The sequence below is a fragment of the Prionailurus viverrinus genome, chromosome B4 (genome assembly GCF_022837055.1).
Source record: "Prionailurus viverrinus isolate Anna chromosome B4, UM_Priviv_1.0, whole genome shotgun sequence".
Classification (NCBI taxonomy): Eukaryota; Metazoa; Chordata; class Mammalia; order Carnivora; family Felidae; genus Prionailurus; species Prionailurus viverrinus.
The window spans coordinates 22,102,326-22,162,505 of record NC_062567.1 but is presented as its reverse complement, the minus strand read 5'-3'; the positions used below and the strand labels follow the sequence as shown (position 1 = coordinate 22,162,505).

The 60,180-nt window shown below is 38.4% G+C and overlaps 1 protein-coding gene and 1 long non-coding RNA gene across 2 annotated transcripts; one reads left to right on the top strand and one right to left on the bottom strand.

Annotated features, from left to right (window-relative positions):
- Nucleotides 1–23,941: 23,941 nt before the first annotated feature.
- Nucleotides 23,942–38,764, bottom strand: LOC125171333 (uncharacterized). The gene is made up of 3 exons (XR_007154266.1): nucleotides 38,586–38,764; nucleotides 35,383–35,606; nucleotides 23,942–24,000 (listed from the first exon to the last, which is right to left on the bottom strand). It is a non-coding gene; the product is annotated as an uncharacterized LOC125171333 (long non-coding RNA).
- Nucleotides 38,765–38,910: 146 nt separating this feature from the next.
- LOC125171332 (patched domain-containing protein 3) lies at nucleotides 38,911–59,874 on the top strand. The gene is given in 5 exon segments (XM_047868660.1): nucleotides 38,911–39,921; nucleotides 40,836–40,957; nucleotides 55,576–55,721; nucleotides 58,354–59,438; nucleotides 59,440–59,874. Coding segments are annotated over 5 exon segments (2,652 nt in total). The 5' UTR covers nucleotides 38,911–39,057.
- The last annotated feature ends 306 nt before the right edge of the window (nucleotides 59,875–60,180 follow it).

Genomic DNA, 60,180 nt, shown 5'->3' with positions numbered 1-60,180 from the left:
GTCATTGTCTTTCCTGTGTTGTCCCTGTTAGACTTAGTGTCAAGGTTATGCTAGTCTCCAAAATAAGTCTTCCCCTTTCTTACTCTTATTATCTGAAAGACTTTATGTGAGAGCAGTGTTATTCTTTCCTTTAATGCTTGGTAGATCTTACCAGTGAAGTCACATGGGCCTGAAGTTTTGGTTTTTATAGCTATTTGGCTACTGATAAAATTTCTTTAATTTTGTTTATTATTTATTTGATAATTATTAAAGCTTTTTTTTTTTTTTTTTAGTTTAAGATTTTGATTGTTTGGTTTTTTTTTTTTAAAGAATTTGTCCCCTTGGCACATCTAGGTGGTTTAAGGCAGTTGAGGGTCCAACTCTTGCTTTGGGCTCAAGACCTTGTGATCGTGGGACTGAGTCCCACATCAGACTCTGCACTGAGTGTGGAACCTGCTTAAAATTCTCCCTACACCTCTCTCCACTGCTTGTGATCTCTCTCAAAAAAAAAAAAAAAAAAAAAAAAAAAAAGAGGAAAAGAAAAAGAAAAAGAATTCGTCCTCTTCAAGTTTTCCCATTTTTTTGGTGTGAAGTATTTTGTTTTGTTTTATAATATTCTTTTATCTATTTCATATCTGTAACATCTGAGGTGTGTCTTATTTCCATTTTGGAGTATTGAAGCCTTTCTTTTTTTTTCTTCTATTGTGTTCCTCCAAATTTATTAAATTTATAACTCTTTTTAAAGACTCAACTTTAGGGGCGCCTGGGTGGCACAGTCGGTTAAGTGTCCGACTTCAGCCAGGTCACGATCTCGCGGTCCGAGAGTTCGAGCCCCGCGTCGGGCTCTGGGCTGATGGCTCAGAGCCTGGAGCCTGTTTCCGATTCTGTGTCTCCCTCTCTCTCTGCCCCTCCCCCGTTCATGCTCTGTCTCTCTCTGTCCCAAAAATAAATAAACGTTGAAAAAAAAAAATTAAAAAAAAAAAAATAAAGACTCAACTTTGGTCTTTTTCCATCCTCTCTATGATCTGCTGATTATACATTTTATTTTTTTATTTCCTTATTTCTCCTTGTTTGGGTTTATTTTTATGTTCTTTTTCTATCTTCTTTAGATGGAGACTTATCTCACTGATTTTCTTTTCTTTCTTTCTTTTAGTTTTAATTGATTTTCAAGTTAGTTAACAGTATAATCTTGGCTTCAGGAGTAGAACCCAGTGATTCATCTCTTACATATGACAGTGCTCATCCTGAAAAGTGCCCTCCTCAAGGCCTGTCACCCATTTAACCCACCCACCAACTCTCCCCCATCAACCCTCAGTTTGTTCTCTGTATTTTTTTTTTTTTTTTTTTTTTTTTTTTTTTTTTTTTTTTTTTTAAATTTTTTTCAACGTTTATTTATTTTGGGGACAGAGAGAGACAGAGCATGAACGGGGGAGGGGCAGAGAGAGAGGGAGACACAGAATCGGAAACAGGTTCCAGGCTCTGAGCCATCAGCCCAGAGCCCGACGCGGGGCTCAAACTCAAGGACCGCGAGATCGTGACCTGGCTGAAGTCGGACGCTTAACCGACTGCGCCACCCAGGCGCCCCTGTTCTCTGTATTTAAGAGTCTCTTATGGTTTGCCTCCCTCTCTGTTTTTATCTTATTGATTTTCAACATTTCTTCTTCTCTATTATATTCTTTAAGGCTCTGTATTTCCTTATAAGATGACTTTAGTTGAGTCCCATAATCCCAATGCCCCATGTGAATTGTTGTGACAGTTTAGAATCCCAAGGAGTCTTATCCACAGATCAGTTCTGCACCCACCTGTCAACTCTATCCCATGGGCTTCCACTGAATAGAGAGAAGTGGTAAGCCAAAGCCTCAGAGCAGGTAAGGAGGAATGAGAGAAAGCTCTCTGAGTATTTCATTCAGTACAAGGCACTGACTGGCAGCTTCCTATAGCTAGGGGAGGGCAGAATGCTGAGACAAAGACCCCATGGGTCTTCTCTGAGTGTGCTGCATAGGCTGGGTAAGACACTGAGAGATTTCCTGAGGCCCTCAGAGTAGGGATCATAATTGACAATCAAAAAGAACTTCCCACTGACCCAAAGAGTTGGTAACTAGCCTGTAAAGCAGAAAGGGCTCTTCCATGGTTTAGAAAGCCAGTGACTTGATTATAAAGCAAAGAGACACCTACAGGGTCCCAAGCCCTGCTAAAGGGAAAGTGCTGGTCCTGCCCTCAAAACATCTGAAGCTAGTGATGACCTGAATCTACCAATTCGGCAATGAAGTCCACACTCAGCTCAACTAAAGATTAGATCAAGAGCGCCTGGGTGGCTCAGTTGGTTGAGCATTTGACTTTGGAACAGGTCATGATCTCACCATTCATGAGTTTGAGCCCCAAATGGGGCTCTGTGCTAACAGCTCAGAGCCTGAAGTCTGCTTCGGATTCTGTGTCTCCCTCTCTCTCTGCTTCTCCCCTGCTCATGCTCTGTCTCTATCCTCAAAAAATAAACATAAAAAAATTTTTTTTAAGATTAGATCAACTCAGGCCCCTACATTTACTTTCTGGGAGAAAATATTATTTTCCTCTTCATTGTTCTTTCACACATAATTGCCTGATCTAATATTAAAAATGATACATTCAAGGAAGCAAGAAAATGTGAGCTATGGTTGAAAAAAGAAGCGATCAATAAAAATGAACCTAGAGACAGCCCAGATGGTGGGCTTATCAGACAGAGACTTTAAAATAACTATAATAGGGGTGCCTGGGTGGCTGAGTCGGTTAAGCATCCAGCTCTTGATTTCAGCTCAGGTCATGATCTCATGGTTCGTGGTTTTGAGTCCCACATCGGGCTCTGCCCTGACAGCACAGAGCATGCTTGGGATTCTGTCTCTCTCCCAATTTCTCTGCCCCTCCTCCGCCTCATACACATTCTCTCTCTCTCTCTCTCTCTCTCTCTCTCTCTCTCTCTCTCAAAATTAAAATAAAATAACTATAAAAATATGTAAAAGGATCTAGTGATTAAAAATTGGGCAATGCATAAACACATGGGCAATAGCCACAGAGAGCAGGAAATTATAAGAAACAAATAGAAATGTTAGAAATAAAAACATAACAGATATGAGACTCAGCAGACTAGACAAAGCAGAGAAAAAGAAATCAGTGAGCTTGTAGTCAAGTCAATTGAAATTATTAAAGTTAAACTAAACGGAGGTGAGGAGGGGTGGAAGGGGGTTAAAAACAAGAATCTGAGTTCTGTGGGGCAATAACAATAATGACTGAATGTTGTGCATGTAACTCAGTCCCAGAGGGAGAAGAGAGAGAGAGTAGAACATGGGGAAAATCTGAAGAAATAATGGTTGAGAAATTTCTTGGTTTGATGATACCAGTCCACAGATCCAAGAATCTCAGGGGACTCCAAGCAGGATAAACACAAAGAAAATTGCTCCTGGACACATCAAATCAAACTGTTAAAAACAAAGACAAAGAGCAGATCTTATGAGTGTTCACGGAGTGGGGGGAGGGGGGATGGGGGGGCGGGAGTTACTTTAGGAGAAATAATGATGAAAATGATGGCTGAATTCTCCCAGAAACAATGAAAAGCAGAAAACACCAGAACCACATCTTTAAAGTCCTGAAAGGGGAAAACTAACAAACTAAAATCCTATATCCAGCAAAAATTTCCTTTAAAAATGAAGGCAAGGTAAAGACAGTTTCAAACACTAAAACTAAGAGAATTCATTGCCAATAGACTGTCACCACAAGAAATGCTAACACAACATTTTTAGGCCGAAAGGAAATTATACTGAATGGAAGAAAATCTGCAGACAAAATGAAGAGCACTCAAAAGGGTAAATATGTAGGTTTAGACCAACCCAGCATAAAAGCGTGGCTTTGATAACCAAGCCGTGGTCACCAATACTTTGCCCTAATGGAAGTGATACGGTAGTGGGGACCTGTCCCCCTACAGCGTGAGCTCTCCAACGGTGGTCGAAAGTTGGCTACCATCTCTATCCCTTTGTGACATTTCTGATAGCTTCCCCGACAGACACTGTTCTTGGGGCTCTTCTGTTCTTTCCTCTTGACTATAGTTATTTTTTAAAAATCATTTTATACTGAAACTCATCACTCTACTTGCCAGCAGTATGGCAGGAGTTTTAGAGTCTGAGTAGATATAGGAAAAAAAAAAAGGCTTGTGGTGGGGCTGGAGGTGGGTAAGTCAAGAAAGGCTATAACTGACCAGCTTAGAGCAGAGCTCATGTACAGCAGGGAGACGGCTGAATGCCTCTTTGGTGTTTTAGTCCAAGAGACCTCCTTGTTCTGGGCAGGCACTGGAGGTAAATCAAAGCCTTTTTCTTTCTTTATTGATGTTATCCCTGCTGCTTTAGTTTAGAATTCACAGCACACAGAGCCCCAGAATTTGTTGCTTAGCCCACCCCCAGTGATATAATAGCACAATTGTGTTTCAACTTTGCAAACAGTCTTTTTTTTTTCCCCCTTACTTTCTCGTACTGTTCCCAGTTTTTGTCCTTTTGGGTATCTTCTTGGGTATTTTAATGGGAAAGTTACAGAGGTCCCACCAGGTAAGTATAGTCTGTTTTTGTTTTTACTTTTAGTATTTGAATTTTCATATTTACAGGAAAGCTGAAATAATTTTACAGGGAAAATTCTACCTACAGTATTGCTTTTCCTTATTATTGATAAATTCCAAGTTTTAGACACATATTACAATAGATTTTACTTTAAACAGATTGTTGTTCTGCATATTCTCAGAACCTATGAGCATTAGGTATGCTTTAAAATATTCATAATAAAAAACAATTAACCAGAGAAATAAAAACTGGAGTGTAAATAATTAGGCTATAAATAATATATCTGCATTACATTAATAAATGCAGAAATAAAGCAATAATTTCAACTACCAATGTTTTAAAACTTTTTCGTGAGAGTTATTTGCATAATTTTTTGTAATAATCCACCTCATTCCATAGATAAAAAATTAGCTGGATCAGGGGAAAGAAGAAATAAGTGACTTTGATGTCAATCTTGGGCCTATGTTGTTCCAAGTAAAAATTTACCTAAAATACAAATCAGTCTTAGAATTCAAGAGATCTCCTTTTGCAGATGATATTTAAAGGTTATTATACAGTCATACGGTCTCATGCCAGGTGATGAGGACAAGAATGAGAAGCTTCTTCCTGGCCTTTGTGATTCATCACCTTCCAACACTTTCAAGATTGGGAGAAAACACCAGCAGCAGCCAATGGGGTGACTTTTAAAGTCCTTTAAAAAGAGCACTTAAAGTCCAATTTTTTTAAAAGGGTATATTTTATACCAAAACTTTGGTTGCAATATTCTTCCACTTTACGTTTCCACCCCTGCAATACAGCATTTTAAACATCCCAGCCAAGGGACCATAAAGCATTCTTACTCTTATATAACAATTCCCCACATAGTATTTTTTTTTTTAATTACATTCCCCTGGCACACATTACAAAGAAGTTTTCCTACAGATCAAAACCAAAAGCTTGGACGGAGCCAACGTTCCTTTCAACTTGAATCACCACCCACCTGGGCCTGACTCGGGCTGGCAGTCCAAAGGGAAAATACTGCCTAAGTGCATTACAACTTCTGGATCTGTCCCCTGCTCAGGTGCACAGGACCAGATTAACCTGGAGAGGCGACAAGGCAAATGTGACTGGAGATGAATTCTGGGAGGCATTCATCTCAGGGCTTAGGGTAGCCCAACCATTTGGCAAGGAGTAAGCAGAAATGACTTTTGAGTCGCACAATTTGAGAAAGAACAAGGTTGTTCGTGATTCCAAACTCTTGCCAGAACTTGCTGAAGCTTTTCAGCTAGAAATGCTTTCAAGACAAGACTTTTCCTTCTGGAGAAGCTTAAGACCTGAAAACCAGCCATCTTTTGATATTATGAAACTTCACAATATATAAAAGTTTAAAACAAAGACTCATGTTCAAGAATTATATTAAAATTAAAAGAAGCTAGAATTGAACTGCTCTTTGCCTTTAGAGATCCCTTTCGACTCTAGGTTTTTATATACCACAAGTAGAATCTTTGTTCAAATTAACTTGCAGGAAAAGGAAGGGGAGTTTTATTAGATAATTATTGTTCTTTCCTTTCTTCCATCGACCGGATTTTGCCAGGTGAGCAAACAGTGTCCGTTGGCTGAGTCTTTCTAGCTTTAAATATCTTTAGCACTCTTAAGCCTCCAGGATATTGCTTATTTAGGACAGGTATTAATTACTCTCTACCCAAGGGCTTAGCGATGTGGTGGGTCTCCTGACAAGTTGGTGAGGAATAGGTGGTATATGCCTTATGTGGGGTTAGTCAAGAGCCCAGAAGCCTAGAAGACCGTGTTGGTTGCTCTTGGAGATTTCCTCCATGTGACTGTTTGGAGAACTATGATAGTGTTTCCAGCTGCTCCCTTTGGTGGCTGGATAGATGAAGACAAGTTACTTAATCTCTAAGGCCCATTTCCTCATCTGTAAAATGGGGCTAATAGTAATGCCTACATCATAGCACTGTTTTCAGGATTAATGATGTATGGAGAGCACGAAGTAAATGTTAAACATATGTTAGCATTACTATCAGAGGTCTGTGTGTGTGTGACTCATGGAAGTGCATGAAGACCAATTTTTACTTTGTGACAGTAGGATTTCACGGTCAGCTTTTGTCAGATATATGATGTTTTCAAATTTTTTTCACGACTGTGAAAAGATCACAAAGACAGAAGCAGTGAGTGATATCTGAGGCAGAGGGAGAATAGGGATCGCCTGGAATTGCTGCTCCCAACATCCCTTCCGGTTCCCATCACCACTGAAAGCTACCTTTTGGGACCAAGAGAAAGCACTCTCGGGAGCCTCTGTGAAGCAGGCTTTGCACGTGCATGTGTTTTTATTCTTCAACAAATACACAAAGCTCTGCTTTGGGGATACATGTCATAGATCCACAGAAGGAAATCGGTAGAAACATTATGGCCCTAAAAATTTCCATAGGGACTTCACTAATGCTAGGTTATTTATGCTGCTTATATTTATGAAGAGACCCTTAAAACCCAAGAAAGTGACCCAAATAGGCACAACATGGACATGTTTTTAATGTCACTAGTGTCCAGATGGCTACAGTTTAGTTTCAAATAAATTCATGATAAATGAAATTACAGAATGCAGTTTCTGTCCCCATGAGATGGTTTTATTGTTTTTGTATCAGTTTTTCCAAGTACATTTTCAATGTAGAGGCTCGTATACCTAGTGATAAAAATCACTGATATTAGGAAATGAACTACATTGAAAGATACTCAGATTCTTGGGAATTTTAGCTTTTTCTTTCATAGTTTATTTTTTCTAAAAGAAAAATGTAATTAGTTTTTCCCTTTCGTTGCCAGAGAAACACGGAAGGACTCTATTTTATTCACATTTGAAAGATGTTGTAATCTCACACCCTGGATGCTGACTTGTATTCAGACATTCTGAGCCACAAGGGAACTCTGCTCACAAACACTCAAATTTATAATGTGGCTCTGACATCACAGGGTATTATTTTATTGTTCCATTGGCCAAATAGCAGGGAAAAGAGTCAGACATTCAAGATGACTCTACTAAATATTAACAACATCCCTTAGCATTTATAACACATTCTATTCTGGTATCACCCATGGTGCTGGAAGAAAAGATTTTTTTCTAGTTTACGTAAGTTCTTGATTTTCATCTTCTGAGATGCTACAATGTATACAGAGATCCCAGAAAAGCACAGGTGTCTTATGTTTACGCACAGACAGGGCATGAAATTTAAAGGCTTTAGTCCAGCCACTGTTGTGAATATATTTCTATATAAATTTCCCAATCTAACATTAGATTAATGCTTTAATTTTGCCATAATGCAGATACTTCAGAAAAATGATAAAACCAGGAGGAATTTCAACAGTCTAATTAGTAAAAGATTGCTAATTTCTTAAAACTGGAAGTCTTCCAATTTCTTTTAGACATATTTTACCAGGAGATATTTATAAACAGGAACACAATTCCTAATCGTGCTCTACAACAGGAATACACTAGCGTAAAATATTGATGGAATAGTATAACTTTTGAAATTCAAGGACCAATGTTACCAACTGTCAATTGAGAATATTAACAAGTAAACCCCTACCATTTATTACCCCAACATCATCTCATCTCAAATGTAACATGTCCAAAAACAAAACTCTTGATCCCTTCCTGCCAACACAAACCTGTTTCTCCAGTGTCATCCAGCTTTGCAAATGGCATCACCAATCACCCAAAAATGTTTCTTAAGCCAAAGGTTTAGAAGTTATTCCTGACTCCTTTTTTAATCTCTCTGATACCCAACATCCAATTTAGCAGCAAAATCCTTTCGCTCTACCTTTCCCAATTATCCCCAATCCAAACACTTCTTCGCTCCTTGATCTCCTAACACTCTGAGGCTAAGCCATCATTATTTCTAGCCTGATCTACAGCAGTAGGTTCCTAACTGGTCCCCTACTTCCCTTCTTGCACCTAATATTTAACACCTGATATTCTCCACACAGCTACCAGAGTAATCCTTTTCAAAAATGAATTCGACTATTTCACTTTCCTGCCCCAGATCCTCCTCTGGCTTCCCATCACATTAGACTAACCCCAAGTTCCTTCTGTGGCCTACAGGGCTCTACATGATCTGGCTCCTGGTTACCCCTCCAGCCTAATGCTCACTCTCCCCCTGCCTCACTCAGCTCCACCCAAACATACAACCTTCCCATCCTGAGAGCACACCCAGCACACACTCACTCCAGGACTTGACCTGTGTGGTCCATCTACTTGGACTGCACTTCGGATATGCTCTTGGCTCACAATCTGTCCGTTTTCAGGTTTCTTACCCCGTGACTATGTCAGAGAGGCAGTCTCTCATCACCTCCCTAAAGTAGCATCTATGTCACTTTCCAACCTAGTGGTTCTCAAGTCTGGCTGTACATTAGACCTACCTGAGGAGTTTAAAATCCAGATGACCAAACTGCACTCCAGAGCAACCAAAATAGAATCCCTTCAGCTGGGACCAAGGCATCAGCATTTTTTAAAGCTGCCAGGTGTTTCCAGTGTTGAGCCAAGGTTGAGCGCCACTGCTTAAACTCCTGACCCTGCTTCATTTTTCTTCATAGCCTTTATTACTATCAACAGAACATGTATTTGTTTGCTTTCTGGAATTCGCTCTTGTGTTAAGAGACTTCCTGTGTTTCCTTCATTGCTAACACCGTAAGACCTAGAACAGTTTCTTGAAAATTATAAGAACTCTTAATTAATTTCATAAAATTTCTCAAAACTTTCATCAAAGGGCATTCCCCTCCACCAAAACAGAAAGAAGGTAATCTCAGAAAGAAAATGATAGTCCTTTCCAAGAAAGAAAGTTTGAGTTTATGCTAATTTTTTTAACTCTGAATTCAAAAACAATGTGACATTACATTGTGTGTCATGTAATTATTTTCCTTTAAATGTTTCTAATATGCGAGTCTGTATTCAACATTGCAATAGAAGTAGAACTGAAATGTCCAGCTGTTCCGTTACTTTTTTTTTTAAGTTCATTTCTTTATTTGGAGAGAGAGAGAGAGAAAGAGTGCATACATGAGCAGGGGAGGGGCAGAGAGAGAGAGGGAGAGAGAATCCCAAGCAGGCTCTGTGCTGACAGCACAGAGCCTGACTTGGTGCTCAAGCCCACGAACCATGAGATCATGACCTGAGCTGAAACCACGAAGTCAGACGCTTAATGAATGACTGAATGACCCAGGCGTCCTCGGTTTACTTCATTTTTATTGCTGTATCTCAAATGGAAGCAATACTCACTACTAGTTTACTAAGCTTGAGACTGTCTCCCAAGATATGAAGAGGAGCTCAAAAGATAGATCCCACTCTTCACTGTCCAAAGTTTAGGGCTTAGAGCCAGGTATGAGTGATGACTGGGTGTTGGAGGGCTCTGTCATATCTTTCAAGCCTTAAGTAGTCAAACAGCTGGGACTATTCTTTCTCTTGGTCCTGGGGGAGGAGGGGTGTGAATTTTGGGGAGTGGAGGAGGCAAGAGAAATGGATGTAATCCTTCTGAGTACACAGTCATCGAGGAAGAAAAGCACACTCCTCACCATCTTAAAGGGGAAGCAAGTATCACATATGAGCAAAGCCTAGTACTGGTTTCCATTAATGTCTTCAGCAAGGAAGAAACTTTCTCTTCTACTTCCACCAGCAGAAAGTGGAGCAGGTAAAGCTATTTGCATGGAGCTTCGTCCTCTAACAGCTGTGAATATCTTATGTCATGAGAAAGCCCAGATAGAAGACATGAACAGACATTTCTCCAAAGAGGACACACACATGGCCAACACATACATGAAAAGATGCTTAACATCACTCATCATCAGGGAAAGGCAAATCAGAACCACAATGAAATGTCACTTCACACCTATGAGAATGGCTGAAATCAAGAACACAAAAAACAAATGTTGGTAAGGATGTGGAGAAAAAGGAATCCTAGTGCACTGATGGTGAGAATGCAAACTGGTGCAGCCACTGTGGAAAACAGTATGGAGATTCTTCAAAAAATTAAAAATAGAACTACCATATGGTCCAGGAATCACACCACTGGGTATTTACCCAAAGAGTATGAAAACACTAATTCAAAAAGATATATACACCTTTATGTTTACTGCAGCATTATTTACAATAGCCAAACTATAGAAGCAGCCCAAGTGTCCATCAACAGATGAAACAATAAAGATGTGTCATACACACACACACACACACACACACACACACACACACACACACTGGCATATTACTCAGCCATAAAAAAGAATGAAACCCTGACATTTGCAACGAAGAGGATGGAGTATTATACTAAGTGAAACAAGTCAGTTATAAAAAGACAAATACCATACAATTTCGCTTATATGTGGAATTTAAGAAACAAAACAAATGAACAAAGAGAAAAAAAGACAGAGACAAACCAAAAAATATATTCTTTTCTTTAATCCTTTTTTTTTTATTAAGTAAACTTTACACCCAAGATCAAGAGCCATGTGCTCTACCGACTGAGCCAGCCAGGTGCCCCCCACCAAAAAAACAAACTCTTAAACTGTAGAGAACAAACTGATCATTACCAGAAGGCAGGTGGGTAGGTAGATAAGTGAAATCGGTGAAGGGCATTAAGATGAACACTTAATCATGATGAGCACTGAGTAATGTGTAGAATTGTTGAATCACTATATTTAATACCTGAAATTAATATCACACTGGATGTTAACTATACTGAATTTAAAATAAAATAAAATAGGAAGCCCAGTGCCATTGTGTAGCTCTGAAAGGAAGAAAGGGTGTCCTCAACTCCTGATTAAATTGGGCATATCCCAATTAGAGGAGCAGGGCATTTTTTGGTCCTTGGATAATCTGTCTTCCATCTAGGCTGTATCCTGGGGAAATGAATTTTTAAACAATTTATCTCTTCTCAGTATCTAAGATAATCACAGGAGACAAGCTAATTTACCTCACCAAAGGAAAAACCAGTTCAGAGGGTTCTTTCAACCATATTCTATAGGGTTTGTTCGTTTGTTTTTTAATAGCAATACACAGACTACACTCCACTTATAAATTTCAAACTACATAGAATTAAAATGTAGAAATTTGCCAATTCTACATTATCCATTCATTCTTCAAGGGCAACTACTATCTGCAGTTTGGGGTGAATCCTGGACATTTTCTATGTATATTACACAGACACACACACACACACAGACACGCACACACACACACATAATTACTTCCTTCATTCTATGATGCCATCAAATGTAAAACCCAGGACTAAACTGGAACCATTCCCTGAGGCTACAGTCCTTTCCTACTGACCCTCTGCCCCAAGGGTAGGCACAGGCAATCCTTCAATTCTCTATAGTAAGAGTGATTTTAGGTCCTTTATCTCTGCAGCAAGGGTTTCTTTAGGGTCTTCTATGCTTTTCTCAAGCCCAGCCAGTAGTCTTAGGACTGTTGTTCTAAATTCTTGTTCCAATATATTGCTTATATCTGTTTTGAGCAAGTCCCCGGCTGTGATTTCTTCTTGACCTTTCTTTTGGGGAGAATTCAACAAAAACAGGTCAACACCAGTTTCATAGTGAAACTTGCAAAATACAAAGAAAAAGAGAGAATTCTGAGAGCAGCTAGGAGCAAAAGGTCCTTAATCTACAGTAAGACTGAGAGACCCAGGAGGCAACTGTTTACAGAGCACTGCCGATGTTCCAAGGGAAACTGGCAGGAATTACATAACAGTCAAGAAATGAAACAAAACTAGATATTGCACATTATTGCTCTGGGATTACACAGCTCAGGTTCATATCCTAGTTTTTCTACTCGTTAATGGTACGACACTAGGCAAATTACCTAAGTGTCTCAATTTCCCATTGGTAAAAGGGGGATAATAACAGTACCTACCTTTAGTGTTATTCACAGGATTATATTAAATACATGTGAAGAGCTTTGAGCTACACTGGGCAAAAGTGCTGAGCATGTATTAAATATTAGCATCTCTTCCTAAAACCCACAGCTTATACCATAAGGCAGGAATCAGCAAACTTTTTCAGTAAAAGGCTACATAGTAAATATTTTTGGCTTTGGGATCCATATGGTCTCTGTCACAACTACCCAGCTCTGCCATGAGGGAAAGGAGTCATAGGCACTATGCAAATGAATGGGCATGACACGTTCCAATAGAATGTGATCTGTGGACACTGAAATTGAAATTTCATGTAATCTTCACATGTCAGGAAATATTATTTCTAAAAATGTATTTCTCAGCCATTTTTAGGTAAAAAAACATTCTTAGCTCCTGGGCTATACAAAACTAGGTGGTGGGCTGGGTTTGGACTATGGGCTGCAGTTTACTAACATTTTGCTTCCCCCTCCCCCCACTACCATAGGATCTCCTTATTGGCTGCTTCACTCACACCTTGACTCTGCCAGGCCAATGACCATGCATATCAAGGCGCCCCTGAGTCTTCTCTTTTCATGTCCCCAGTTTCCTGTTTGCCCATTTTTCTTCCATAGGAAAAACGCAAAATTCAGGAATACGCACGGACCCTCTGTCTCAGTCTCCAAGCTCTGAGTTTTGAGCCCTAGCCCCGCCACTGCAAATTAGAGGGGCCAGGGAAATAGCCACATAAGTTGTAGAAGAAACCCTGCCTTCTGTTAGGAAAATATCTACACCTATAGCTATAGTATACCTATATGATAATTATTGCACTAAATTGTTTGAGTCTACCAATTTGTTTTTCTTTTGTGAACGAATATTTGTATTATATTGTTTCCAGTTCCAGGTTTTCATTATTACAAAAAATGCTGCATTTCTCATATAATCCTCAAATTCTGGGAGATGGGAACTTTTCTCTTTTTTTTTAACAGATGAAGAATGGAGAGAGGCACAGGGAAATGAAGTAACTTGCTAAGCTTATTTATGTAGGTTGGAAGTGGAAAAGGCAGAATTCTAATCCAGAGCCTATATTGTTTACTACCTTCTGTTGTCTTTCTGCCAAAAAAGGGGAAATATATATTAACCTTTATTTAATAGATTAAGTACGATGTTGGAGGGGTTCTACAGAGAGTGCATACCAGGGGTTTTGGTAATGTTTGTAACATACTATTTCCTCAGCTTAAGTCATGGATTCATAGGTGTTTATTTTTGTGCTTCTTAATTTACATTGGTGTTGCATATGCTTTTTCATATGTATCATCCATTGCACAATGAAAACTATAAAAAAAATTCCTGGTACCAGGGCACTTGGGTGGCTCAGGCAGTTGAGCATCCAACTCTTGATTTTGGCTCAAGTTATGATCCCAGGGTTGTAGGATTAGCCCTGCAGGGAGCTCAACGCTGAGCATGGAGCCTGCTTGGGATTCTTTCTCCTTCTCCCTCTACCCGTTCCTGGCCTGTGTGTGTAAGCAGGCACATGTGTGCTTATTTTCTCTCTAAAAAAATAATAATAATAAATAAAATAAAAAATAAAAAATACTGGCACCAGTATAAAGATGTGTGGGTAAAATCTAAAGACAAGTTCTTTAGATTGGTTCAAGGTTTTTAATCTATTCCAACATGGCTGGGGAAAGGAGAGATTGGAATGGTGATTTAGGAACCCATGAAGAGCAAATCTCGTTTGGTCACATAGTGGCCTCCATGAGAATTGTTTATCTGGCACCCTTTCCAAGAACTGCCCTTTCCCCAAAATACATGGTTATAGTGAGAGGCACTGTGACCCCAATTTTGAGACATAGTTGGTTGGACCAAGAGTGGTTACTTGAGCCAAGACGTTGTTTCTGTGAACACTCATTTCCTGACCTCAGCCAATTAGCCTGTAAGTAGGCACATGACTCAGGCTAAGCGAATTAGTGTCCTTTCCCAGAATCTTAGAACTGGAATTGGGAATCTATGGAGATTTAAACTTAGACCTGCTAGTAGATTTTTCAAGAAAAATTCATTTGCATTAGAAGAAGGAAGCCAAGGCAGACAGAAAAACAGGTAAACCACAGGAGTTTTGATGGCATTCAAGGCTTGGTCCCAGATGTTCCCAAGGCGAAGCTAAACCCCAGACCTTACAAGCTAAGTTGTTTTGTAAGAGTCCACAGTATATATTTAACAAATTCTTTTTTAAGTACTTAAAAAAAAAGTTTCTTTCACTTATACCTAACAAAGACGTAATTCCTTTGTCAATGAATCGACAGTGCTGTAAAAGTTACAAAACAGCAATCAAGGTAATGAGTACTGTTTCTTTGATGACCACTGAAAATGTAATAGGTTATAGACCCAGGACAAGTATTTCTACTCAACAGTCAAAGGAAAGTACAGTTAGCAAACCACGAAGTATAATCTATTTAGTTATGACATAAAAACAAAGGTCAAGTCACCAGAGTTGCAGAACTTCCTTTGCTTAAAAAAAAAGGAAAAGAAAAGAAAGAAAAAATTGAGAAGGAAAGTAGGAATAATGGATCCCAATTAGTAGGAATAAACCACTTAACCTCTCCTTTGTATAACTTCTCATTTTATGTAAAATAAAAGAGGTAGACCAGATAACTCCCTAGCTCTTCACTTGCTCTCAAATCTTTTAGCTCTGTTAAAAACATCAGTGGTAACTGATAAATGTTTGAAATTCCTGAAAATATTATTTCCATATTGAACATAACTGTCAAAAATGGAGGTCTTAGCTGACTTAGTTTCAATGGCAAAATCAGACCAAGTGCTTCAAAATATTCTTTACAGGTTAGCTAACAAATTTGTGTTAATGACAAATTGATACTAGCTCTCAGATGTGATTTGTGAAGTATAAGTTGTAGTTTATGCTTTTTAGGTACTAAAAATTCATAGAAATACTGCATAAAGATCCAAGAAAGAAAGCAAAATCAAATCCCTATCATTTCATTTCTGTATGGCTTTTAATTTAAAAGTGCTACACAGCTCAAGATCTAATTCATATTTATTTTCATTTTAAAGTTTGTCTATTTTTCATTTCACACCAGTGGTTCACTTTATCATGAATACTTTCTTCATTAGTATAATATGTGTATATATATAATTAGAATAAAGATCACCAAACATTTTGACAAGTGTGGAAAATAGTAGTTAATGTTTTCCATCTGCTACAGGGTATGTCACCAAAAGAACCATTGATCCTACAGAATAAGGAAACACCTACACAAGTACATGACAGAAATATAAATGTCTAATGAATTAATTTTGATCATTTGCTTATACATTTTTGTAAATGTTACCATATGTTGTTTAAATTACCTGTTATGAAAATCAGCGCCTGAATGTTGTCACTTCCAGAGCTTCAGTCTGGAAAATATTTTAAAACTGAAATTATTTTAATTTACTTCTGTAAGGTGTATTGTCATTTATTTCTAAATATCTCATTTCTAAAATTAAAGGTAAGAGTTCCAAAATCTCTTCCTTATAACAGCTTTAGTAGTGTTTCTGCAAAATTTTTTGTTTGGTAGACTTAAGTTCTCTCAAGAGTCAAAACCAAGAACTATACCTAATGACCTCAAATTCGGACTACAAACTGCAGAAAGGAAATGCAGAATGCTTCCTACCCTTAGTCTGCAGACCTGAAAAGCACCGCAGATTACCCATGTTCTAGGAGCTTGCCAGCATGGCTGCATGTGGGGACCCATCTGTCCTTACTGTACCCCATCTTTCCCAGGGATTGTGCTGGAGGCGGACGGCTCAGTCAGGACACCACAGGAAAGTCTAAGAAACTCTTTCTAGATGAGTCCCTTTCACTGAACTAGCACGAAAGTAGAGATCAGAAAGGCATAACCAAAACAATTGCTTTCTATATATTATAAATACTGGCATAGTTATCTTGTGGTGTACTGGGCATTTATTGAGTTTGTACAAGGTGCTAGCACTATTTTACACTCCTTAGAAGCAAGGACTCTGGTTAGTCCCCACGTAACTTGCCCAAAGTTACACACTCAAGATGTCGCCCAGATGGGAGGTGAACACAGGTGCCTGACTACGGAGCCCATGCCACTAACTAGTGCACGATGCTACCCCCAGGTAACTGAATGTAAGGGCTGGATGTATTGCTACCAATGACACAAACATAACTTCCTGTCTTCTTGTCCTAGGTTATATTATCAGGGATTGAACTAAGCAGCCTCATTTTCTTTTAGTCTTACATTACTGCTTACAGACTCTGGTTTATCACAATTAGTATTACATGTGCAAATTCCACACAGTAAATTTTTTTAATAGGGGTTTGGGGCACCGGGGTGGCTTAGTTGGTGGAGTGTCTGACTTTGGTTCAGGCATGATCTCACGGTTCGTGGTTTCAAGCCCCGGGTCGGGCTGTGTGCTGACAGCTCAGAGCCTGGAGCCTGCTTTGGATTCTGTGTCTCCCTCTCTCTCTCTCTGTTTCTCCCCCATTCATGCTGTCTCTCTCTCAAAAATAAATAAACATTTAAAAAACTTAAAAATAGGGGTTTAATCACAACGCTGTCCCATTTGCAGTACTGGCAAAGTGACTATCAAAGAATCTATTCTGCTCTGAAACTACTAAGTCAAAAATGAAACCCAGGGAGTCATGAGCTCCTAAAAACAGGCAAAACCATGAACATATGTGCACATGCACGTTTTCCCTGTGAAGAGGTCACATGGCTTTCATCAGATATTCACATCCCAAAACATGAAGAACCACTGCACTGAAATCTCTTAAAATGTAAAACTGTGACTTCCCACATAACTTTATTACATAGGAAGAAGGTTAGTCCACAAAAGAAAACTTTGCCTGCTTTATATAACTCCCAGGGTAAAGTAATAAATTGGTATTGCAATTTATTCAAAAGCAAAGTTAGAGAAAAATTGAAAATTTTTGCAGTAAGGTTTACCATGAACAACTATGTTAAAATACAACTGTGTTGGGGCGCCTGGGTGGCGCAGTCGGTTAAGCGGCCGACTTCAGCCAGGTCACGATCTCGCGGTCCGTGAGTTCGAGCCCCGCGTCGGGCTCTGGGCTGATGGCTCAGAGCCTGGAGCCTGTTTCCGATTCTGTGTCTCCCTCTCTCTCTGCCCCTCCCCCGTTCATGCTCTGTCTCTCTCTGTCCCAAAAATAAATAAACGTTGAAAGAAAAAAAAATTTAAAAAAAAAATACAACTGTGTTAAAAGAAGCAACGCTGGGGCGCCTGGGTAGCTCAGTCGGTTAAGCATCTGACTTCAGCTCAGATCATGATCTCACGGTTCATGAGTTTGAGCCCATGTCAGGCTCCGCACTGACAGCTCAGAGCCTGGACCTGCTTCTAATCCTTCTCTCTCTGCACCCCCCCTCCCGCTCGTGTGTGTGTGTGTGTGTGTGTGTGTGTGTGTGTGTGCGCGCGCGCGCGCGCACGCGCGCGCATGCGCTCGCTTGCTCTCTCACAAAAATAAATAATAAAACATTTAAAAAATTAAAAAAAAAAAAGAAGCAGCGCTAAGCTGATACAGTGTTAACTGTTTCATCAATAATACGTGGGCTAGAGTCTCTGAGAAACCTTTCCTTCCCTCATTCCCGAAAGGAAAAGAAATCTTAGAGATTACTCTTCTTTAGCATCTACGTTTGAGCTCAAATGCATTGTTACAACAGGAATTAAAAATGTCAACTGTACATTGATAATATGATGCAATCACTTGAAGTCTTTGATAAAAAGCACTTAATGTGCATTTATTGCTGAAAAATATCGTATTTTGGAAATTCAACTACAAATGTCCTGACTCCTCGATACCATGTTGCAGAATGGAGCAGGGAATGTGAGAAAGAAGTAAACTGATGTAAGATGTGATCAATTAGAGAAAACTAAAGCTCACATGTCACATATTTCTCCTTGGTATAAAAACACGTTACAGCAAAGAAAGATAATAATCTTACCCAATCCTGATATCTCTTCTCTTTTATGCAGCAAATGAGTACACATCACCTAGAGCATAATAAGGAAATTGGTTTTGAACCATACAGAATGTGCTTTTATTAAATTTTGTGTTACAGAGAGTTAAGAATTTAATCTGTCCTAACAGTTAACAAATATAAGGACTTCACCCTTCAAGATGCAAAAAACAAAATAGAATTCATATTCTTGTTATATATTATCACTATGCAGTTGAAGTGTCTGAATCTGTCAATATACTCTAGTAAGTTGAAAGATGTCCATTGTGGTAGCCAGTAATTGTTGGGCTTGCTTTTGTAAAGTGTGCTCTAATCTTAATGATGGATGGAAGACAAAAAGAAAGAAACTTTATGTCAGCCTATACAAGGAAAGGGTTTTTTCCAAGCTGGACTACAATATTTGGTCCCGAATATACATTTAATATTTGTTAAACATCAGCATAAAAAGAAAATTATACATAGAAATACTTATGATGTATCCCTGAGACATCATTGATGAGCTTGTTTTGGACACTTATTCCACATGTCCAGAAACATTCTTAGGGTACCAAAATGACATTGATGAACAATCCAAGACTTCTTTTTCTTTACTATGCTGTTAGCACAACAACACAAAGCTCACAATTTAAAGATTCAGGTGCAAAGCCAAATGCCTAGCAAATCAAACAAGCCACTATTATAGTGATCATGTACAGTAGAAATATCAGTCTTAATCCAAAACCAAAAGCAAAGACAAAGAGAGGGAGGAAAGAAGAAATCTAATCCACAAACAAAAGTGGTTGATCGGAAAAACATGCAGAGCGTCAATATGAACCCAGAGCCAATTAAATCTTGGGCCAAGAGTCAACTGAGGCTCATGATAAAGCAGCCAAAGAATTACCTTTTCCTTATTGTAGAAACTCGTTTGAATTAGGGCTCTCCTGACCAAGAAAACACAATCACGCATCTTCTTTTAAGAATTTAAGCTCAGTGGGTACATGCAGTTTTTAAATATAGCTCCTATTATCAATGGAAATCACAGCAGAAATATACCTGCTGTTTTCATACTCCCAAACTAGATTTCCTCATTGATTAATGCTTTGAAATTTTATACTCCATTTTCTGTGATGGTGGTTTTGCATTCCAAATCACCTCTCCAGAAACTCTTTCTCTTAATGAGGCATCCTAATAAAAGTGTGTGAACACATATACATGAACACACATCTTATTCTTCCTTGGCTTTTCTCTTAGCCTCTGATCTTACAATATTTAACCATTTCCTTAGAGCTTTCTTTTATTACATTGTCCATAACAAGACACCTGATAGTCTTTCCTTTGTAACTTTCATCAAATTTAATGGTGCTATGTGAGAACTTGGTTGACAAAAGGGAATAGGGTATTGTAAAAAAAATTAATTTCTAGATTATTAATCATTTATTTTTAATTCTCAAATAATTACTATTATTTTTTTAAAAGGTATGGTTTTTTCCAAAGTAATTGGCAAATTAACTTAAATCCTCCCAAATATTTAATGGCAATACGATGAAGAGATAAAATCAAGATTACAAAGCAGAGGAGGGGCAAAGGGAGAGGGAGAGAATCTCCCATTCAGAGTGGAGCCCAACACAGGGCTCGATCCCACAACTGTAGGATCATGATCTGACCTGAAATCAAGAGTCAAAAGCTTAACCTACTGAGCCACCCAGGCACCCCTACAAACACTCTTCCATCTTCCCTCTTACCCCAAATCCCTAGAAATGACAAGGAAAAAAACCAAAATCTATAACAATGCTGGAGAGCAAGAGAGAACAAAAATTTCTGAGGCATTTCTAAGAGACAGAAAGGAGATGACTGACTGAGGGATGAGCCATGGCAAAACTACACACAGGAAAGAACTGCTGTGACACTGGATGCTCTGTAAGTTTCTAAACTCAGAGAAGATGGATGCAAGATAGATACTAGATGCATGGACCCATTTCCTCCTACTGCAAAGACCTTCTTACTCATTGTCAAGGAGCAAGCAGCTGAGGCATCTGCTCCAGGTTGGAGAAGTGAGTGTGGACAGGTAAGCTGGGGGGTGGAGGGTGGGGGAATGCAGGGAAGTGCCCCTTGTGAATGGTGTCACTCAAGCAGAACAAAGCATTCCTCTCTAAGGTTATGGAATGAATGCCTAGCGTTCCTCATCCAGTAACATATCCTGTTCCTTCTCCCCATCATTGGAGACAGAGCTTGACAAATAAAGTACCCAAACCAAAAATTGCCAGATATATGAGGAAAGTCAGTATCATAATAGAGATGTACCAAACTTCATTAATGGAACTAATACTGGAGGGGAAAAATGCTTAATAGAGCAAACAAATTGAGGCTTTAATAAAAATGAAATCAATATACATGGAAGAACATCATAACTATGAAAAGATAACAGGTATTATAAAACTGCAATTTTAGGTCTTAAAAATAAAAAATATATTATTATTAAAATAAAAAGTATGTCAGCTGAATGACAGAATGGACACAACTAAAGAACCTGTTAGTGAGCAGGAAGATCAAACTGATTACCTGGCCCTAAATGCAGTCCAACAGAATGAATGGGTAGAAAATATGAAATAAAAGTTAAGGCTTGGAAGAACGTCCCAGAAAGTCTTGCATCCATCGAATTGGAGTTCCAAGGAGAGAAGATGGAGAAAGAGGGCTGCACACAAATAATAAAAGTAATGACAGGAGACCATCAAAAGAAGTCAGTCTCCAGATTTAAAGGAACTATTAAAAATGAAGCAAGATGAAAAATGACCATAGATATTAAAAGGGTTCAAAACAAGTCTCCCCAAAGTATGTCACTTTGTCACATGGACAATTTTAAGCTGAAAACAACCAAGACCCAGAAAACTCAGGAAAAGCTTTTAGTGCTCCTTTAACTACCTAAAAGAATTTAGATGGGAATCTGGCCCAGAAAAACAGCTGTTATCAGAGATATTTTTTTTTATCTGAATGCTATATCTGTATGGTAGGGCAAACACCTAATTACCAAACATCTGCTCTCCTTATAGTGCTGCGAATCACCTCCTCCCCTCTGAAGCCCCAGGCTCCTATCCCATTCCTTAGCTCAGGATGGTCTATAGGCAGCAATTCCTCAGCTTGCCCCCGAGTATCATATTTTCATGGTGCTCCTCATACATATGTAATTAAATTTGTTTTTTCCTGCTGATCTGTCATATGGTAATTTAATTATTAGACCAGCCAAGTAATGTTGAAGGGAAGAAGGAAATTTTTTTCCTCCCCAATAATATGTTCTTATGAAATATTACAGGAAAAGAATAATATCTTAAAGGCCTTCCAAGGAGAAAAATAATTATCAGCAAAGGAACAGAACCTGATTTGTATTAGATTTTATTATAGCTATACTGGATACAAGAAGTCAATAAAGCAAATTTCCAAAGTAGCAAATGAAAATAATTTTGAATCTGATTTAAATTTGAATCTAAACAACTAAAATACCCACCAATAACAGGATGATCAGATGAGACACATTATAGTCATATTACATGCTATTATTCAGCAGTTAAATATAATGCCATCTCTAAGACATTTTATTAGTGAAAAAGCAAGTTACAGAAATATATATGTCAATCATGGCTCAACTGGAGAAACAGAATCAGTAAGAAATATATAATAAGAGATTTATTGCAAGGACTTGGCTTATGCAATTATCAGGGCTGGCTAGGCAAGCCGGAAAATCATAGGGCAGGCTATCAGGAAGGGAACTGTCTGCAACTGTCAGGCACAAACTGAAACTGCTTCCTCTAGACAGAATTTCTTCTTCAGGGAAGATGCAGGTCTTCTGTTCTCATGACCTTTCAAATAACTGAATCAGGTCCACCCAGATTATCTAGGATAATCTTCCTTCCTTAAAATCAACTGGTTATGGACTTTAATCACATCTACAAAACACCCTCAAAGCAACACCTAGGTAAGTGTTGATGGAATAACTTGGAACTATATAGCCTAGCCAAATTAATACACAGAACTGACTATCACAATCACATATATATGAATGTGTATTTACATTTGTATTATTATATAGATGCACTGTTACACTGTTTGTGTGTGTGTGTGTGTGTGTGTGTGTGTGTGTGTGTGTGTAGATAGAGAGTTTAGGAAGGATGCACACCAAACTGATAATAATAAAACAGAGTGAAAACTGGCAAGTTGAAAAGGGGAATGGTGTAGGGAAAAGAGGAAATTCACTTTTTACTCTTTATAGTTCTAGTGGGGAGGGTATTGATAATGAGGGAGACACGTGTATAGGGGCAGGAGGCATATGAGAAATTGCTGTACATTCTGTTTAATTTTTCTGTGGACCCAAAATTACTCTAAAAAATAAATTCTATTCTTTCTTTTTAAGATTTTGTTTTTAAGCAATCTCTATACCCACATTGGGCTCAAACTTACAGCCCTGAGATCAAAAGTCACATGCTCCACTGACTGAGCCAGCCAGATGCCCCTCTACTTTTTTTTTTTTAAATGGCAGATTACCTACAAAAAACAAAAAAACAAAAAAAAAAACAACCAGCAATCAGCTTAGTAGCAGAGATCTCATCAGCAAAAATAAATGCCAAAAGGTAGTGGGAAAATATCTCTTATGTACCTAAAGAACTCATAACCTAGAATTCTATACATAATAAAGTATCATTCAAGAAGAAAGAAAATTCAACATGTATTCAATTATGAAAAAATAAGAGTTTACTCCTCACTGACATTTGTGAAGAAATGTCACTACTGAAGAATATACATCAGCCATAAAACTGATTCAAAGAAGGAAGGAAGGAAATTCACATTTGAAAAACACAGTTAAACTAAATGAAGTACTGAGTGTGAAAAAAATAACCACAATAATTTCCATGGATGTATTTAGAAAAATCAGAATTAAAATTCTAGATAATAATACGAGGAAAGCTGATGGCAAGGTGTTTCAACTTGAAATAAAAAATTATTTGGGGCAACTGGTTGACTCAGTCTATTAAGCAACCGACTCTGGGTTTTGGCTCAGGTCATGATCTTGCAATTTGTGAGATCAACCCACGTTGGGCTCTGTGTTGACAGAGAGGAGCCTGCTTGGGATTCTCTCTCTCCCTCCTTGTCTGCCCCTCCCTAACTCATGCTCACTCGTGTTCTCTCTCTCTCTCTCTCTCTCTCTCTCTCTCTCTCAAAATAAATACACTTTAAAAATTATAAATATTTTTGTTGCTTTTGGAAGAGAACAGAATTAATAACCTTAGAACTCGATGGAGAAATGTAAAACTATGTTACATGTTAAAAATTGAAGAGCATCTTTTAAAGGAAACCATGAGAATTAAGAAAAACAAAAGGAGCAAAGAATAAAAGTAGAAAAAGCAAGTGGGGATAAAAGCCTGGTAAACAGATAACGTAAGGGGCACCTGGGTGGCTCAGTCAGTTAAGCCTCCGACTTCGATTTAGGTCATGATCTCGCGGTTTGTGGGTTGGAGCCCTGCATCGGGCTCTGAGCTGACAGCGCAGAGCCTGGAGCCTGCTTCGGATTCTGTGTCTCCTTCTCTCTCTGCCCCTCCTCCACTTGTGCTCTGTCTCTCTCTATCAAAAATAAATGTATATAAAAAAATTTTTTTAAAACAGATGACATAAAATAGGATAAGTTCTAAGGAAATTAATAAACTTCTGAAAATTTATCTTTAGAACACTATCTATCAAAACCTATAGAGTCATTAATCAAGTACTTAAGTGAAAACTCATAGTTTTAAATGCATTTATTATAAAACAAAAAGCAGTCAACTTAAGAAGTCAGAAAAAGAATTTAAAAAGTTGGAAGAAGGAAATAAAGGCAACGGAGAAATTAAATAAACAATGATCAAAGAATTTTAAAATAGAGTTAAACTGAAAAATCAAAACCTGCTTCTCTTAAAAGAGTGGCAAATAGAAAAAAGCTTCAAAAGCCTTCCTAAGGAAAAAAGAGAGTAGGCACAAATTAATATTAGGAATGGAAAAGGGCCATAAGTACAGATAAAGAACAGATTTTTTTAATTTTAAAAAAACACATGAAAATGTTATGACATTTTAAAAATTAATAATATAAACATATTTTTAGAAAAATTTTCAAGTTGGCTGAAGAAGAAATTTAAAACCTGATTCACCTGATAGTATCAATAAAATTGAACTGGTTGTTAAACATGTCAATCTCTTAAAGGCACTAGGACCCAGATAAGTCACAGGAGAGATTCAGCAATCTTTCATGAAACAGGTTATTTCTGGTTGGTTGTGAAGAGGGAGTAGGAGGACCCTAAGCTTGCCTCCCCCCATGGATACAATTAGACAATACTACAGCAGTGCAACTAACTCAGATAATGACCTGAAGACTGGCAGAAAAACTCCACAACTACAGGTAGAGAAGAGGCCACACTGAAGAAGGTTGGAAGAGTGAAGACATGGTCTAGGAGCAAAACAGACCAAAGCCATCCTTGGTGGAGAGGAAGCTGGTGGTGCAGAGAAGGGTGTAAAACAGACTCTCACACTGGGGAGCCAACCGACGAGGAGGACAAATCCCCATAACATTGCCTTTGAAAGAGAGAGGGGCCGAATTTCATGAGTTCTTCTTACAACCAGGAGGGTCTTAAAACCTGGAATTTTAAAAATTAGCAGGCTCCTGGCTTGGGCTCAGGGAGAGACAACACAATAAACAGCCCATGCAGATACAGCACAGAACCAGCAGTTTGAAAAACGTAGGGTGCAGACAGGAGGAAGAGTGATTTGCTCATATCAGAGTGTGGCCCAGAGAGACAAGGATCATGGAAAGACCCCTCCAAGAACAAAGGAGCAGGCAGGTGCCATTTCCCTCCCCTGCCCCCTGTGGGGAACAGTGCTATGCATATACTACATAACTTGTCTGCACCAAGCCCCCAACCCCTCAGTTCTCCAGATCTTCCCTTCCCAGTCATGCAGGGCTCCTCCCCTAGAAGACCGGCCCAAACCCTGTCTACCCCATCTCTGGACCCACAGGTTTTGCAGGGCCTCGGTTCCTGCAGCAGCAGGGGCACGTCTCATTTTGCAAGGAGACAACTGCACACCTTGTTAAAATGCATCCCACTCCTGCTGGGGACCAAATACTGCCCACAATAGGCAAAGACAGACTTTGCAGACAACTGGACTGAAGAAAAAAAGAGGCCAAGACCCAACAGAAGAGCACATAGGCAACACACATAGGAGGCATTCCCTGAAGCCCCAGGCCCTAGGGAAGAAGGGACACTGCACTGCAGGGCACTTCAGTACCTCTTCTTCATAAGGCTATTATTGTTAAGAGTAAGAGAAGTCGCTGATTTTCCTAACACAGAAGAACAGACACAATGAGGAGAAAAAATGAGAAGGCAAAGAAATATCTCCCAAATGAAAGGACAGAACAAAACCACAGTAAGATATCTAAGCAAACCAGATATAAATAATATGTCTGATAGAGAATTTAATGATTGTAAAGATACTCCCTGGACTTGAGAAAAGAGCATAGGACATCAGTAAGACCCCTTAACACAGAGATAAACAGCCAATCAGAAGGCAAGAACACAATAAATGAAAATAAAAATATACTTGGTAGAATAAATAGCAGGGTAGGTGAAGCAGAGGAATTAATTAATGACCTAGAAGGCAGAAGTAATGGAAAGTAATGAGCGAAGGAGAGGAAAGAAAATTATGCAAATTGAGGACAGTCTTAGGGAAGTCAGCGAATCCATTAAGCATAAAAACATTTGCATTATAGTGTTCTCAGAAGAAGAAAGGGGGGCAGAATTTTATTTGAAGAAATAATAGCTGAAAACTTCCCTAATCTGGGTAAGGAAATAGATATCCAGATTCAGAAGGCATAAAGATCCTCCCCACAAATTCAACCCAAGGATGTCCACACCAAGACACATAGTAATTAAAATGTCAACAATCTGGGTCACTTGGGTGGTTCAGTCAGTTAAGCATCTAACTTCAGCTCAGGTCATAATCTCATGGTTTGTGAGTTCAAGCCCCATATTGGGCTCTGTGTTGACAGCTCAGAGCCTGGAGCCTGCTTCAGATTCTGTATCTCCCTCTCTCTGCCCCTCCCCCACCCATGCTCGCACGCGCGCGCGCGCTCTCTCTCTCTCTCTCTCTCTCTCTGTGAAAAATAAGTAAACTTAAAAAAAAATTAAATAAATAATCAGTAAAAAATTTTTAATAAAAAATTCTAAAACAGAATGAAATTTCGCCATATGCAACAATGCGGATACATGGATGAAGCTAGAGTGTATTATGCTAAGCAAATCAAATCAGAGAAAAACAAATATTGTATGATATCACTCGTATGTGGAAGTTAAGAAACAAAAACGCTGAACATAGGGGAAGGGGGTGGGGAAAGAGGCAAACCATAAGAGACTCTCAACTATAGAGAAAAAATTGAAAGTTGATGGAGGGAGGTGGGTGGCAAATAGGCTAAATGGGTGATGGGTATTAAGGAGGGCACCTGTGATGAGTACTGGATATTGTATGTAAGTGATGAATCACTAAATTCTACCCCTGGGGGAAAAAAAAAGAATGGGTTTAAACTTTAGTGACCATCAACTTAATATAGACTGCTATATACAGAAGATGTTATATACAAACCAAGAATCAAAACCCAGTATAGATATGCAAATAAAGAGAAAGGAATCCAAATATATCACTAAAGAAAGCCAACAAACCATGAAAGAGAGCAAGAGAAGAAAAGATCGGAGAAAATCTATGGAAACAACCACAAAACACTTAACAAAATGGCAATCAATACATATCCATCAATAATTACATTGAATGTAAATGGACTAAATGGTCCAATCAAACGACATAGGGTGACAGAGATCCATCTATATGCTGCCTACAAGAGACTCATTTCAGACCAAATGGCATCTGCAGATTCAAAGTGAGGGGATGGAGAAACATTTGTCATGCAAACGGAGGTCAAAAGAAAGCTGGAGTAGTAATACTTACATCAGACAAAATTGACTTTAAAATAAAAACTGTAACAAGAGACAAAACACTGTATAATAAAGGGGACAATCCAACAAGAGGATATAACAATTGTAAGTATTTATGCATTCAAATACATACATCAGCTAATAAAAAACATAAAGGAAATAATTGATAGTAATACAGTAATTGTAAGGAACTTTAACACCCCCCACTTACATCGATGGATGGATAATCCAAACAGAAAATCAACAAGGAAACAGTGGCTTTGAATGACACACTGGACCAGATGGATTTAACAGACATATTCAGAACATTCCATCCTAAAACAGCAGAATACACATACTTTTCAAGTGCACACAGAACATTCTCCAGTATAGAACACATATTAGGCCACAAAACAAGCCTCAACAAATTCAAAAATATCAGGCATCTTTTCTGACTACAACGCTATAAAACTAGAAATCAACTGCAAGAAAAAATCCAGAAAGAGCACAAATACATGGAGGTTAAATAACATGCTACTAAATAAGAAATGGGTCTACCAAGAAATCAAAGAAGAAATAAAACATGACATAGAAACAAATGAAAATCAAAAATGCAATGGTCCGATATCTTTGGAATACAGCAAAATGGCTTTAAAAGGGAAGTTTACAGCAATATAGGTCTATATCAAGAAGCAAGAAATATCTCAAATAAACAGCCTAAACTTGCACCTAAAGGGGCTAGAAAAAGAAGAACAAACAAAACCCAAAGCCAGGTAAAGGAAGGGAATAATAAAGATTAGAGCAGAAATAAATATTAAAGTGGTGCCTCGCTGGCTGAGTCAGAAAAGTGTGTGACTCTTGATCTTAGGGTTGTGAGTTCAAGCCCCAAGATGGGTATAGAGATTACTTAAAATATAAAATCTTTAAAAAAAAAATTTTAAGAAATAAATGATAAAGAAACTAAAAAAAAAAAAACCAGAAGTGATCAATGAAACCAGGAGCTGTTTTTTTTTTAAAGATCAACAAAATCGATATACCTCTAGCCAGACTCATAAAAAAAGAATAAAATAAAATTTTTAAAAAGTGAGGACCCAAATAAACAAAATCATTAATGAAAGACGAGAAGTAACAACCAACACCACAGGAATATAAATAATTGTAACAAAATATTATGAAAACCTATATGCCAACAAATTGGACAACCTAGAAGAAATGGATAAATTCCTAGAAACATATAAATTACTAAAACTGAAACAAGAAGAAATAGATAATTTGAACAGACCAATTACCAGCAATGAAACTGAATCAGTAATCAAAAAAAAAAAAAAAAAAAAAAACTCCCAAAACAAAAGTCCAGGACCAGACAGCTTCAGAGGCGAATTCTATCAAACATGTAAAGAAGGTCAATACCTATTCTTCTCAAACTATTCCAAAAAATAGAAAAGGAAGGAAAACTTCCAAATTCATTTTGATGAGGCCAGTATCACTCTGATACAAAACAAGATAAAGACACTACAGAAAAAGAGAACTACAGGCCAGTATCTCTCATGAATATGGATGTAAAAACCCTCAACAAAATATTAGCAAACCAAATCCAACAACACATTTAAATAAATCATACACCATGATCAAAGAGATTTTATTCCCAGGATAAAAGGAACAATCAATGTGGTATGTCAGATCAGCAAGAGAAAAGATACAAACCATATGATCATTTCAATAGATGCAGAAAAACCATTCAAAAAAGTATAGTATCCATTCATGATAAAAATCTTTTGCAAAGCAAGTCTACAGGGAACATACCTTAACATAATAAAGCCCTGATCTGAAATCTCCACAGCCAAAATCATACTCAATGGTCAAACACTGAAAGCTTTTCTCCTAAGGTCAGGAACAAGACAAGGAAGTCCACTCTCACTACTTCTATTCAAAATAGTACTGGAAGTTCAAGCACAGCAATTAGACAACACAGAGGCATCCCAACTGGTAAGGAAGAAGTAAAACTCTCACTATTTATAGATGACATGATAATATATATAGAAAACCCTAAAGACTACACGAAAAAACTTACTAAAACTGAAAATGAATTCAGTAAATTTGCAGGATTCAAAATCAATGTACAGAAATCCATTGCATTCCTATACACTAATAATGGAGCAGGAGAAAATGAAATTAAGAAACAATCCCAGGGGCGCCTGGGTAGCTCAGTCGGTTGAGCGTCCGACTTCAGCTCAGGTCATGATCTCACAGTCCGTGAGTTCGAGCCCCGCATCCGGCTCTGTGCTGACAGCTCAGAGCCTGGAGCCTGCTTCAGACTCTGTGTCTCCCTCTCTCTCTGCCCCTAACCCACTCACATCCTGTCTCTGTCTCTCTAAAAAGTAAATAAACATTTAAAAAAAATTTTAAAAATAAACAATCCCATTTACATTTGTACCAAAAATAATACCTAAGAGTAAACCTAACCAAACAGGTGAACAGCCTGTATTCTGAAAACTATAAAACACCGATGAAAGAAATTCAAGATGACACAAAGAAATGGAAAGACATTCCATGCTTATGTGTTGGAAGAAAAAAAATATTGTTAAAATGTCTAAACTACCCGAAGAAATCTACAGATTTAATGCAATCCCTATCAAAATACCAATAGCATTTTTCACAGAACTACATCAAACAATCCTAAAATTTGTAAGGAACCACAAAGACCCCGAATAGTCAAAGCAATCTTGAAAAAGAAAAACAAGACTAGAGGTATCACAATTCCAGATTTCCAGTTATATTCCAAAGTGGTAGTAATTAAAACATATGGTTCTGTCATATAAAGAGACATGGAGATCAATGGAGTAGAATAGAAAATTCAAAAATACATCCACAATTATATGGTCAATCAATCTTCGACAAAGGAGGAATGACTAGATAATGGGGAAAAGACAGTATCTTCAATAAATAGTGCTGGGGAAACTGGACACCTACATACAAAAAAATGAAACTGGACTATTTAATACACAAAAATAAACCCAAAATGGATTAAAGATCTAAATGTGATGAAAAAATGCTCAACATCATTCATTATCAGGAAAATACAAACCAAACCCATGATGAGATACTACCTCACACCTGTCAGAATGACTAACATTAACAACTCAGGCAACAACAGAGGCTGGCGAGGATGCAGAGAGAGAGGATTTCTTTTGCACTGCAGACAAATGCAAACTGGTGCAGCCGCTCTGGAAAACAGTATGGAGGTTCCTCAAAAAATTAAAAATAGAACTACCCTACGACCCAGCAGTTGCACTACTATGTATTTACCCAAGGGATACAGGTATGCTGTTTCAAAGGGGCACATGCACCCCAATGTTTATAGCAGCACTATCAACAATAGCCAAAGTACGGAAAGAGCCCAAATGTCCATCAACAGATGAGTGGATAAAGGATGTGGTATATATATGTACAACGGAGTATTACTCGTCAATCAAAAAGAGTGAAATCTTGCCATTTGCAACAATGTGGATGGAACTAGAAGGTATTATGCTAAGTGAAATTAGTCAGCTGGAGAAAGACAAAAATCATATGACTTCACTCATATGAGGACTTTAAGAGACAAAACAGATGAACACAAGGGAAGGGAAGCAAAAGTAATATAAAAACAGGGAGGAGGACAATACAGAAGAGACTCTTAAATATGGAGAACAAATAGAGGGTTATTGGAGGGGTTGTGGGGGGGGGATGTGCTAAAAGGGCAAGGGGCATTAAGGAATCTACTCCTGAAATCATTGTTGCACTGTATGCTAACTAACTTGGATGTAAATTAAAAAAAAAAAAAAAGCTTTCCAGAATACTTAAAATACCTCTAATGGTTCTGATAAATTAAACCTAGAAATAAAATTAAATATAAATAAATAAATAAATAAATAAATAAGACCTACATATGAGACCCAAAATCATAAAAATCCTTGGAAAGATCTGAAAGGCAGTACTTTCTCTGACATTAGCTGTAGCAACATTTTTCTAGGTATGTCTCCTGAGGCAAGGAAACTAAAAGTAAAAATAAACTACTGGGACTACATCAACATAAAAAAGTTTCTGCACGATGAAGGAAACAATCAACAAAACTAAAAGGCAACCTATGGAATGAGAGAAGATATTTGCAAATGACATATCTGATAAAGGGTTAGTATCCAAAATGTATAAGGAACTGATACAACTCAATACCCCAAAAATGAATAATCCAACTTAAAAATGGACAGAAGACATGAACAGACATTTCTCCAAAGAAGGCATCCAGATGGCCAACAGGCACAGGAAAAGATGCTCAATATCACTCATTATCAGGAAAATGCAAATCAAAACCACAATGAGATATCACCACACACCTGTCAGAATGGCTAAAATCCCAAACACAAGTAACAACAAGTGTTGGTGATGATGTGGAGAAAAAGGAACACTCTTGTATGGCTGGTGAGAATGCAAACTGGTGCAGCCACTGTGCAAAACAGTATGGAGCTTCCTCAACAAACTAAAAATAGAACTACCATATGATCCAGTAATTGTACTGCTGGGTATTTACCCCAAAAATATAAAACACTAATTCAAAAGGATGCATGCATCCAAATGTTTATTGTAGCATTATTTACAATAGCCAAACTATGGACGCAGCCCAAGTGTCCATCAATAGATTAATGGATAAAGAAGATGTGGTGTGTGTGTATGAAATATTATTCAGTTATAAAAAAATGAAATCTTGCCATTTGCAATGACATAGATGAAGCTAGAGAGTATAATGCTAAGCAAAATAAGTAAGTCAGAGAAAGATAAATACCATATGATTTAATTCATATGTGGAATTTTAGACACAAAATAAACCAGCAAAGGAAAAAAAGAGAGAGAGAAACCAAGAAACAGACTCTTAACTAGAGAGAACAAACTAATGGTTACTAAAGGGGAGGTGGCTGGATGAGGGATGGCAGGAATGGGTGATGGGAATCAAAGACTACACTTATCATGATGGGAAAATATAATAAAATAAAGAAAAGGAGAAAAAAGAAAAGATCATTTCTATCTTACATAAACTCTTGCAGAGAAGAGAAAAAGAAAGCTACCCTTATAAGGCTGGTATAACATTGTTATCCAGATCAGACAATATAAGAAAATTATAGGCCAATCTCACCTATAAACATGAATGCAACCATGCTATATATAAACTTTAGTTAATTGAATCCACATTATATTTTTTTTTTTTTACAGAGCAACCATTCACTCTATTCATTACTGAAAAATCTTTTTACCATGTGGCTTAATTACACTTTACTTAATGCAACTTTAATTAATTATGAGAAACCATTTTACACATATGTGAAATATCTACACAATCCTCATCAACTAGAACACTGGGTAACATAGACAATTAGATGTTAATGTTGAAAAGAAGGTAAAATATTCGCAGGAGACAAAGCCATTTTAAGGAAGAGAGTATTTTATATTCCATAATTATTTGCAGCATCCAGGAGAGCGAGGCTTCTTTTTTTCCGTAAGTATGTATGGGCCTCTTCCTTTGCTTGGCAATATTCTCAATATTCTTCCTGAATGAGGTTTACTCTGGCTTCTTGGGCAAGCTGACCTTCTGCCACAGATCTAATTACTTCTTTCACTAACTCACTCTAGCAGGAGAGAATTCAGATGAAAAAGTTCTGTATTTGGTGTATGTATGCTTTACTGCTTCTTATTTCAAGCCTGATTGTATTAGAATGGCAACGTGATGTCTGTGCCGATAGTCTTACTATTATGAATCCACATTATATTCTGACACTTAGGGTTTTAAAGCATTTTTTAGGATTAAAGAATAATAATACTATTTGCCACATACATAAAGAAGGAGAGACTCCACATGATCTTCCCAATAGATTAACACACATGATTTGATAAAAAAAAAAATTAACTCATTGGGGCACCTGGGTGGCTCAGTCGGTTGAGAGTCTAACTTCAGCTCAGGTCATGATCTCACAGCTCGTGGGTTCAAGCCCCACGTTGGGCTCTGTGCTGACAGCTCAGAGCCTGGAGCGTGCTTTGGATTCTGTGTCTCCCTCTCTCTCTGCCCCTAACCCACTCGCATTCTGTCTCTGTCTCTCTCAAAAATAAATAAACATTAAAAAAGTTTAAAAAATTTTTTAACTCATTCATGATAAAAATTTAAAAAACCCACTTGATAGCAAACTCTCCTTACCTTCATAAAGGTATAAAACTAAAACAAACAAATAAAAAATCCCACTCGGGGTGCCTGGGTGGCTCAGTCGGTTAAGCGTCTGACTTCAGCTCAGGTCATGATCTCATGGTTCGTGGGTTTAAGCCCCACATAGGGCTCTTTGCTGACAGCTCAGAATCTGGAGCCTGCTTCGGATTCTGTGTCCCCCCACCCCACCTCTGCTTCTCACCCACTAACGCCTTGTCTCTCTCTCTCTCAAAAGTAAACATTAAAAAAAAATTTTTTTTTAATCTAACAGAGGAAACTAGAGTAATGTTCCCAGAGGGAGCAAAAGCCCAGGAGATAACTGAGTAACTGCAAGTGCTCTTGGAGATATTCCCTTTAAGGACAGGAAAGCTAGTCAAAGTGGTTACAGAAAAACTGAATAGACTTTTAAGTCAAGAACTTGGGCAATTAGAATAGGTGCCTTCACGTATTATTAGGTCAGTGTCCAGGTAAAGATTTTTGTATCTTCTGAGCCCTAGGGAACCAAGAGTTTCTAGAGTTAAATCTCAGAAGAGAAGCACAGAAAAAGGAGAAACACTAAAATGAATGAGGGAGGACCAAAGTGATTGACCCTGGTCCCTAAGTCCATGTGGGGTAATGGCAGAGAATGAATTCATCCAATGGAGGTGAAGGTGGACAAGGTAAGGTGAACAGTTGGTGGTTTGATAATTCAATAACTCCTTGGCTTCATATTTCTGCCTGTGGGAGCCTTCCCAAAATAAAAATAGAGTCTGTTAGGGAAAAAAAACAATGTCTGAGCCCTAAATCAAAGGGAAGTAATAAAGAGAGAGCAGTCATTCCCACCAAACAGGGCTGCTTACAGGTTTTTGAGAAGGAAAGGAATCACTGTGAGGGTCAGGATAGGATTTATAAAACTAAGGGAATCTTCCTGAAAAGAGTAAAAGAAATGTAGCCTGGAAGAGTGGGTAGTTTTGCCATGATCTCCACCACAGAAATCGGTGTGACAGAGGAAAGATTTCCATCCCATTCACGTGAAGTTCTTAGAGTATAGAAAATCCAAAAGCTGAAAAGGGTTAGTTTTTTGCGAGACAGAACATGGCAGTAGGATTGGTCCTCACTAGGCCCAAGGGGTAAAGACTTCAGTAGTCTTTACTGTGTAACAGAATAACAGATTCTGTTCAGAAATCTGTTGAGGGTGATTCTACAACTGAAACAGATGTGGGGGCCTCAGGGTAAAGCGTCCCTAGGACGTAGATTCTAGGGCCTACACAGATTCTGCTCAAATAGGACTAGACAGAATCCACACTCAATCCAGGAGTACATGGTCTACACAGGCAATGGAAGTTCAGTGGTATTGGATATTTTTCAAGGCATTATGGCATGCTAGTTAAAAGTATGGACTTTGAGGCCATTGTGCCTGGGTTCCTATCCCAGCTCTACCTCTTACTACCTGTGTGATTTGGGGCAAGTTACTTAGCTTCTCTCTGTCACATTTTCCACTTCTTAAAGGGAGAAGATAGTACTTCGCTCGTGGAGTTCTTAGGATTAAATTATTTAATACGTGTGAAATTATTTAAAACACGTTGAAATTCAATAAGGGCTATTATTATTAGAAATATTTTCATCATTGAATGGGACTTAAAAAATGTTTTTAATGTTTACTTATGTTTATTTAATGTTTTTTTTATGTTTATCATGAGCTGAGCTGAAGTCAGATGCTTAACCAGCTGAGCCACCCAGGCACCCCACCTGTTAGATTGTTTTTAAGACTCTAGTCACTCTCTCCAGCCAATTAGTTACTAAATTATTACCCACCTTTTAAAGTCCTACTCCATAAGCTGTCCAGTCTGGTTGTTGTTGCTGTTTTATCCTTTCCATATGTTGAGCGTGACCTTCAAGATCTCCTTTTTCCTCTTCTGTTTAATGTGTTCTCCCAAATTCCAACACTTCCATTAAGGAAATCTCTATTTTTCTTTTCTCAAGCATTTTCCAATTTGTCTTCTGCTGTTTCCTGAGCCATCTCTTTAGGTATTGCTTTACTACAGAAAAGGAGATTCACCTTATAATATAAAAAGGAATTTAGGGGCACCTGAATGGCTCAGTCCGGTGAGCATCTAACTCTTGATTTCTGCTCAGGTCATGATCCCAGGGTCGTGGGATTGAGCCCCACATCAGGCTCCACACTGAGCAAAGAGACTGCTTAAGATTCTCTCTCTCTCTCTCTCTCTCTCTCTCTCTTCCTCTGCCCCCTCCCCTGCGCTTTCTCTCTCTCTAAAATAAAATTAAAATTTTTTTAGAAACTTAATGAAAGCCAATGATAAAGTAACTACTTCAAAGAGTTTTACCATCAGCATTATGAACCCCAAGTCCATAAAAACCTGAGCTCTCTTGCTTCCAAGCCACTCCCAATGTACAAGAACTTATCAACCTTCGGGTGTGCCACAGTTGCTAATGTCCCATTGGACCAAGTAAGTCACATAGCCAAACCCAGAGTCAATGTGGAAGGGAACCATGACAAATCATAAATTCTGGGAGCCATGATTCATTGGAGACCATCAATATAAGAGCCTACCACCCTACCATAATATGTACATGCATCTTAACAATATGTTTCTTCTGCAACACTACATTCATGGTCAGTTCTTTCTGCTGCCATTTCTTCAGTTTCTTTCTTAATTACTCGTGTTTCAGTTTTAGAGCTTCTTCTCAATGACCAATCAATTTATTAAATCTTTACATTTCAGTTTAGAAAAGGAAAACTGAGTGACTCCATAATGCTCTGTGACAGATTATTATACAAGTTAGGAGAAACAGCTATACTGTGTTAATTTTAACAAGGAAAAAAGAAAATGGGAAAAAGCTTAATATAGGGCAGGGGAAAAGATGCAAAAATATACCTCATGTCTCAGTGAGAACGCAGGCATCTGAGCAGACCCTATGGGATCTACAGAATACATTTCAGCCATGATGTCTGCCATATTTGAATTAGATAATTTCTAGAGCTATGGAAAGATAAACAGGACCACCTAAGTTATGACTAACATTTGAGTGTCCTCTGAGTACCTCTGAGTAGGCAGGGATGAATGAGACAGAGCTTCTCTGAGGAGCTCATGGTCAAGTGTAGGAAACAGATTATCATATAACTAAAATACACAGTTAAAACAGAAACATCTTATAAATATTAATGGGCAAATTTTTTTAATTAAAATATAAAATTCCCTTTATTAATATCATACTCAGTTTGGCTAATGTGAGAGAATAGGTATTAGAAAAGGAGAAGGGGTGGTGGGGCACCGGGGTGGGGGGCGGGAAGCAAAAGAGAAGGGAGGAGAAGAGAAAAAAAATCGAGCAGAGGGGCTGCTTGAGAAGGACTGGGGAACAGAAGGAAATGGAATCTACATGATAGAAGATAAAAGGAATGCTTTGTCTGCTTCATTTTATCTAGACTGAAGGTGGATAAGAAATAGACTAGATAAAATTTTAAGTTCTAAACTATATTCTTGAATTCCCAATACCCGTCCCCTCCTCGTACAAAAGGCATTTTCTGAAGTGTGGAGAATCCTATCCTGACACAGTAGACACCATTCTCAAATTGAAGGCCAGAGGGTCTTCCTGAATTGAAAGGAAGAGCCTTTAGAGACTTCCTTAATTAGAAGCCATGTCACTTCTAGGCCATGTTACAGCTTCACCTGGAGAAGTGTAGAGTTCTGAAACCAATCTTTCAGAGCCTTTCAGGCTTTTATAACTCAAAAATAGGCTATGAGCTCATTTTGGAAATGCTACATTCCTTTTATGAAATGATACAGAAAAACTGGTGGAAAATAACTAATAGTGGTATTTTTGATTGACATTCTAGACCCGCACAAACATTAGTAATCTAGATAACGAGATTAATAAAATAATCTGGGATCAATAATCTATAATGAAGAAACTAGATAAAATCAAATCCCAGGGTACATATTTTACTATAGAATTTATTTGCAGTTCACAGTGCCTGATTTAGGAGCAATTGTAGAAATTTACTTGTGTTTTGAGATGAAAAACACACATTGATGTTGTGCTAGAGAAATACTTTATAAAGATGGGCAGGAAGAGGCCCTGTGTTTGGGTGTGCACATTATAGAGTACTTGTGAACACCTTCACCCTACCATTTCCTCTTAAATGTTTAGAACAGCTGAGCCATTCTCTCCATAATGTAGACATGGTTCAACAAATGGAATTCTCAGATCAGTTCCTCTATCTACAGACTTTAAATGTGATACAGAAGCCACTAGGTTTATAGCACACCAGCACACCAGCGATGAACTCAAGATGTAGCTATAATTAGGACTTGGAAACACAGATGAAAGAGAGAAGGAATCTTCAGTTTCCTTTACCATAACTTTAAAATAGAAAACGGGTGCCATCTTGTGGTTATTTTAATAAGGTCGCTCAAACAATGACTTTCTGGAGACGCAACTTAACAAAATCTCCTATTTCTTTCTCCTTGAAAATACTGTTAAACATATCTTTCTTAAACTCTTGGACTGGTACTCTTACAATCTGGAGATTTCATTAAAATGCTAGACCTACCCACATAAAAACACAATCACAATAATATTAGGTGACTACCAACCATGAAAAACATGGCAAGCAATTTTCATAATTCTTAAGAACCGCTCAAGACCTGCTTCTCGGTTGCGTGCATGTTAAAAGGTAGGTAAAGGTTTTCGTAAAAACGGTGACATGAACACAGGGGTCCCTCCATCCTGGGAACTGTGGGCGGAATAGACCCAAGATAAACAACCACTTTTCAGCCCACTTATTTACTTCTAACTTTTTACAAGAAGAATATATGTTACGTTTGTAGTTAACAAAAAGAATCACTAAACCAGGTGTACGAGGTTCACCTTACCCGAGAACTGTGTTACTGGATGCTCCCCGGAAAGGTAACACCACATTTGTGTGTGTGTGTGTGTGTGTGTGTGTGTGTGTGTGTGTGTGTGTGTAAGTCTTGTAGAAGAGGCACGCATCTTACCGTTAAGTAGTGTTTGTGTACTAACTAACTTCCTGGGAGCATCTGGCACGCCACAGACAAATTTGGGGCTAGTTGGGCTATGAGTCAAAACACGAGCTTCCCAACGAACCTTCGGGATCTGGGCGCTAGCAGCCGGAACTCAAACAGACTTCCGTAGAATTTCTCCAGGAAACCGTCGTGTGGGGCGGAGATGGGCGCTTGGTCCAGTGGCTGCTTTCTAATCTGCTGTCACGTTTGAGACCCTGGCGTTTCCTTCCCGGAAATGAGCCTTAGTCCCTCCGAGGTGGCGCCAGAGGCCCGGCAGGAGGCGGAGGCGGAGGCGCCTGCGCCGGCGGAGCGGGAGCCCGCAGCGGAGGAGCCGGGGCCCAGGTCAGAGGCGAAGCGGCCACCCGAGGCAAGGCTGGGCTCAGAGCCGCTGCCGGCCTCCAAGGAGGAGTCAAGAGTAGTTCTTGGGTGAAGACAGGAACCCGAGATGACCTGGGCTTTAGGGCAGTTGCCAGAGCCCTCTGGGGCGCCCCATTCACATCCGGTGTCAGTGAGGGGGGATTCCTCGCTGCCTGCATATCCGTCGGAAAACTGGATGTCTGAGAGACCCCCTTGCCACACCGACTGTCTGGAGGCGCCCCTCTCCTGCGTCTTCCGAAGACTGGGATGCGAAGTGGGCGCGCACCCCTGGATCTTCCTGCTGGTGCCCATGGTGCTGATGGCCGCTCTGGGCACCGGTTTGATTTACCTGCCCAAGGATGTAGAAGAAAATTTCGAGGAGCAGTACACCCTCGGCCAAGGCCGAGAGGCGCTTTGTGCAGAACACTTCACCGCCAACGACTCTTATGGCTTCTCCATCTCCAGGAAGAGCACCGAGGTCAATTTCGCTTGTATTCTAGCGGTCTCCAACACGACCTCCCTGCTAGAACCAGCAATCTTATCAGAAGTTAGTAAAGTGGATGACGTGATCCAAGATCTGTATGCGATGGGGGAAAACAGAACCCAGATCCACTACAATCAGGTGTGTGCCAAGCACCAGGGTCTCTGCGTGCCTTCCAACCCATTCCTGTATGCCTGGCAGATGAACAGGGACCTCGACCTGAGAAATGTCACGTTCCCAATCTACAGCCACACCGGTCAGCCCATCTACCTGGCTGGCACCATTGGAGGAACCTTCTTAGGCGAGAGGATGGGAATGAACCAGTTACTCCTGGAAGCCAAAGCCATGAGATTGCTCTGCTACCTGAAAACTGAGGATCGAGAGGACAACGAGCATAGTAAGAAATGGTTGATCCATTTCCTGAACCAATTTAGCAACATTGAAAAGCGTCTGGCCTTGAAGAGGATCCAGGTATCTGGTGGCTGAGTTTTATAGGGAGGGTTTATAGGCTGAGTTTTATAGACCGGGAGAAGGTGGGAGGGGTAAGAACACGTTTTCCAAGTAGTAGCACTCCTGGATTATTTGATGGAGTCCTTGACTTGCAGCTGGGAGTGCTCTACTCTGTTTGGCACTTAATCCAACTTCCTTAATCTCACACACCAAAGGATGCCACACAGCATAAATCCTTAATAATATTCTGGTGGAAAACACAAATCCTACATCCTTAAGGTAGGTCTGCTCAGTGCAGACATTGATCATCAGGTTTTCCAGTCAAATTACTTTAAAATCCTTACTCTCAAAGTCTTTGCTATTTTGGGGAACCCCCTGAAATGTGTTTGGAGTTCATTTGAATAAAAGCAACAAACTTTTAATAAGTTCCACGGTATTATTGAAAAGAGAATTAGCTCACCATTTACCAAGTAAGTTATATAGCCTAGTGCCAGGCACATGCTAGCTATTCTGTAACTAACAGTTGTGAATAAGCCTGGTCAAAGTGAGACAACTATTGGAAAAATACCAGATCCTTCTGAAATATCGATGAAATTAAAATAGTAAAAGACAACGACCTACTAAAATTTTAGAAAAAGCCACAATTTCTGTAATTATGAATGGTTTCACAATCTTAGGTAGATCTCAGATTTTGTGTATTCAGGAGGTTTAAACCTTGGGTTTCTGAAAGAAACTTTAGAAAGCGTGCCACAGATTTGTGGGAAGAAGCACACCTATGTTAATCTTCTTTATTCTAAAATCACGATTCACTTATTTTGATCTTTTACTAAATCTTAACATGTTTCAATCAGTAAGCTGTAGTGTTTCAATAGGGTTTGTGACTCACACAAATATTGGAATGAAAAGTTATTTACTTGAGTAAATTTTTGTGGCAGGTGGTCTACTTTACATCAATTTCTAGACAACTGGAATTTGAAGCAACTTTGATGACAGTGATCCCTTTGTTTCACTTGGCATACCTTCTAATCATATTATTTGCAATCATATCATGCTACATGTAAAATGGTTTCATTGTTTCTTAACTCTTTTTAATAGATATTTTTGGGTGGCAAAATACATATAATTGATATAAAATATGCCATTCTAATCATTTTAAGTGTATATTTCAGTGGCATTAATTACATTCACACTGTTGTGCAACCATCAAAACTATCTGGGGTTTTTTTCATTTTTATGTTTTTACGTTTATTTATTTTTGATAGAGAGACAGAGTACAAGTGGGGGAGGGGCAGAGAGAGAAGGAGACAGAATTGGAAGCAGGCTCCAGGCTCTGAGCTGTCAGCACAGAGCCCGCCGCGGGGCTCAAACCCACAAACCGGGAGATCATGACCTGAGCCCAAGTCGGGCGCTTTATGAGCCACCCAGGCGCCCCACAACTGTCTGTTTCTAAATCTTTCCATCCCCCCAAACAGAAACTGTATAACCCTTAGGCAGTAACTCTCCATGGTCTCCCCCCAGTCCCGGCTAACCTTCATCTACTTTCTATCTCTATGAATTTGCTTATTCTAGAGATTTCATATAAGTGGAATCACACAATATTTGTACTTTTGTGACTGGCTTATTTCACTTGGCATAATGTTTTCAAGGTTCCTCTATATCCTAGCACGTATCAAAACTTCATTCATTTTTATGACTGGTATTTCACCGTATACATACAGCACTGTTTGTTTATACACTTAACTGTTGATGAGCACTTGGAATGTTTCCACTTTTTGGCTTTTGTGAATAATGCTGCAACGAACATTGATGTACAAATATTTTCTTGAGCTCCTGTTTTCGATTATTTTCAGTATATACCTGGGAATTGAATTGGTGGGTGGTGTGATAATTCTATGGTCAGTTCTTTTTTAAAAAAAAAATTTTTAACGTGTATTTATTTTTGAGACAGAGAGAGACAGAGTGTGAACAGGGGAGGGGCAGAGAGAGAGGGAGACACAGAATCTGAAACAGGCTCCAGGCTCTGAGCTGTCAGCACAGAGCCCGACGCAGAGCTTGAACTCACAGACCGTGAGATCGTGACCTGAGCCGAAGTTGGCTGCTTAACCGACTGAGCCACCCAGGCGCCCCTATGGTCAGTTCTTTGAAGAACTGCCAAATCCTACCAGCAATGTATAAAGGTTCCAATTTCTCCACATCCTCACCAACACTTGTTTTTTGTTTTATTGATAATAGTCAACTTAATAGTGACAAAGTGTGGTTTGATTTACATTTTCCTAATTACTAATGATCTTAAGTATCTTTTCATGTGTTTATTGGCCATATGCACATCTTTGGAGAAATGTCTATGCAAGTCCTTTGCCCATTTTTTAATTTGGTTGTCTTTTTGTTTTTGAGTCCTATTGTTGGTGAGTACTTTGTATATTTGGTTTTAAGTTTATTTTTTTTATTTTGAGAGAGAAAAAATATGAATGGGGGAGGGTCAGAAAGAGAGGAGAGAGAGAGAATCCCAATCAGGCTCCACACTGCTAGCACAGAGCCTGATGTGGGGCATGCACCCACAAACCATGAGATCATGACCTGAGCTGAAGTCAGATACTCAACTGACTGAACCACCCAGACACCTCAGTATTTTGTATGTTTTAAATATTAAACCTTTATCAGATACATGATTTATAAATATTTTCTCCCACTCTGTGTATTGTCTCTTCACTTTCTTGATAATGTCTTTAATGCACAAGAGTTTTTAATTTTGATGAAATCCACTTTATCTTATTTTTTTCTTTTGCTATATACTTATATGTAAGAATCCATTGACAAGTTCAATGTCATGCACATTTGCCCTGTGTTTCCTTCTAAGAGTTTTATGGTTTTAGCCCTCATATTTAGGTTGTTGATCAATTTTTAGTTCACTTTTGTATATGTAGTGTGAGTAGGGGTTTAACTTCATTCTTGTGCATGGAAATCCATGTGGAAATCCATGTTTCCATGTTGATTGCTGGAAATCCAGTTTTCCAAGTCCCATGTGATGAACAGACTATTCTTTCCCAGTTGATTGGACTTGGCATCCTTGTAAAAAATCAATTGGTTGTAGATGTATGGGTTTATTTCTGGACTCTAAATTATATGCCATGAGCCTACACGTCTGTTGATGTGCCAGTACCACACTGTTTTGATTCCTGTAGCTTTGTTATGAGTTTTGAAATCTGGAAATCCTCCAATTTTTATCGTCTTTCTCATGATTATTTTGGATATCTAGGACTCCTTGCAATTCCATTTGAATTTGAGGGTTGACTTGTCCATTTCTGGGGTGGGGGGAAGGTCATTGAAATTTTGATAAAGATTGTGTTGAATCTGTAGGTTGCTTTAAGTGAGATTAACATTTTAACAATACTGTCTTCCTGTGAACTAAGGTTGTATTTCCATTAATTTAGGTCTTCTTTAGTTTCTTTCACTAAATTTTTGTAGCTTTCTGTCTTTCACCTCCTTGGTTAAATTTCTTTCTAAATATTTTATTCTTTTAGACATTAAATGGAATTGCTTTTTTCATTTCATTTTTGGATGGTTCATTGCATGTATATAGAAACACAACTGGTATTTGTGTGTTGATCTTGTATCCTGCACCTTTGCTCAATTTGTTTATTAACTCTATTAGTTTTATTGTGGTTTCTTTGGAATTTTCATATATAGAATCATGTAATCTGTGAAAAGGGATAGTTATACTTCTTCATTTCCATTTTGAATTCCTTTTATTTCCATTTCTTATTTAATTCCTCTGGATAGCACTTCCACTTCAATGTCAAGTGTCATTGGTGAAAGTGGGCATCTTTATCTTGTTCCTGATTTTGAAGGGAAATCTTTCAGTCTTTGACTTTTGATTATATTGTTAGATATTCAGTATAATGGTCCCTATCATTTTGAGGAAGTTCCTTTCTATTCCTTGTTTTTGAGGGATTTTTTAATCATAATTGGGTGTTGGATTTTGTCAAATGCCTTTTTTTGCATCTATTGAGATGATCATGTAGATTTTATCCTTTGTTCTATTAGTGTGATATGTTACTTGATGATTTTTCCCATGTTGAACCACTCTTGCATTCCTGGGATAAATCCTAGTTGGTAATGATGTATAATCTTTTTAATGTGCTATTGAATTGGGTTTGCAGAATTTTATTAAGGACATTTGAATCTACATTCATAAGATATTGATCTATGGTTTTCTTCTTGTAATCTTTGTCTGGGATTGGTATCAGTGTATGTTGTTCTCATAGAATGAGTTAGGGAGTGTTTCTTCCTTTTCAACTTTTTGGAAGGACTTGAGAAGGCTTGGTATTGCTTCTTCTTTACATGTTTAGTGAAATTTACCTGTGAAGCCATCTGGTCTTAGACTTTTCTTTTTGGGTGGTTTTTGATTACTGATTCAGTCTTTTTACTTATTCAATGTCTGTTGAGATTTTCTATTTCATCTTGAGTCAGTTTAGATCATTTATGTGTTTCTAGAATTTTGTGCATTTCAAACAGTTTGTTGGCATAAGTTTATAGTATTCTTTATTTTTTAATGTTTATTTATTTTTGAGAGAGAGTGCACAAGAGGGAGAGAGGTGGTGGGGGGGTGGGGGCAGAGGATCCAAAGTGGGCTCTGCACTGACAACAGTGAGCCCCATGCGGGCTCATGACCTGAGATCATGACCTGAGAGGAAGTAGGAGCTCAACCAACTGAGCCACCCGGACAACCCTATAGTGTTCTTTTATAATCCTTTCTATTTCTCTAAGGTTAGTAGTAATGTCTTCAATTTCATATCTGATTTAGTTATTTCTATCTTCTTTTTTCTTTGTCACTCTAGATAAAACTTTATCAAGTTGTTGATCTTTTTAAATAACCAATTTTTGGCTTTGTTGGTTCCCTCCATTGTTTTTCTAGTCTCAATTGCATATATCTCTATTCTAATCTTTTCATTTCCTTCCTTGTTAGCTTTGATTTTGTTTTGTTTTATTTTGTTTCTATTTCTGCAAGATGTCTAGTACCATAAGGTGATTGAAGACCTTTGTTTTTCTTTTTAATGTAGTATAAATTTACCTATGAGCACTGGTGTTGTTACATCCTGTAAGTTATGTTTTGCTGTGTGTTTATTTTCATTTGTTGCTGAGTATTTTCTAATTTCCCTTGTGATTTATTCTTTGACCCATTGGTTATTTGATAGTGAGTTGCTTAATTTCCATACATTTTGAATTATCCAGTTTTCCCTCTATTATTGATTTGTAGCTTCATTCCATTGTTGGTTGAAAAGATACATTGGGTAATTTCAATATTTTTACATTTTCAGACTTGTTTTGTGACCTAACATATTGATCTATTCCAGAGAATGTTTCATGTTCACTTGAGAATAATGTATATTCTTCTATCATTGGGTTGAGTGTTGTATATATCTCTGTAAGGTCTAATTTATTTAGTGTTGTCCATTTCTTCTGTTTCCTTATAGATTATTGGCCTAGATGTTTTATACATTATTGAAAGTGGCATATTGTATTTTCCATCTATTTCTGTCTACAAGTCTGTTAATATTTGTTTAATTTTTGGGTCTCTATTGGCAGTGAATGTATGTTTGTAGATGAATCTTCTTGATGAATTGTTCTTTTTATCAATTTAAAATGCCCTTCTTTGTCTCTTTTAACAGTTTTTTTTTTTAATTTTTTTAATGTTTTTTATTTATTTTTGGGACAGAGAGAGACAGAGCATGAACGGGGGAGGGGCAGAGAGAGAGGGAGACACAGAACCAGAAACAGGCTCCAGGCTCCGAGCCATCAGCCCAGAGCCTGACACGGGGCTCGAACTCATGGACCGCGAGATCGTGACCTGGCTGAAGTCGGACGCTTAACCGACTGCGCCACCCAGGCGCCCCTTTTAACAGTTTTTAAAATAAAATCTATTTCATCTTATAGAAGTATATTCAATCCTGCCCTCCTTTGGTTATATTTATATGGAATATCTTTCTCCATCCTTTAGCTTTCAATCTATTTATGTCTTTGGGTCTATAATGAGTCTCTTGTAGACAGCATATAGTTGAATCATGTTATTTTATCCATTCTGTCAATTTCTACCCTTTTATTCAAGAGTTTAATCCATTTACATTTAAAATAACTGCTGACAAGGAAGGACTTCTGCTATTTTGCTATTTGTATTCTGTGTATCATACAGTTTTTTCGTCCCTCACTTCATCCATTATGCCTTCTTCTATGTTTTGTTTCTATTTTTCTAATGAGTTGTTTGATTCTCTTCTCATTTCCTTTTGCAATGGTTTTGTGAGATTTTCTTTATGGTTACCATGGAGATTCATATAATTCTAAGTTTAAAACAATCTACATTAAACTGATACCAACTTAACTTCAAAAACACACAAATATGCTGCTTCTATACACCTCTGTCCCCCACTCTTTATGTTGTTGTTGTCACAAATTATATCTTTATACACTCTATGCCCGATTACAGATTTATAATTATTTTTATGTTCTAAATTCTGTAGATAATAAAATGTAGGATTATAAACCAAAAATATAGTAATACTTGCTGTTATATTTGACCAAGACCTATGTTTCCTCATATGGCTTAGCATTACTTTTTATTGTTCTTTCTATTCAGCCTGAAGGATTCCTTTTACCATTTCATTTAGGGCAGGTCTAATTAACAAGCCTGCTTAGCTCTTGTTTATCTGGAATGTCTTAATTTCTCCTTCATTTTTGAAGGACAGTTTTGATGAATACAGAATTTTCCGTTGATTTTTTTTTCTTTAAGAACTATAAATATTCCACTGTCTCCTTGCCTCCATGGTTTCTAATAAACAATCAGCTTTTATACTTATTAAGGGTCTCTTATATTTGGTGAGTTGCTCCTCTCTCAGTGCTTCCAAGACTCTCTTTGCCTTTGGCTTTCAATGATTTGATTATAATGTTCTCAGTCTGGGTCTTTTTGAGTTCATCCTATTTGAACTTCATTAAGCTTCTTGGGTTTGTAGCTTCATATCTTCTACCAAATTTGGGAAGTTTTCTGCCATTATTTCTTTAAATATTTTTCCTGCCTCCTTTTTTTTTAATTTTTTTAACATTTATTTATTTTTGAGACAGAGACAGAGCATGAACGGGGGAGGGTCAGAGAGAGGGAGACACAGAATCCGAAATAGGCTCCAGGCTCTGAGCTGTCAGCACAGAGCCCGATGCAGGGCTCGAACTCACGGACCGTGAGATCGTGACCTGAGCCGAAGTCGGCCGCTCAACCAACTGAGCCACCCAGGCACCCCCTGCCTCCTTTTCTCTCTCTCCTGGAACTCCCATAATATGTATGTTGATCTACTGGCTGGTAGACCCACAGATCTCTGAGGTTCTTCTCACTTTTCTTCATCCTTTTTTCTTTCTGTCTCTTAGACTCCATACATTTCAATTGTCCTATTTTCAGTTCACTGATTCTTCTGCCTATTCGGCCTACTGTTGAGTGCCTCTAGTGTTTTTGGGTTTGTTTTCTGTCATTTCAGTTACTGTAGTTTTCAGTTCCAGAATTTCTGTTTGTTTCCTTTAAAAAATTTCTACCTCTTAATATTATTATTTTGCTCATACATTGTTTTTCTTATTTCCTTGTCAGAGCTCTTCTTTAGCTCTGTAAGCATATTTAGAAAAGTGTTTAGGGGCGCCTGGGTGGCGCAGTCGGTTAAGCGTCCGACTTCAGCCAGGTCACGATCTCGCGGTCCGTGAGTTCGAGCCCCGCGTCAGGCTCTGGGCTGATGGCTCAGAGCCTGGAGCCTGTTTCCGATTCTGTGTCTCCCTCTCTCTCTGCCCCTCCCCCGTTCATGCTCTGTCTCTCTCTGTCCCAAAAATAAAAAAAAAAAAAAAAGAAAAGAAAAAAAGAAAAGTGTTTATAGTCTTTGTCTAGTAAGTCCTAGCTTTGTCTTTCCTCAAGGATGATTTCTGTCTATTTGTTTTGTTTCACACATATTTTGAACCACACTCTCCTCTATCTTTATATACCTTGTGATTTGTTGTTGTTGGTGGTGGTGGTGGTTGTGTAGAAAACTGGACATTTGGCTAACTGGAAATCAGATTCCACCCTCCCCAGGGTTTTCTGTTGTTTTCCTATGTGTTTATTTAAGATTAGTGGTCCATTTTCTTTGTGATTTTCCGAAACTATTATTGAAAGACTGTAATTTTTGTTTTTTGTGGTCACTGAAGTTTCTGTACCTTAGCTAGTGTTTTGACATAGATTTCCTTGGATGCCAGGAGCTCTCCCAGTGTTTGCAAAATGGTTCTGTGCCTGGAACCTCCAACACTTACCAAGACTTACACTGTACCTAGGGATCAGCCCTAGGTGAAAGCTTAGGGTCTTCTTTGGTCTTTTCTGAGCATACATCTTGCCCTGGGTAATTTTCTAAATTCCCCAGTATAACTGAGTGCTTTTTAATATCCTAAATTCCCAGAGAAATGCTCCTCATCTTTTTCCATAGGCAGTCTTTTGTATTTTTGAGCTATAATCTTTTGCTCTATGCACATGAGGTTTGTTAATTCAACTTGTGGTGTTTCCAGATTTCTCAACCTGAGTTTTGAGTTAGACAAAACAGAGGAGTGCCTTGAATCAGTCCTTCAGGTAGCCCCCAAATAGGTTAGAACAGACATATAAAATATTTTAGGAATAATCTCTGCTCTGCTTCCTCCAAAAACAGGGAAATGGCTCCATCATGGTAACATGAGCTGTTACCACTTTAAGATCCCTGCTGTCTTAGGGACAGTTTGGGACTGGGGCCACTTTAACACATCTGCCACATTATGATCACTGCCACTTTAAGACTACTATCACACTGGAGAGGGAGACAGGGCATGTAAAATCACTATAAAACATTCCTACTATTTTGAAGTACTCCCCTGATTTTCTTTCATTTAGCACTTGCTTAGTTGCTGTAAGCTTTTGACTGCTTTCCAGAGTTCACAGAATTCTGAAAATATATGCCCGTTTTTCTATATTTCTTTGTCGGGATGAGACTTGGGAAATTCCTACTCCATGTTTTGCTGACATCCATCACTAAACTCTTATTTTTTAAACTTTCTTTTCTCCCCGCCCCCCATTAGCAATAGTGTGCAATCAGATGGAATAGTAAAAACAAATAAATAAATTATGGCCAGTTTTGTTTGATTTGGCATATGTTTTTTACTTTACATATTGTGCCAATTGTGACTAATTGTTCCATTTGGAAGCAGATATGCTGATAGAATTAAATAAGTCCATATTTCTGTATAAATTTGAACTAGTACTTTTAACTATATAAAAAATTAATCTCTAATTTAATTGACTCGGGTGTCCCCATTGTTCGGATGTGGGGTTTACCTTGTTAAGCACTTAAAAATTGTTATCTAGGCATTAGGGTTAGTTTGGGCTCTTGTAATCAGAAAGCTAAAATATTGAAAATATCAGCAAACACCAGTATTTAGTTTTAGAAGTCACCCCATAGAATATATTAATTGAGTGATTCTCACAGCAGAGTTCCAGAGAGGACTCTACACCTACTTATTCTGAAGCCACCTATTGAATCAAGTCTCTAGGGTTTCAGTCTGAAAATCTATATTTCAAAAATGTCTTTAGTTGATTCTCCTGTATAGGTGGGTTTGGGAGCAAATGATATAATTCAACTCTCTAGATTTTAAGGTAGAGAAAAATAAGGCCCCAATAGGTAGAGGGAGTTAACCATGATGGGTATCTCGTTAGAGTTAATAAACTACCTCACAACTTTGTTATTTTGGAAAGAAAGACCACATTCCCTAGTAAACAAACAAAATCAAAAAACTAAGAAGGAAGGGTGAGAGGGAGGGAGGGAGAAAATAGGGGAGGAAGGATGGGAAGGAAAAAAGACCAAATTCAGGCTTGTTAAAGTCATTAGAGTATAAAAATAATGTTAACCTAGTATGGAATCTCCAAGGTACCAACAATTGGCTTGACAAAACTTTCCTACTAGGTAGTTGGTTCTGAATATACAAATTTATATCAATTCTTGCTTGTCTTTACTAATAATTATGGACAGTAGTACAGAAAATCTTATACTGAAGGCAATTAGAAAATGATTTTTTTAGTCTTTATTTAATTTGAAAGAGAGAGCATGGTTGAGTGAGCAGAGGAGAGGCAGAGAGAGAGGGAAAGAAGGAATCCCAAGTAGGCTCTTCGCTGTCAGAGCAGAGCCCGACACAGGGCTTGAACTCACAAACCAGGAGATCATGACCTGAGCCGAAACCAAGAGTCGGATGCTTAACTGACTGAGCCAGCCAGACACCCTTAGAAAATGATTTATATTTATTTGTCTTTGAAGACTTTATGTTTATGTAACCAGAATATGAAACACATAGGACTCATGAGGTATAAACATAATGCAACTTTATTTTTGTCTCCCTTTGTTCCCTTTAAGTTTTGTAGGTAAGAGCAAGTTCTTCCTCTGCCCCATGAAAACTCAGACAGGCCATGTGACTTTTGTGGTCATTAGTAGGTAGGACAAAATCCTCCAGTCAGAGTTCAAATGTCCATGTCCACGTCCATGTCCATGTAATAAACAAAATTGGTAACTTGATTTAAAGTTAAGGTGCCCTCCAGCACCCTTTGCTAGAGCATGCTGCATGGGATAGCCCTTAATGGAGAGAAAGGAGCTTACCAGTTCTCTTCTTTTTTTTTCTCTGAATATAATTTATTGTCAAGTTAGCTAACATACAGTATAGTCCTGGCTTCTGGAATAGATTCCCATGATTCATCACTTAACATACAACACCCAGTGCTCATCCCAACAAGTGCCCTCCTCAATGCCCATTACCCATTTTCCCCTCACCTCACCCCCCCTCACTTCCCCCCCCAGAGAAATCAAGCCTCAGTTCTCTGTATTTAAGAGTCTCTTATGGTTTGCCTCCCTCTCTGTTTGAAATGATTTTTTACCCTTCCCTTCCCTCATGGACTTCTGTTAAGTTTCTCAGATTCCACATATGAGTGAAAACATATATTTGTCTTTCTCTGACTGACTTATTTCTCTTAGCATAATACCCTCCAGTTCTATCCACATTGTTGCAAATGGCAAGATTTCATTCTTTCTCATTGCCAAGTAGTATTCCATTGTATATATAAACCACATCTTCTTTTTTAAATGTTTTAAATTTAATTTATTTTTTAAAATTTACATCCAAGTTAGCATATAGTGCAACAATGATTTCAGAAGTAGATTCTTTAATGCCCTTACCCATTTAGCCCATCCCCCCTCCCACAACTCCTCCTACAACAGTAATCCTCTGTTTGTTCTCCATATTTAAGAGTCTCTTATGTTTTGTCCCTCTCCCTGTTTTTGTATTATTTTTGCTTCCCTTCCCTTATGTTCATCTGTTTTGTATCTTAAAGTCCTCATATGAGTGAAGTCACATGATATTTGTCTTTCTCTGCCTAATTTTGCTTAGCATAATACCCTCTAGTTCCATCCACGTAGTTGCAAATGGCAATATTTCATTCTTTCTCATTTCCAAGTAGTATTCCCTTGTATATATAAACCACATCTTCTTTATCCATTCATCAGTTGATGAACATTTGGGCTCTTTCTGTATTTTGGCTATTGTTGATAGCACTGCTATAAACATTGGGGCTCATGTGCCCCTATGAATCAGCACTCCTGTATCCTTTGGATAAATTCCTATAGTGCTACTTCTGGGTCATAGGGTAATTCTGTTTGTAATTTTTTGAGGAACCTCCACATTGTTTTCCAGAGCAGCTGCACCAATTGTGCATTCCCACCCACAGCGCAAGAGGGTTCCCATTTCTCCACATCCTTGCCAACATCTGTTGTTTCCTGAGTTGTTAATTTTAGCCACTCTGGTGTGAGGTGGTATCTCACTGTGGTTTTGACTTGTATTTCCCTGATGATGAGTGACGTTGAGTATCTTTTCATGTGTCTGTTGGCCATCTGGATGCCTTCTTTGGTCTAATCATGTCTTCTGGCTATTTCTTCACTGGATTATTTCAGGTGTTGAGTTTGGTAAGTTCTTTATAGATTTTGGATAATAAGCCTTTATGTTATATGTCATTTGCAAATATCTTCCCCCATTCTGTTGGTTCGCCAGCCCTCTTCTATCCCTTCTCTTCCTGCTTCCCATCTTGCTAAGTTAGTTGGAGCATGTCCAAGGAGAAAAAGAAAAGGAAGAGGGAAATCCTTAAGGCACAGCTGCTGCCACGATGCTTCAATACGTGCCTTCTCTAGGCTTTAAAATAAAACCAATTCTCCTTTGAGTGTGTTTGTAAATTCCTAGGACATCTCCCACTCCTACCTCTCTGTTAGCACTGAGAATCTCTTATCTCTGGTCTGGGCAACAGCCTCCTAGACAGTCCCTAAGACATTGCCCATGCTGCCTGATTCATTTACACTTACATATGAAGGTTATCCTTGCACATACGCATTTACCTCACACAGAAGCCTTATTTGCACCTATTTTAGGGTTCTGTATTTATTGTCTGATTGTGAAGTCATATGAACAAACTTTTTAAAGTAGATGCTCTAGCTTGAACCTCATTCTACAGCAAGTAGTGGTATATTGATCTTCTTGACTCCTTCAAAATTGTCTCACATTTTGGACATGACAACATTTACACCAAATATTAGATCTGTTTCTGAAACAAGCTTGAAAATCTTTCCCTTCTCAAATACACTGTAAACTGTTGTTTACTTATGAGAAACATCATTACCTTTGAAGGAAGATGTGGATCTCTTACCAAACATATAGATTGTTGTCTAAGTATAATAAGTTCTAATTTAGCCCTTCCCTGTCAGGTAAATAAAATATTCAGAAGGTTGGCCATCTTGCTGCCTGCACTGGAGTCATATGGGGAAGGTTTTAGACATAAAGATTCTGCAGCTTCCCTACCAACCTACTGAATCAGGATCTGCATAGCCAGGTTCCAGGAGATCTAAAGTTCTAAGACTTCCCTAGGTCATTCTGGTAAACTGCTTAAAACAAAATCCTTCTCAAGTTCGAGCCCCGCGTCAGGCTCTGGGCTGATGGCTCAGAGCCTGGAGCCAGTTTCCGATTCTGTGTCTCCCTCTCTCTCTGACCCTCCCCCCTTCATGCTCTGTCTCTCTCTGTCCCAAAAATAAATAAACGTTGAAAAAAAAATTTTTTTTTAAAAATCATTCTCAGGGGTGCTTGGGTGGCTCTGTCAGCTAAGCGTCTTGACTCTAGGCTTCGGCTCAGGTCATGATCTCGTGGTTCATGGGTTTGAGCCCCACTTCGGGTTCTGCGCTGACAGTGTGGAGCCTGCTTGCCATTCTCTCTCTCTGTCTCTCTCTGTCAGCCTCTCTCTCTCAAGAGAAATGAATTTAAAAAAAAAAATCTTTCGGGGCGCCTGGGTGGCGCAGTCGGTTAGGCGTCCGACTTCAGCTCAGGTCACGATCTCGCGGTACGTGAGTTCGAGCCCCACGTCAGGCCCTGGGCCGATGGCTCAGAGCCTGGAGCCTGTTTCCGATTCTGTGTCTCCCTCTCTCTCTGCCCCTCCCCCGTTCATGCTCTGTCTCTGTCTGTCCCAAAAATAAATAAACGTTAAAAAAAAAAATTTTTTTTTTTAAATCTTTCTTAGAGACCGGAATATCTGCAAGTGTATTCACCAAACTCCTACAGTGTTCCATCTTCAAATCTTTCCTTCCACTGTGTATTGCACATTAAAGATCATTTAGACAAAGTCAACTCAGCATGTAGTCAAAATAAAGTCACTATAGGCAATAATATACTTCACTCCCTCCCTTACATCTGAAAATTTTATACCAAAAAATCCAGAGACTTGAAAGATGGAATGTCATATGTAACTCATTCATCTTTCTGATTTCAAAGTTCATCTTTGTTACTTTCTTATTTCAAACTGCTATAAACCAACATTGTTGTTTTAAGAAAGTATTAATCATAATCAAATTTTATTCTAACAAGGAATTTTACTTTTGCTCTGGAATTTTGCACATGTGGTTGGTTTGGGGCCCTGAGTTTAACTCATAGCACTGGTGTGTTGAAAAAAATAAAACCATGGTGTAGAAATTTTTTGCAGAATAAGAAAGTTTAGCTATTTTACTGTTGTCTGGCCTAAAGGTCATGGTCATGTTGCTGTATTAGAATCAGTGCTTCTGTTTCCATAGTTGGCTCTCCTAGTCTTCAATCCAAACTTAGTTTCTCTCTCCTCCTAAAAATATCTAGAGACAAGTATAAATCATTGTTTTGAAGCAGTTAACAAAAAAGCAAAATATAAAACCAGAGGTGGTTGTCAATATTTTCAAATGTAATATTGTGGTTATTGGGTAGGTAAAGTGCTGAATCCATACTTTAAAATGCTGCCTATATATTCCCATTTTTGTTGGTCCAGCAAAGAAAAAGCACAGCCTGTGTTATTAAAAATGGACTAGAGGGGCACCTGGGTGGCTCAGTTGGTTAAGTGTCTGACTTTGGCTCAGGTCATGATCTCATTGTTCATGGGTTCAAGCCCCACATCAGGCTCTGCACTGGTAGTGTGGAGCCTGCTTGGTAGTCTCTCTCTCTCTCTGCCTCTCCCCAACTTGTGTCTCTCTCTCAAAAATAAATAAGTAAACTTAACATTTTTTAAGCATGTATTTTTGAGAGAGAGAGAGAGTGAGAGAGTGAACAGGGGAGGGGCAGAGAGAGGGGAGACAACAAATCCAAAGCAGCTCCCAGCTCCAAACCATCAGCACAGAGCTGAACATGGGGCTCAAACCCACAAACCGTGAGATCATGACCTGAGCCAAAGTCAGTTGTTTGACTGAGCCACCCAGGTGCCCCATAAATAAACTTTTTTTAAAAAATGGACTACATTTTTTTTTTAATTTTTTTAACGTTATTTATTTTTGAGACAGAGAGAGACAGAGCATGAATGGGGGAGGGTCAGAGAGAGAGGGAGACACAGAATCTGAAACAGGCTCCAGGCTCTGAGCTGTCAGCACAGAGCCGGACGCGGAGCTCGAACTCACAGACCACGAGATCATGACCTGAGCCGAAGTCGGCTGCTTAACCGACTGAGCCACCCAGGCGCCCCAAAAATGGACTACATTTCTAAATCTTTTGTAATTAGTAGCAACTTTCCTAGAGCCCGCTTCACCAGTAGACAAGAATCCTGAAAACGTTTTAGGAGAAGACTTTCATACATTTTGTTAATCACAATACATATTGAACTGGTTTTGAAATTCAAGAGCTGTTTAGAATTTCATCTATGGCTACTTGGAGTCAAGGGTGGGTGAAAAGAGCACTGAATATGGATACTTTCTCTGCTAGAGCTTGCCCTCCCTTGGCTGTTGTATTCCATTTATACCCTTTGAAGATCAGGGTGTAATTAACCATCTGAAGTATTTGGTATATCTCTATGGCTCTGAACTGGTGGTGAGTGAATGTGCTTGCCCAGCCGCAGAAGAATTGCTCAGAAGTTTGGTAAAAGTACTGATTCACAGCTTTTCTGTTCCCTCCGCCCTTTTTCCCACTTGGTCTGGGACAGTGTCTGGGAATTAAAGGTCTTCAGCAGACAGATACGGGAATTATTGCCCAAGAGCTTTCTGAACAGATGTCCAAGTCGAGAATGTTATAAACTGATGGAATTTCAGTGTGGAGGCTACCACCACAATTCCATGATTTCTCCCTCCAAATGTACAGGTGTGACTGTGTACAAAACAAAATGTGGGCTGCAACCTTTGGAATGATTTCTGCTGCCTTGGCAGTGGTGAACGGCTTTGGCCTGATGTTGTACATTGGGGTGCCATCGGTGATCATAGTTGCAAATTCACCATTTCTTATTCTAGGTGAGTAAAACCAAATGTGAAGCTACACATTGTGTATGTGGGGGTATGGGGTAGATAAGGGAAGGAATTTATGTTAGATTAAGCAAAATAATTATATTCAGGTGGCTCCACATATCCAAAATGAGGTGACAGGAGAGAAGAAAATCAACTTGAAGTGTGTGTGTTTAGAGGCAGAAAAATCTAGTACCCCAAATGGAAAAACAGAGACAAGAGACATGAACAGGCAGTTCACACACACACACACACACACACACACACACACACACATCCAAAATCCAAACTATAAATCACTGGAAGTAGAGGGAAAAAATAATTTGACTTCTCAATTAATGAATGGATGCAAATTAAACCAAAAGTGAGATACCTTGTCTTCTTATTAAATTAATAAATATTAGCAAGATTGAAGATATGAGGAAGGTTGTATATAAATGAATACTCATTCTGCTGGGAGAAAATTATAAATTGTTACACACTTTTTTAAATCGAATTTTGCAACAAATCAAAAGATTTAAACATCAAACAGCAAATATCTTTGGCTTAGCAATTCCATTTTTAGAAATTTGTCTTAACAATTAGACAAGTGCTCAAAGAGCAGAACGAGTATGTTCATTTCAGCATTATTTAGAACAGAAAAGTTTTGAAAACCTAATTCAATATCAACATGGGAAATGTCAACTCAAACACAGCATACTAATACTTTTGAATCATATTCAGTCTTCAAAAGGAGGTAGATATATAATGTTAAATGGAAAATGCTGGCTATGAAACCAGGTGTTTGAAATAGAGAGATACAGTTATATGTGCATATTTGTATAGAGCAAATTCTGGATGGATATACATAAAAATGCAGGGTGGAATTACTATTGTTTATACTTTTTCTCTGCATTTTCATGTACTTCCAGAATTTATTTTACAATAAGCATGAAAAACAAAGGTGTTTATATTATATTTTATTTTTTTAATTTAAAGAGATACCAATTATTTATTTTTTGTTAAATTTATTGTCAAATTGGTTTCCATACAACACCCCGTGCTCATCCCAACAGGTGCCCTCCTCAATGCCCATCACCCGCTTTCCCCTCTCCCCACCCCCCATCAACCTTCAGTTTGTTCTCAGTATTTAAGAGTCTCTTATGGTTTGCCTCCCTCCCTCTCTGTAACTTTTTTCCCCTCCCCCCTCCCCCATCGTCTTCTCTGAAATTACTCAGGATCCACATAGGAGTGAAAACATATGGTATCTGTCCTTCTCTGCCTGACTTACTTCACTTAGCATGATACCCTCCAGTTCCATCCACGCTGCTGCAAACGGCCAGATTTCATTCGTTCTCATTGCCAAGTAGTATTCCACTGTATATATAAACCACATCTTCTTTATCCATTCTATATTTTAGAAAGTAAGGAACTTGGAAGGAATAGTATTTGGTTTCCATGGGGAGACCGTGGAAAAGCTGTTTGCTGGATGTCAACTTATTTACTCTAACTCTTCAGGACCCACCTACCTAGTACACACCCACGCTTAGTCACTCAGTATTCCCCACAGCCATAAATAACTATAGTTAAAGTGTACATAATTGATTTAATATAAACCAGCACTGAATAGTCTGTGTGTACATAGGAGTGTGCTTGTGTGTGTGTGTGTGTGTGTGTGTGTGTGTGTGTGTGTGATTTAAGCAACTCAAGAAGTGTTCAAGGACAATTTCTGAATAAGTTTCTATAAATCACAAAACTAGTTTTTCAATACCTAATACATATCAAGAGTTCATTCTTGGTCCCTAGTACTTCTGATTCTTCCCTTTTGTGCTGCTGAGCCCAAGTGAAATCCTCAAAGCTGGTAAGCCATGGGATGTCAGGATGCAGTTTATGACAGAATGTTTAGACTTGTGTCAATACAGATTCTTCTGTCTTCTTGATCATACCCGTAAAACATCAGAGGCAAAGTTGCAATTCCCAGTACCCTCCCATGTAATCCATGCACAAGATCCCCCCAAATTGAAATTAGATCAGCATTTTATTGCAGTTAATTTCCTTATTTATTTTATTGAGTTTGCATCAATATACATGGAAACAAAGGTATACATGAGTGAAAGTAGTGTCAACTCTAGTAGAAATCTTGAGAGAGGTGAAAACATTGCTGGTTAGATGCTAACTGTACAATAGATAAGTCCAGTTTATATTTTAAGCAACAGAATGTTGGCTTCGTGTGTTTGTGCATTCATTAAGATGGTTTATGAGAGAAAATGGTCCTTCAAGTCATCCAGTAGAATCAAAGATACAATGCTAATCCTGCTTCGACTAACACCTACAATAGGTTTCCTGACTCATCATTACAACACCCTAAATGAAGAGTAGGAGTAGAGTATCCTGTGCTATGTACAAATAATAAGAGTATGAATAAGGCACAGAGTTATTACAGAGGAAGGGGTGAATTCTGTTGTGGATTCAGAAGCAACCAGAGAAAGTGACAGAGAAAGTAATAGTATCAAAGCACAGATCAGGCAAGATAAATAAGACCTAAGAGATGGAAAAAGAAGATGCTTCGAGTTTATGTGTTTAATTTTTCATAGATATTGATATTTTAATATTAATATTAAATATTAAAGTTAATATTTAATATTCTTTGTTTTTTTAACAGGTGTTGGGGTTGATGACATGTTTATAATGATTTCTGCCTGGTAGAAGACCAGCCTCATGGATAACATCAAACAGCGGCTGTCCAGTGTCTATTCCAAAGTGGCAGTGTCCATTACAATCACCACTATCGCCAACGTCCTGGCCTTCTATACAGGGATGATGACCTCTTTCAGGTCCGTACCATACTTTTGCATTTATACCGGAACAACCCTGTTCTTTTGTTATTTTTATAACATCACCTGTTTTGGAGCGTTTATGGCCCTGGATGGTAAAAGAGAAGTAGTCTGTCTACGCTGGTTGAAAAAGCCAGAAACTCCTGACCAAAAGTGTTCCTCATTTAAAAAGTCCTGCTGTGTCCCATGTGATTCTCTCCCAGATGAACAAGAAACTGATGTCCATCCAATGAATTTGTTCTTCAGAGACTATTTTGGCCCTTTTCTCACAAGCACTGAGTCCAAGTTTTTTGTAGTGCTTCTATACATTTTGTACATCATTAGTAGTATATATGGGTGTTTCCAAGTGCAGGAAGCGTTAGACCTTCAAAATTTGGCAAGTGACGATTCCTACATCACACCATTTTTTAATGTAGAAGACCATTTTTCAGATTATGGCCCCAGGGTTATGGTTATTGTTACTGAAACTCTTGACTACTGGGATAAAGATGCTAGGCAAAAACTGGAAAAATGTCTGGTAGATTTGGAAAACAGGGACTATGTAGAAAAAAATGTTACAGAGTTTTGGTTACAAGAGTATGTGCAATATATGGAAAATAGCGGGCAAGATGTAAATGATAAGAATACTGTTATAAACAGTTTGCCCAGTTTTTTAACAAATTTTCCACTTTTTATGTATGATATTAATATTTCATCTTCACATGAAATCATTGCTTCTCGGGGCTTCATTCAGACCATCAGCGTTTCTTCTTCAACCAATAAGAAGATGATGTTATTCCAGTTTCGAAGCATAGCCAAAAAGTGTGAAATTCCCCTAATGGTGTACAACCCAACATTCATATATTTTGATCAGTACACTGCAATATTAGAAAACACTGTTCGAAATATCATTGTTGCATCCTCAACATGAACATAGGTTCATTGTTTCCTTATTGCTAATTCCTCACCCACTGTGTTCCTTGTGGGTAACTTTTGCTATTGCTTCTGTGATTGTGGGAGTAACAGGGTTCATGGCATTCTGGAATGTCAATCTTGATTCCATGTCCATGATTAATCTTGTCATTTGTATAGGGTTTTCTTTCGATTTTTCTGCACACATTTCTTACACATTTGTTTCCAGTTTTAAGCCCTCAGTAAACCAAAAAATAATTGAGGCATTGTATCTGCTAGGCTACCCAGTGTTACAAAGTGCAGTTTCAACAGTAATAGGGGCGTGTGTTTTATCTGCAGCTAAAGCATACATCTTCAGGACATTTTTTAAGATTATGTTTCTTGTTATGGTATTTGGGGCTGCTCATGGCCTAATTTTTATTCCAGTATTCTTAACCCTTTTTTGAAGGTTTGTTTGAATATCCACTAACAAAGACCAATTATAGAATTCCTGCTTGCCACAATCCAATCTGGTAAAAACACACCATTTGAAATAGTCAATAAACTAAAAACAAAGGCATGTTTCCTTGGCTTGGAAATCCCATTTAAAAATGTTATTTAAAATATCCTAAGAAAAACTAATTAGTCTTACATTAAAATATCTTTACTAGGGGCGCCTGGGTGGCTCAGTCGGTTAAGCATCCGACTTCGGCTCAGGTCATGATCTCGTGGTCCATGAGTTCGAGCCCCGCGTCGGGCTCTGTGCTGACAGCTTTTGTTTCATT